The 72,089-nt window shown below is 40.6% G+C and overlaps 1 protein-coding gene across 1 annotated transcript; it reads right to left on the bottom strand.

The window, feature by feature from the left end:
- Positions 1–26,900: 26,900 nt before the first annotated feature.
- LURAP1L (leucine rich adaptor protein 1 like) lies at positions 26,901–49,986 on the bottom strand. The gene is made up of 2 exons (XM_075727200.1): positions 49,792–49,986; positions 26,901–27,275 (listed from the first exon to the last, which is right to left on the bottom strand). Exons 1-2 carry the CDS (start codon positions 49,984–49,986, stop codon positions 26,901–26,903), a joined length of 570 nt encoding a protein of 189 aa, XP_075583315.1.
- Positions 49,987–72,089: the final 22,103 nt, after the last annotated feature.

The raw sequence follows: 72,089 nt of genomic DNA, 5'->3' as shown, positions 1-72,089 counted from the left end.
CTTGCAAGTTGTCTGAATTCACAAAACCTGTGTTGTTACAAGAAGAAATAGACCTCTTTCACAGGAAAGAAGAGCCTACCCATATTTCCTGGTGACTGAAACTACCTTTACAGGAAGGAAACCTGTCCTAAACCAGGATTTTTTATCATAGCCAAAACATAGTCTGTGATTTCTTTTTTAAACATAGACCATTTGACTCAGAGGGATTGCTGAAGTACGAGTCAAGGCATTCTCATTCATTCTGTAGAGGAGAATTGTGAGGCCACATCTTCATACTACCATTGACTCATTTAATTTCTAAGTCTAGTGACCTGGGACTCAAGATTTAAGAAACTGCAGACAGCAGGAACTGATAAGAAAAAAGGTTATTTGAAAGCTTGGTGAACAGGAAAACAACCCTATCTTGCCTTGAGATGCCTGAATAACTCTTACTTATTTTTAAAGTCTTTCATCATGTTATTATGTGAATGTCTCATGAAATGTGATGTGTACAGATATGCATAGGAAGCAGAAGAGACCTGTGGCTGTTGTTATCACCTAGAGAATCTTGTTAGTCTTGTAATTTTTTGTATTTCAAGATTTTGACTCAAGGATCTACTATGACTGGTATTTCTAACATTGTAAAATTCTTTCAATAAATGGCAATATATTATGTTTTAGTTGTTATGCTTATACAATAGACCTATCCTTGTGCAGCATTAATAACCTATATCTTATCTGCCATTTCACAGGGCTGGACAAATAAACAATTTTACAGATGACAGATAGGTGACATAGGGGGATTCAAATATTCAGCCTTCCAGACGATGATCAAAACATTTTGAGTTTTAGGGATGAATTATAAAGTGTAAAATATAATAAAGATGAATTCCATATGATCTAAATCTAAGTATCAGTGATAAAAGCAAACCCATTCCTCTTCAAATGTTGCACAGGAAACAATATTATTCAGGTTCAGTATCGCTCTTAGTTCACAAGGATTTTGTGTTACAGTTCATTCGTCTACTCAATCTACTTTTAATTAAAACTACTTGCTATCCTAGCCTTAGGCTAATCCCTGAGAATTATAGATACAAACAGATATATAAACCAGAAGAGAGAATAGTTACTGACAGCTACTCATGGAGAACAAATCTCAGCTCTTCAGGTTATCATGTGTGAGTTTCGGAAGTGAGGATTAACACACAGGTAGGCATGCAAGATTTTGTTTCAATGTGTAATAAAGTAACCTTGAAGCATGAAGGTCTGCAGTTTCTCTCTCGTCTTGATTTAAATAGCTACAGCATACGAATAGGGGGGAGGAGGTGGGGAGGGAAGGCAGTGAAGGAAGGAAGAAGGAAGAAAGAGAGGAAAGGAGGGAAGAACACTCACTTAGCAGCATGTTCTGTCTTTGAAATTCTCCCCATTAAGTATTCCTAAGCATTCTTCCTTGGGATATAAGAGTCCCATTTCTGTTCAGGGCTGCTGTAGTTCGCATTAAGACAGGTAAACACACAGTGACCATTCTGGTAGTATGTTTCATGAATTTTTAAATAATGATTCCAGATTTGTTTTGCTTCTTGCAGATAAAAACAAAAAATGTCAGGTAAACCATCCATCAAGTCTAAAATTGCCTTTACTACATAGATGCTGTGTTTAGATGTCACACAGTTATGTGTTTAGATGTTATCTGACTCTGACATGGATCAACAGTAATCCTTTTTACCAGAGTTATGCCAATTCACAGTGTAATGCTGTCTACATTAAAAAGCCTTAGTGACCCACAAATACAGTAAGGATGATAGAACAACAGGGTGCAAGAAAAAAGTAGAGCAAGGAGCAAGTAATAAGGTTAGATACCATTTATTATTATCTTGACAATTATCTATTATTTTGACACCGTCTCGCATAATATCCTCCTCGGGAAGCTGGCAGCTCACGGCTTAGACAGGCATACTCTTCGCTGGGTAAAGAACTGGTTGGGTGGCCGAGCCCAGAGAGTAGTGGTGAATGGAGTTAAGTCCAGCTGGCAACCAGTCATGAGCGGTGTTCCCCAGGGCTCTGTTTTAGGGCCAGCCTTGTTTAATATCTTTATCAATGATCTGGATGAGGGGATTGAGTGCACCCTCAGTAAGTTTGCAGACGACACCAAATTGGGTGGGAGTGTCGATCTGCTCGAGGGTAGGATGGCCCTGCAGAGGGACCTGGACAGACTGGATCGATGGGCCGTGGCCAACTGTATGAGGTTCAACAAGGCCAAGTGCCGGGTCCTGCACTTCGGTCACAACAACCCCATGCAACGCTACAGGCTTGGGGAGGAGTGGCTGGAAAGCTGCCTGGCCGAAAAGGACCTGGGGGTGTTAGTAGATAGCCGGCTGAACATGAGCCAGCAGTGTGCCCAGGTGGCCAAGAAGGCCAAGAGCATCCTGGCTTGTATCAGGAATGCTGTGGCCAGCAGGAGCAGGGAGGTGATTGTCCCCTTGTACTCGGCACTGGTGAGGCCGCACCTGGAATACTGTGTCCAGTTTTGGGCCCCTCACTACAAGAAAGACCCTGAGGTGCTGGAGGGTGTTCAGAGGCGGGCAACGAAGCTGGTGAAGGGTCTGGAGAACAAGTCTTATGAGGAGCGGCTGAGGGAACTGGGGTTGTTTAGCCTGGAAAAGAGGAGGCTGAGGGGAGACCTTATCGCTCTCTACAACTACCTGAAAGGGGGTTGTAGTGAGGTGGGTGTCGGTCTCTTCTCCCAAGTAGCTAGCGATAGGACAAGAGGAAATGGGCTTAAGCTGCGCCAGGGGAGGTTTAGACTGGAAATTAGGAAAAATTTCTTTACGGAAAGGGTGGTCAGGCATTGGAACAGGCTGCCCAGAGAGGTGGTGGAGTCACCATCCCTGGAGGCATTTAAAAAACGGGTAGATGTGGCACTTCGGGATATGGTTTAGTCTGGTCTACCCTTGATTAGTCTAGAGTGGGCTTGGTAGTGTAGGTTAATGGTTGGACTGGATGATCTTAAAGGTCTTTTCCAACCTAGATGATTCTATGATTCCATGATTCTATGATCTATTTTAATATCCCCAATCCTATACCAACAACTAAGATTGATATGACTATTCCCTGCTAATGAAAATCACAATTTTCTAATAGCCCTGTCCTGTTTTATAAGTGACTAGTAACTCTTTAACTGAAGTTAAGCGGAGCAATTTGGGGACAGAGGTTGTAATTTTCAGGCTACTGGTTTGTATTGTGTACATTCTGAAAAACCCAAATATTGTTTCTAAGAAAGATTCAGAACAAATTTATTTGTAATTTTCTTTAAGCTCCATCAGGGAAAGCTTCCATTTCCTCAGGAAATGAAGAGTTTTTCTTCTAAAATTACTTTTATTTTTGGCTCTGTCTTTATTGCAAAGTGCACGGCATTCAGGATACTTGCAGGGTCTTTTTTTTTTTCTCATTTTGGAGTGGGGAGGGATGAGATATGTAGCATTATCTCAGTCTAAGGTTGACTTAAAATCCTCACGTCACCTAGGTGTGTACCGTGAGAAACATAAGGTAAACTGAACCACAGATATGAGTGTAATGTTGACCTCATCTACATTTTGACCTACATGTTGACCTCATCTACATGTCTACATTTTGCTCCCCCGGGATTCTCATGGTGATAGAGTTAACATGCATGATTCATTTCAATGTGGAAAGGAAGGGAATAAAGACCTAAATTCATACTATTAAATAATAACAGGATCATTTATTAAGATGAGGCTTTGTTCTTAGTTTTGAGCTAGCATAAAATGAAACCACCATGCATATTTGTAAAGATCATCTAAAAACTATACCTGTTGCTGCCAGTAGAATGTAGACCAGGGAAGAAACTGTTTATGAGGGTATGGCCACTCCCTTTCTTCTCTTCTAAAGCTTTTGTTGAAGAAAACATTGTAGACAGATAACTGATAAATGGTACAGGAAATGGAGTTGTCCTTGCTCCTTTATTAGATGGCTATCAAGGAAAAGCTTTTATATCAATAAATAACTTGATTCTCCACTGAGTTAAGATGAACAGCTTCCATAAGATGTTCTCTAAAAAAAAATCTTTATCTGATCCTAAGTATGTTGATTAAACTTGGAACAAATTGGCAGCAAAATTTTTGTTGTTGCTTGCCAATGTGTTGGCAGGAAACAGAAACATTTGTAACTATGGAAGCCAAAGGAGCTGCTAAAATGAAGAATTATTTCTGTATTGTTTATCATCTTGCTCGGCATAAGACTTTGGTTTTTTAATGGAGAGAAAGACAAAGTAAATGTGACATCAAACCAATTAAGAGAAACAGAGAGAAAAGATAAACCTTGAAACAAGAAACAGAACTGCATTAAGTACCTTTATGTCCACTCCCTGCTCTAAAACAACTTTGCTTAAAATAATGACTTTCATAAGATGAAACCTCCCTGGCTAGGACCTTGGAATGCAATGCACCTGATTTGTTTAGCTCCTTGACCAGCCACTAGGATGCCAACTTTTGATAATTATACTTTATTAATTGGAGGAAAAGTCTTCCTAATGCTCCCTGATAAACAGCTGTGATAGCAGCCCCATAAGACCATTGTTATCTGGCAGTAGGTAAGGTTCTGGTCTACTGACTTGAATAATTGTGCCTTCCATTGCACATATCAAAGCAATTTACAAGCAAGCATTCATTAATAAGTAACAAATGAATGGGGAATTAAGTATTACAGTTTATTATTTTTGAACATCCTTATTACTGATTTAGAATACTAAGCCAACACCAAGCACATCTGAAGCCACAGTCGAATAGAAATACAGTATTAATTCACCGTATATGTTAATCATTCCCTCACTGTCCACCATACAATTAAAATTATCTATGGACTTGAAACCAACACATTTTAACAGCAATTCAATAATTCTTACTTGTTTGGAACTTTTTTCTGTCTTCTAGTCCAAACTGTTGCAAAGAGAAAATCTTGTAATACAAACATACAAAAAGATTAGAAACACAAACTAGATAATAAATACTTTATAAAGGAAGAGATACAATGATTTTTTAATATATGCCTTGTATATGGGATATTGTCTTTCAAAACATTTTTATTTCTCTTTTAATGGAGCAATTTAGAAAGACCATCTGGAATCAGATAAAAAAAAAAAATTCTATGTAATTGATTTATCAATATTAGTTAAGTGATCTGTATTTATACAAAATGTCCACGACAGTAGTAGCTGAAGAAAGCTATTGCAGAGTAGCATCTGAGTCTTCCTAACACTCGAGACATATACTTTATTATCTCTAGGCTCTCTACTGATAAATAGAAGAACTCTAACAGGTGATATAGCAGCTATTCTTGTAATAACAATGGAGGGTTTTTTAACATCAGAAGCTTCTTAATTGTGAAGGAAGGACTGATGACAAATCCTGCTGGAAGCCACTCAGGAGCCTAAGGCTGTTCAAAAGGTTAAGACATAACAAGAAGCTATCCGTTGCTGGGGAAATGAATAGCAGTTTGGGAAAGACACAAACCCTGGGATACAATGCTGCTGCTATTACGTAAATCATGTTTTTCAAAGTTCAGAGCAGCTTTTCCACAATTTCACCTCCATTATCTCTGCTGTGGGGAACATGAACTTGAATGACTTAAGATCCAATTCTTAAGGTTGTCTCCAGTTCAAGAGAACAAAGCCTGTGGGATGTCTCAGTACCTATAATAATTTCATATAGCTTGACCAGTTTCTTCTTCTAAAATGAGGATATGTCTACTATATAACATGCAAGAAGCAAAGCACCCAGTGTCTATGTCATACCTTCAGTGTTAGATTTTAGACATCAGAAACAGCACTGTGCTGGGCAAAAATGTGTAGGACTTCTGGCCTGTGGCATTCTATCTCACACCAAAAGTAAAGAAATCTCAGCCACAGGCAGTAGAACAGGCTGAGCTCTGAAGTACAATCTGAAACTTTCCCAGTCCACATAGGAGAAATTAAGTTCTGAGCAACTGCATAACACTGGTGGTTTTGCACTAAAACCATAATATCTGTTTGAGTTATAGTGTAACTTTTGAAAAGACAGCTTGTATTGATTTAATAGTTTCAGGTGGCACAGAAACCACTCCACTGTAAATATAGTGTTTTATTTTTGGTTTGCCTTCACCTCCACCAGCTTCCTTCTCTTGATCTCTTTATGCTTTTTTTTTCTGCTAAAATCCATAAATCTCCCCTATGTAGATACTTTGAAAATGAGATCAAGTCACGGGCTAACCTCCTGTTGGATTATTTGATGGATTGATATCTTAAATCTTCCATAGTAGAAGGGTCTTAAATCTTACCCTATATAGGCCATTATTCAGACTTCAGACCATCTCAGTAGACCTTTTCCAATTTTATATATTACTTTTAAATATGTCTGTCAGACACAGTAATAGCCTCATTGATGCTATAATGGGTAAGAACATTTCCCTCGTCCTCCTAATATTCTCCGACAGCTCTGTTCTCAGCCCATATTTGAGAAGTGTTACTCAAGCTTCTTTTTGAATCAAAGGACACCTTTTCTAAAAAAGGTGGACCTTTTAAGAAAGCATGGCTTCCTTGTATGAAATTTTCCCATTTATCTTTTTGACTGAGTTTGTCTGTTCAATGGAGGTTATGCTGACTGTATGGTACGTTTTTAAAAATGAGAATACGTGAACTGAGACAAAAATGTTCTTGGTCTGACTCCCTCTACAGTGAAGATATCATCCTCCTCTGCAGCACTGTTTTAAGTATTAAACAATAAGGTCTTAAGTCTATAATGGACCACAGTGTTACTCTGTAGCACTTTCCTCTCAAGCAGGCTATAAATGTTTCTGCAACTCCAGACTCACATGAGCCACAAAAGGGAAGATGCGATAGTATTCATATCAGAGCTTTACTGAATACCCTCGAGGGTCACTCCCTTGAGGTGGAAATGAAAACTGCCCAACCAGGCCTCACATTGCTATTCAAACAAACAGGAAAAACAAAACACTGCTTATCAGCAAGCATACCTGGTGCAATTGTTCCCTCAAACATCTTTTCTACCCACATGCTAAGAGAAACACAGGAGTTGAAAGCACGTAGCACTGGGCCTGAAATTTTACAACACTGCACTATCATAGTTGAAACACCATAGAAAACAGTTTGCACTTTCCTTTCCTTTGAAAGTGAAAGCAAAACAAAAGAAACCTCATCTTGCCTCATGGGTGGGAAGGGTGAGTAAAAGAATAAGACAGTAGTTATGCTTGCACTCTGCCTATCAAACAGAAGCCGCTCATTAAATGCACTAGTATGTTGCATCCTCCAAGATGTAGTGCCTCACTGCACGCCTAGAATAATGCTGAATCAAGCACAGGTGTTTTTCTGAGGCCAAGAAGAGAAATGGTTTAGTGTTGGACTTGGCAGTGCTAGATTAATGGTTGGACTTGGTTTTAAAGGTCCTTTCCAACCTAAACGATTCTATGATAGCATAAAATAATGTACAGCAATTTGATGCCCCATAAGGGAGAACTCAGACTTTTCCACTACACATGAAGGTGTGGAGTACCTTCAGCAATGTATGTATGTAGTGCATATGTACTAATAACACACTAACATCTAACTGCCTGTGAGTATTGTCTTTCAAGGAAAGAAGTCTTCACTTTCCTGATGTCCTTTTTGGCAATATCCGTGATGCCTTGGATCAAATTCCATGGTAGCAGTTAAGGACAGGTTTCAGAAATACAGTTTTCAGAGGTACCACTTTAAGTTTCCAGGGCTTTCTCTTTTTTCTTTTTTTTTCCTTTTAAAAAAAATCAAACCAAAGTCCCTTATCCAATAAGTCTACACTTCAAAAATTTAACTTTAAAGCATCAGCCTTTCTTTTCATTTCCTGATGAAAACCATTTGATATGTTCTTAGGTGATGAAGTAAGCCTCTAAAACATTTGAGGGCACATTTCTTCATCCTATCTGTAACACAGTCTTAAATAAAATATTATTTCCTCTTCAGATCGTAGACACCCATCTCATCAGTGGTTCTCCATTAACAAGAAAGTGAAAACCAGACCTGTACTTAACAAAACTGACACCTTCCCACATTCCAAGTAAAGCTGTATCGACTGTCTCTAATTCTTTAAGAAATAACAAGTCTTTCCATGGTTATTATTGTGCTACAAAATCTTTGCAAGTACTGTTATTAAACTCCTCTTGATGCTTGCTCAGAATAGCTCAGAGTGGTGATTTTGCATTGTCCCAGCCTTCTTTTTCAACAACACAGTGATTATAGAGTAAATACTTTGAAGGAAGGCTTGGAACTGATGTTCCTATGGGCAAATTAAGCCTTTTGTAACATTACTGTTCTTTCTACATATGAATACATAGTTTTTACTTCATTGGAAACAATTCTCTGTAATAGGGTTTGAAGCTTCTTCATTCTTGCATTTTCCAGGACATCTTTTTCAGCTGTTTCATTATTTTATTTTAATGAAATCATATTATCCATTCTCTCCAATGATTTAAATTTCCATGAGAGTTACTTAGGACAAAGACTCCCAGTTCATTAATATGATGTAGTGGTTAGGGTCCAAGCATGGCAAAATGAGATTTCCTGTTAGTCATAGCTTCAGTCTTTTGTGTACTACTCCTGTATTTGCATTAAGACAGTAATAATGACAAGTTAATTAAATTTGAAATTCTGAGGTTCTCATATGCAAAAATAATACGTACATATAAATTCTCAAGGTAGAGTGCATTGACACACTTATGCCTCTAAGTTCCAAAGTCATTTTACTAATCTGAATTCTCATTTTACAAGCTACCACAGGAAAGAAGTCGGGCAAGAAAAAGATGTCTGATAGCACATATTCAGACTTTGCTAGGCGTTATAGTAAAAATGTTAGTAAGTAAACAATGGTTTAAGTGGCAAAATAGCCAGTAACAGACAGAGGGTGGTGGACAGAAAAGAGATCCACCTTTAATTTTGTCTCATTGAATTTGCTTATTGATGAACTAAAAAGAATGAGAAATGGAATGTAAATTAAATTTACATATTATAAGCTTTGGTGTGGTAAAAGAAGAACACTAAATCCAGAAGAGAAATGAGAAAGGTTAGAAACTTGGGCAGGAAATAAGAAAATGAAGTCCAGTCTGGAAAATATGCAGGCTATTGCATCTAGGGGAAAAATAACCTGAAACACAGATATTTAGCAGCAGAGTGATTCAGCCAAAATCCCTCAGGGTGACACTGGATAGCAAATAATAAGGGAGTTTGCAAAGGAACACAGCAACAAAAAATGCCAGTGTAAATTTAGGTTGTATATGTAGAGGCTCAATACTGTGGACTAGGGAGAAGATACCTCCAGTCTGTGTAGTATCAAGGAGAGACCACACCACAGACACTGCTTATGGTTACAATCACCTCCATGCCAAAAAATTTCAGCAAGCTGGAGGGACTTCAGAGAAAGCAACAGAAATAAATATGTGGTTGTAGGGATTAATTTATGAGGAAAGCTCAAATGAAATAAATGCCTTGGTTTGGCTAAATAGTTACTAGGAAGGGATATGATTACATTCTTCAAACATTTCAGGACTGTTATCATCAAGGAAGAAGATAGACGGGATGCATAGAAGATCTGGCTCTGCATCTACTTTCATAATGTCCATACACTTGAAAAAACCCTCTGTATTGTCTTCTAGACGACCTCTTTCATCCTACTTCAAATCCCTCTCAAAAATGGATGTGTTAGTTCAGAGGTCAAACTGAAAAACAAAACCTGGTTTATGTCAAATTAAACATTTTATCCAGCTTGAAATATTATTTTAATTTTACTTCTTTTTCAGCTTGGTTTAGAGAACACATTAGGACAAAGGTTAGCTGCTTCACAGAAGAATGGCCTTAGAAGAAAGTGAGGAGGTATTCTGTATGAGTCCTTAATTTCTCCTGATGATGTGGTTCCATTTGGTACGAAATAGAATCATAAAATCATAGAACCATTTAGGTTGGAAAAGACCTTTAAGATCATCCAGTCCAACCATTAACCTACACTACCAAGTCCACTCTAAACCAATCAAGGGCAGACTAGACTAAACCATGTCCCAAAGTGCCACGTCCACCTGTTTTCTGAACGCTTCCAGGGATGGTGACTCCACCACCTCTCTGGGCACCCTGTTCCAATGCTTGACTACCCTTTCCATGAAGAAATTTTTCCAAATATCCAATCTAAACTTCCCCTGGTGCAGCTTGAGCCCATTTCCTCTCGTCCTAGCACTAACTACTTGGGAGAAGAGACCAACACCCACCTCACTACAACCTCCTTTCAGGTAGTTGTAGAGAGCAAGAAGGTCTCCCCTCAGCCTCCTCTTCTCCACACTAAACAACCCCAGTTCCCTCAGCTGTTCCTCATAAGGCCTATGCTCTAGACCCTTCACCAGCCATGTTGCCCTTCTCTGGACATGCTCCAGCACCTCAGTCTTTCTTGTAGTGAGGGGCCCAAAACTGGACACAGTATTCCAGGTGCGGCCTCACCAGCGCCAAGTACAAGGGGACAATCACCTCCCTGCTCCTGCTGGCCACACTATTCCTGATACAGGCCAGGATGCTGTTGGCCTTCTTGGCCACTTGGGCACACTGCTGGCTCATGTTCAGCCGGCTATCTACCAAAACCCCCAGGTCCTTTCCAGCCAGCCAGCTTTCCAGCCAATCCTCCCCAAGCCTGTAGCGTTGCATGGAGTTGTTGTGACCGAAGTGCAGGACCTAGCACTTGGCCTTGTTAAACCTCATACAGTTGGCCTCGGCCCATCGGTCCAGCCTGTCCAGATCCCTCTGCAGGGCCATCCTACCCTCCAGCAGATCGACACTCCCACCCAATTTGGTGTCATCTGCAAACTTGCTGAGGGTGCAGTCAATCCCCTCATCCAGATCATTGATAAAGATATTAAACAAGGCTGGCCCCAAAACAGAGCCCTGGGGAACACCGCTCATGACTGGTTGCCAGCTGGACTTAACTCCATTCACCACTACTCTCTGGGCTCGGCCACCCAGCCAGTTTTTTACCCAGTGAAGACTATGCCCATCCAAGCCATGAGCTTCCAGCTTTCCAAGGAGAATATTATGGGAGACTGTGTCAAAGGCTTTGCTAAAGTCCAGGTAAATGACATCCACAGCCTTTCCTTCACCTACCAGGTGGGTCACCAGGTCATAAAAGGAGATCAGGTTGGTCAAGCAGGACCTGCCTTTCATGACCCCATGCTGGCTGGGCCTGATCCCCTTGTTGACCTGCACTTGCCTGTTGAGTTCACTCAAGATGAACTGCTTCATAATCTTTCCTGGCACTGAGGTCAGGCTGACAGGCCTGTAGTTCCCCAGATCCTCCTTCTGGCCCTTCCTGTAGATGGGTGTCACGTTGGCAATCCTCCAGTCATCAGGCACCTCCCCTGTTAACCAGGACTGCTGATAGATGATGGAAAGTGGCTTGGCAAGCTCCTCTGCCACCTCCCTCAGTACTCTCGGGTGGATCCCATCTGACCCCATAGACTTGTGAGCATCCAGGTGGCATAGTAGGTCATTAACTGCTTCTTCCTGGATTATGGGGGCTCCATTCTGCTCTCTGTCCCTGTCTTCCAGTTCAGGGGGCTGAATAACCTGGGGATAACTGGTCTTGCTGTTAAACACAGAGGCAAAGAAGGCATTAAGTACCTCAGCCTTTTCCTTGTCCTCAGTGACAATGTTCCCCCCCACATCCAGCAAAGGGTGGAGATCCTCCTTGGCTTTCCTTTTATTGCTGATGTACTTATAAAAGCATTTTTTATTATCTTTTACAACATTGGCCAGATTGACTTCTTGCTGGGCTTTTGTTTTTCTAATTTCCTCCCTGCATGATCTAACAAGATCCCTGTACTCCTCCTGAGTTGCCTGCCCCTTCTGCCAATGGTGGTAGACTCTCCTTTTTTCCCTGAGTCCCCGCAAAAGCTCCCTATTCTGCCAGGCTGGTCGTTTTCCCCGCCGGTTGGTCTTACGGCACACAGGGACAGCCCGCTCCTGCGCCCTTAAGACTTCCTTCTTGAAGAAGGCCCAGCCTTCCTGGACCCTTTCAGGACTGCCTCCCAAGGGACTTTCCCAACCAGCGTCCTGAACAGGCCAAAGTCTGCCCTCCAGAAGTTCATGGTAACATTTTTGCTGCTTCTTCTCTTTACATCGCCCAGAATACTTATATACTTACTGACAGCAGGACAGAAACTGAGGTGTGCCAGTTCCCAGGGGATTGGTTTAACCTATAAACCACGTCACTCAACAGGGGAGTATCTACAGGCAAAGAAATTGAAATCAGGGGTAGAATGGATCTGAATCAGGATTTCCACGTCTGAATGGTGGCTGAATAATGGGCTTTAAAAAGAAAACGTCCGTTGGAAGAACTTCTTATTCATTTGGAAGACTGGGTTTTGATCCCTCTTCTAAGGCTGGCTTGGAAAGTTGAAACAGCCTGTTCACAAAAAGTCAAAATGAACTTTCCTGAGATCTCCAATTCTCCTTTCAGTTCAACCTAAACCATTAACTGAATTAGGGCTGGATTTATAAATAGCTTTAATGTGGCAAAGCTGGCATTTCTCAGCAAAGACTGCTATAAAAAAAGCCAGGAAACAAAAATAGATCTGTACCATAGAACTAATTGAGGCTGTAAATACTTCCTGTGCAGAATGATTTATCCAAGTCATATCCACAGCTTAACTGACACTCAGAAAGTCTAAGTCAATTTTGAATTTGATGGAGTTAAATCATTAATGAAGTCATGTGCAAGGTTAATTGATTAATATGAAGTTAATGGGCATTCTGAACTTAGCTTCACCACTAGGCACTTAGGGCTGGTAAAATTAATCTTTCTTGGTTGAAAGATCTTCGATCTGGGTATGAGTCATGCAACTAGCCAGACTTAAATAAGTAGCCAGAGCTGTATTGGTAGGACTCCTAATGAACACAACTGAGCCAGAATCGTCAAGCTAAGTGGGAACAACAGCCATTTTGGCCTGCTTTATAGAATTCAAGGACTTCACTATGTGCACCTCATTTGTGCACTTGTTACATATTTCCAGACAGAGAGAATTTAAGATGTTGGTACCTTTCTGCTAAGATGTTGTTAATACTTTCTGCTATGTAGAAAGTGTAACTATGATGAGCATGTAGTTTCGCATTGCTGCTCAGTGCTTTGGGAAGCTGGACCACTTCTTTGCATTCCTAAATACGGATTTATTTGCTGAGTTTTAGACAATACAGTTTTAAGCTGCTGACCTTTAATTTAGGACAACTTATTCAAGTCAAAGGTAAACTGGCACCAAATTCAACAGAAATAGTTAAACTATCTCATAATATTGGAAAGAACATCAATATTCATCTATTTCTGTTGACAGAGGAAGTCAGTCAACCATATAAGAGATTCACATTGAAAAATAATTAACTGTAGCTGCATACTCTTTTGAAAGCACCAGGCTACATACTTTCCATAGGGAAAACATAAATATGAACTTCATACATAGAAATGTCTCCAAAAAGCAGTACAAAAACGTCAAGGACACTGCTATGCCAGATTTTTTGAGAAGAGGGTATGATAGTTCTGTTTTCACTTTTTTGGCCAAGCAAATTGTGTTTTGTCTATCTATGCTGATGCCATTTGTGATTTAGCCCTACACTCCTGTGAGATGCTGGCCCCAATTATTTCTGTGTTCTTCCACAATGATCTGGAAGCCTGTCCTGTGTAATCAGCGTGGAATCCCCCGAAGCCATTTTACTACACAGCTTTTCAAACTGAAGCGAGTATAAATTGATGTTTTTGTCCTAATGCGATTATAGACATTCCAGCCCTTGTCAGACTAGATCGGGCTCTTGTAAACATTTAGACAATTCTGAAAGAATTTATGCCACCCATATTTTTGCCACAAAGATATTATCATATTTTGTCAAGAATAACTGTCCCTGTACTGCTTCTCCCTCTCAGTGAAAGCAACAATAAGATCAGATAATTATTCCAAGGGTTTTTTTTCTGTTGTTGGGCTCCAGTCCTAAACAGAAGAAAGCTTCAAAAGCTCAAACACTTGCATGTGCTTATATGCCTATACCCTGGAGATGCAATCTTCTGTAATAACTCTTTTTTCAACAGCCATTGATTCCTTATGCATTGGTCAATACTTATTTAATTACACTGCCTATTATACAGGTTTCTTGGTTCTTGCATTGTATTTGGTATAATCCATTAAATGTGATCCAGCTGACCATTTGTGTGAATGTCCTTGAGCTTTACTGTGAATCAAATGAACTTTCCCTAAACAATCTTGCACTTCCACTGAAAACAAAGTAGATGCAGATTCTGGTAAGCATGAATCACCCTTTTAATTAACATGTGAATTATATTAAAGAAATGAGGATTGAATAGCTTGAAATTTCCTCACAAGGTAGTTTTCCATTTAAAATAAAACAACCAATGCATAACAGAAATGAATTTGATCTGTAAAATAAACCTTTGGGTCTCCTTTCTCTTTTGTAACCAGACTGGCAGCTCCAAGTCTACCAACACCTTCTGGATTTATACTAACTGGGTGCTTACACTCTCAAATTAAGGTTTGATATCCACTACAAGCTCTGTGATTTTTAGAGGTCACAACACACACATGTGAGGAGAAGATAGCATAACAGAAAACAATAAATTACACTGGTCACACTAAGTGGGACTAAGCTTTGGTATACTGTGTGCCATTTATTGTCACACACAAGTCATTCTACCACAGGCCCTGGGACTATTTGGATAAATAAATCTGAGCAAGTGTGTAGCTGTTGACAGAAAGAACGTTAGTCCTCAATCACTTTTGAAGGATGTAGTTCATGCTAAGATCTTATTCTCATATTTTCATTTTAAATGCCAGCTATTTCTATACATTTCTTCTTCCTCATCCTTAGTACTATATATATAGCCTACCTATTTTCTGCTTACAGGGTCTGTGAGAAAGCATGAAGATAGCTAGGACACATTTAACTCTTCTCATTTTAAGAGAAAAAAGGAATCTCCTTTTGTTAATCCATACCCAGCTCCAGAGACACTGTATGAAAAGTTCAATATCATGTCTGAATTTCTTGATCACAAGACACATATAGTCGTCCACAATGATACTGCTTCTCATATATGAGTAACTAGGAGGATACCTTCTGCAGCATTTCTCTCCCTTTGTCTGTGATAGTCTCATGACTTCATAGGCTCTTTAGGTCTTTCTCCCATGGCTCCTCAGGAGAGAATAAATAAAGAAGAGGTTTTTGTTGCTTTTGTGTAGATAGACAACAATGGAACTCCAGCAGTAAAAGAAGCATTAGCAAGGGGAAAAAAAAAAAAAAGCCTTTGTCTACAGTCCAACCTAAGTCACTACCAGTTGACAATTCATGGAATGAGGATATCAGTAAAAATGTAATAGGGACCTAGCAACAGTATTCATATAGAGTAGTTAGACAAATACAAATAGATTCATCCTTCCTTCTGCTCTCACTTTTCTGGATTTTAATAACACATGTAATGTCTTCAGGCATGACACTACAGTATGTTAGCATAGAATTCACAGGAGTACATACTAGCAATGTGTAGGACTGCTCTTCAGTGAAAGAACTGGTAAATGCAGTCTTTAATTAGTATGATGAAACAGCTTCCCTTACACTTTAAAAAAAAAAGGAAAAGAAAGCCATTTATAGCTCATTTTTTCATGGGCTAATTTGAAGATATCTAGCAGGCTTACAAAGAAATGAGAAATCTTAAACATTTTAAGCAGGTGCCATGACATAAAGTAGTACCAATTTAGCCATGGCTGAATGATTAGCAGTTTCCCCTACTCCTGGCCCGATGAACATTTTCCACTTTTTTAGAAAGACTGACTGAAAAGCTGGCCTAGATTACCACACCCCTTAAAACAAGTACTGGCTCTTAAAAAAGAAAGCTAACTCATACTCTGACTAATAAACCCCCTATTTTTTGACTGAACCCTGGTATGGTCACAATTTTAATGACAGCATTATCAGAAAATATTGCTACGTGATGGTCTCTGTAAAGATTAAGAAAGAAACGACTGAAAGTTGAACTATCTTCCAGTAATGTGATGATAATAGAGGCATTTCAGAGGCAGTGAAAACAATGAACTGTGGATACCAAGTGAAGACCGTTTGGCAAAGTTTCATTTGGAAAGATTCAGTGTCTGCACAGTCAGCTCTGTGCAGGCTGAAAGGATAACCAGGAAGATTTAGTTCCTGATTCAGCCAGGCATTTAAGGACATGAATAGTCCCATTGAAATCAATGAGATTACTCACCTACTTGAAGTTAACCACATACTTAAGTATCTTTCTGAAATGGACACCTACGCTTGCAGAACGGTAGTAGGAAACTGGTTTGCCAGAGACTGGCTAGGAATCAGCTTTGTAATGTTTGTTTGGAAAGTCTGTCAGAGCTTTCCCATGAAAAGGTAACTTTCTCCACCCCATTGAACTGCCAGGATAGCTAGGGGCAACTAGGTAAAACAGATAAAATAGTTGTTTGCCTTGTTCTTTAAGAAGATTATGCTCGGGCGTAGAGTAACCTCTTTCCACTTTGCCTTGTGTGTCAAGAGAGCCAATTTTTTTCTAGACTTGATTTTCTCATATTTGAATTTTAATAAGTGAGCTTATTACTGTAGCAAATCCTCCTCCTGGGAAACACTTCTAAAATTAAATTAAGGAATAAGTGCTGATTGATTTGCAAGATTTGCAAAATGTTATTCATGTTGGTTGTTTTTCAAAAAGGCCAAAATATCCCAACAGCATTATTCCAGAAGTTTGAAAGGAAGTCTCCTATCACTGTCAATGATCAGCATTCTCAGCTGTAAAGCAACTGAAGCCTGAAAGGAAAGATGGTACTGTTATTCTTATTTAACTTCAAATAGAGCAACAAAAGAGAGAAACTGATGTCCATGCTTTGGCATTATGAAAACATGATGCTCCAAAAAAATAGACGAGTCATTCATTTGAAACAATTTTAAACACCAAAAGGACAATAAGCCTGTATACAGAACAAAAAACTGCCTAATTTCCAAAATGAAGCTAACTGTCTAAGAAATGACTATGACTTGTTCGTCTGGAAAAGAAAGTATTTCTACACATAAAGGATAAAATACTTAGAAAACATAAAGATTTACACCGTACATCACTTTTTTCCCTTAGAGGATGAAACTCATAAGCCATGGTAGAAAATAAGATACCTACAGCAGAGAACAGTATTTTGTCAATAGGAAAGGTAGTCCTTGATAAAGTTGTGTGACTTCAGGTACTCTGGGCTTTATGCCAAACCGTACTTTGAACTTCCCTCATTATCAGGGAAAAGTGAGAAACCTTTGTACCTTACTGCTTTGTACCAAAACCATAGATAATTCTTCTTTTTTTTTTTTTTTTTTTTTTTTTTTAAATTTCTTCATGGCAAAGGCTAGTCTTTCTTACCTGATATTGTGATATTTTGACACAATAAAGCCCTATTTTGTATTGGGTGCCTACAAGCTGCTGAAACATAAACAGAATATAGACTGTTGCTGAATTAAGGAATTATCACATTTATAAACTTTGTACCCTCACCACTACTTTTTGGCTAATAAAGCTCTGTTTACTGTACTGGTTAACACAAGCCAGCAGCTGGCAAAGCCTGCAGTGCAGTTCTGAGAAGGAAAGGTGGGTTCAGTAGTGGCCAGTTCTCTCTCTGCCAGGATTCCTTCCCTGAGTGTTGAAAGGTACAGGTTAGGGTTTCTTCCAGGCTCTTCCCAAGGTGAAAAAGGAAAGTGGTTTGGGACAAGAGGTAGAAAAGCCAAGCAAGCTGTAGCAATTTAAGGGGCTCATGAAATTATTCCCTATAGGTGTGGAAACAGCCAGTGAAAATGAATGATGGCTTGTGATTGCCCTACAAGTGTACATAGCCATGACATCCGCAATGGTGAAAAGGAGATACAGTGGGCAAATGAGATGCAATTCTTTTGCTGGTTCCTATCTTTCATAACTGATCCTTCTTTGTGCTCCTGGTTCTCAGCCACTATCTGGAACCTACATGACACCAGCGTCTTTTGTCACTGGCTGTGTCATAATCCTTTTTCCCCTCTTTTCAATTCTTAATATTTCTTGCTACACAGTTGTCTTCAATATCATATGCATGCCAACAGCCTCTGAAGTTTTGCATCAAATAATCTGGCATTGATGGAAATGTGTGTTCTTTTTCCAGGCCTGGTTATGAGGAAACCCAGCAAAGCAATTTGTGAGTTTATATCTGAGAACATGGCTTCTGTCCAATAACACATCGAGTTTGTCAAAAGTGTCTGACTGAAGCCCTTTATTATCACACGCTAGTGAAATGATTTGCCTGAAGGGGAAATAGAGCATTAATAAATTGAATGAATTGCACATTGTTCATGACAGATTGTAATGGTACAGTCTTCTGTGTACTGTACATTCCAGATACCACCCGAGGTCCTATCTGATTAATACTCATCTGTATAAAAGCATAAGAATCATCCTGGGATTGATAGCACAAATCAGCCATTTCTAGGGGGCCTCACTGAAAACGTTTCCCAAGCTAGATCATATGCCACTTAGTCTTAAACCATTGCAATATATCACGTTTACATTGTCAATGGCTCATCAGCCTGATGACATGGCAAAACTGGCAATTCAGGCTTGAAATATTAATCACAATATCAAGATTAACATCCACTTAGAAATGTGGAGTAAACTAAACTTGTACTTTTTATTGCCCTAATTGCCATGGTAAAGGATCTGAGGACATGGATGTTGCCTTGTAAGTCCTATACAATTTTTTAACTCCTTGAGGAAAAAAACACAGTAAATTTCTCTTTCTAAATGATTCTTACGCCTTTATGAAATGAAAGAGCTTAATAGTCTTGCTAGAATTTTGTTGGCCCAATGACAAAGGGAAGGGGAAAAAAGCTCTATAATTTATTGTATTATGGAAAAGAGAGCTACAAAAGTTAAAGAATTCACATTGTGCAGAAATGTATGGAAAACTTGGTACAAGAATGACTTCCTTAGTAAGCCTGCTTCAAGTTGATTTTCTAGTGAGGAAATTCAAATATATATTAAATTATTTCAGGTATGCTTATTTAAAGGTACAGAAATGTCAGCATTTTAACGGAAAGTCCAACTCCAGTCATGGTGTTACAGACTAGCATTATTCAGTAAATGCCTTTCTAATCTGAAACTTTTTGAGGAGGTCCTCTTATTGGCTCTAATAGCCAAGCACTTGAAAATACAGACAGAAAAAGGGAAGGTATTTGATTTCCTAGAGATTGGTAGGAGTGTAAGGTTTTTACTTTACCATTCAGTAAGGAAAAAACCCAACTAAACAACAACAAAAGTACAAAAAAAGTACCCCAACCCAAATCCAAAACCCCACAGCCACCAAACCTTTACCCAGAAGGAAGTCTCTATAAATACTGTATCAAATTCCCTGTCTTTGCAAGGCTCACCTCTGGAAATCCACTCAGATTTTAACTGGCTTCCAGGATCATTGTTGATGTTATACTTCACTAGGCTCAGTGGCCTACTCTGTCTATTCAAATTATGCTCTCTATCCACTCACTCACTCATCTGTGTGTCCCAGTTCACCAAGAAACTACACTCCCTGGAGACCTTATGTTCTCTCTCCCTCCCTTCCTCCCTCTCTCTCTCTCAAAAAAAAAAAAAAGGAAAAAGAAAAAATATTGCCCTTCAGCAAATTCAAGGGTATATTCTGAATTTGAATTTATTTCAGAGGAAAAAGTGCCATGATAATATTTTCTTAACACGTTTGGTGGTATCTTTCTCTTTTGCTTATGCTTCCACATAAAGGGTCATCAATAAATCCCAGTTTTCCTGTTACAACCTGAAACTCACTCTTCATCTTTCTTCAGTTACCAAAGTAATTTAACCTACAGTATGACAAGTGGAATGATAAGACTGAAATCCCTAGGCTTACTTTAATTTAAAAAAAAAAAAATTCTAAAAGCCTTTCTCAAGTCTACCTTTCCTGATGATGGCGTTCTGAAGAAGCGATCTGTTCTATGTGAATTTTAAAACAAGTTGGTAGCTTCCCATACAGCACTATGACTCATTTTGGAAATCTCTGTGCTGATATCAGCATGCTGAATACCAGAAAGAAAGTGACCCAGCAATGACTTTGGGTAGCTTCATGGACTGAAACAAATATTTACATTACTTCAGGCAATGGGGAGGTGGGGTGGCACAATGAAAGCCATATTTGTCCTAAGGATTATGTCACTGTTCCAAATACAGTCTCTCTGTGCAAAAAGCGAGGAGCATTTTAATTACCCTTCTCCTCCCCCATCATCAAAATATTTTTAGGATTACTTGACTGTGCAAACTCTGTGATAGCCAGTTGTCAGGAAACAAAGGGCGCTGTATTGCTGAGGGGAAAAGATGGTTTTCTGAGCAATCAAAATTCTCAGAGGTGCACAAAAAGTGAATAGGTTCTCCCTAATTTGATCACTTGTGATATCAACTGGGCCACTAGTAACTTTGCCTAAAGAATTTGATTGCAAAATGTACAGATATTGGGAGAGTTCTCTCATATTAACCAGGAAAAACCTGCCTTTTAGAAAAAACAGTACCAACTATGAATTAGATATGTTTCTCAAAAAAATGTGTAGGGGAAAAATAAATACCAAATAATCTTGTTAAATAGTTTTTTATATTCATGTACTACTTTAAGACAACTGTAGCACTTTGTCTTCAAACATTTGAGCAGTCCCCTGGAAATCAGTGTGTCTTAGGACTAGAATGAGCAATCTAGGAAGCCAGACTACCAAATACTAGGCTCATAATTTTTTTTTTTTTCTGTGGTTTAACAATAAATTTTAGGTGGAGTTCAGAAAATGGTTTGCAATGGAAAAATGCAGAGGAGGCATTCAAATTTGTTTTCTGTGTGTAAAACATTTAGGCTGCCTCCTGCATGCTTAGTCATAGGGTCAGATCTGTCCCTAACATATTGAGATCCACTGTCAGTTGGATGCACACAGTACTGGGTGCATTGATAACTACTCTGTTATTGTCTCTATTCCTTCTCTTCCTTAATAGTTTGTTCTTTTTTTTTTCCTAAAAAGGCAGCACAATCACTTTATAAGTCCTACTTTATGCTGTATTGCTTAATCCTGATTTGCCTGGTAAGTCATATGCTGTTGTTTAGATAGTCATCTGGTAAGATGATGGGAACATTTCTGACAGTAAAACTTGAGCAAAGAATTAACCAAGGCATTTTCTACAAATGCTCCCACATATAGCATTTGTTGTTCTCTTTCTGTGGTGTTGGTTCTTGGAATTTGACTTGGGATGCATAAGAGTCAAAAATGAGATTTTTTTTCTTTAAAATGAAGTTAGTAGTGATAGACATACTGCCCAACAATAAACAGTTTACAGTTAAAATTTCTAAAGCTTAATATCTATTTTTAAACTCAGTATTTTAGTGCATTCTTTTAAATAAGAGACCACAACTGTTTGCTCTTCCAACAACTTTGAACAGTTGTAACAAAACCTCACATAATGCAGTCTGAAAAAATGTAAACTGCTTTTTATTTCCAAGTGGTATAACAAAAATTAAGAGAAACAATGTCTCCAACAACTTTGAAGAGAAACACAGTCTGCTACAAGATAGACCTAACACAAAAGATTTTTAATTTTATTGTGTACTTTGTCCTTTGAATTCATAATTCATAGACCAAAATTTACACTGTTCTAACAAGAACATTTTCCTTCACAAAATCAAAGCAGTATCCTTTCTAAATTAAAAAGGTTTCAGTGGTCTCACAGGCTTCCAGATGATCAATACAGTGACTATATGAAAGGGTTTCAATGTATTATAATGTCATAGCTGTTAGCTACAAAATTTTGGACCCAGCAGTGCTGACAAGTTTGCACTGAGGATAAGTGTGCTCTACAGTCCACAGGTAAAAGCATGATTTCAGACCTTTGGGCTCAATCTGCTGCTTTTTCTCCATATGGATGTCAGACAAAAATGGGGTTAAAAAAAAAAATTTACTCAGGAATACCAACATAGTTTCTGTACCCATTTTTTTTTGGGGGGGGGAGGGAAGATAAACTGTGTTACCAATATTTATTCTCAGACATTTGTATCATGTGATCCCGCAATAGTAACTAAAAGACATATCTTTTCAAACATGTTTCTTTCGGGACTGAGCCAACAAAACCAAGCTAGACTATAGGGAAGTGTCAGTCCTGAAGACCAGACATGTTTGCTGGAAGGGCATGCTTTTAAAAAGACTTTATACAGATTGTTTATCTTATTAGTGGTATGCCAGAGCTTAGAAAATTCCATGGGGAAAAAAAAAGAAATTGTTTTATTTTCATTCTAGATATACTTAGTAGAGAAATTTAATCTCTGACCAATGGAAAGATCAAGTGCAGTCAGCATTAATGTCTTTTTAATTTAGGTAAGGGAAAAGCTTCTATTTGTTTCAGGGCAGGATGCTCTTACACTGTTTCTATAGTAAATTCATAGCTATTCTGAGAAAGATAAACTTGCTGTAACAAAGCACATTTAAAGTGAAACAAAGCCTCCTTTGCTGTAAGGTGATGGATGCTTTCTACTGATCCCAAGTTTATTGGGTATATGTTAATTCTCTATATCAAAGACCCATCTTTCAGACTTGGTTCAGAAGAAGTGTTGGCAACGTGAAAAATACTAGCACAGGCTTTTTAGACAGCTTCGTAACTGCTTAAGATTCCTAAACAAACCTGCCAAAGTTTCTCAGTGGATTATATAGGGTTATATGAGATGCAGCTACATGATGTAACTAGACATTATGTCAGACTGCACTTCACCCACCTTGACTAACCAGTTCTCTTTTTTGAAGGGAAATGAGGAGAAAGATTTTGGAACTTCAAACTTTCAAACATTTTGGCAGTAATTCCATCATCTTACCACTCTCGTTAAAAGTCAGGGCACATTTTAACAAGATACACCAGATTTCTGCCTTTTTTTATCATCCTGTTTCAATTGGCGGGACAATGGTACTGCACCTTCCAAAGGCAGAGATGCTGTTTTGTCCTCAGCGCCCTACTACAACGTTTCTGGCCTACTGATGGATCCAAGAGCTCCTGCTTGGTCCTTCATCCTCTCACAGCATTTGTGGAGACACAGTCATGCAACCTTGAGACCAATACTAGACCCAGCCACTGGCAGAGAGAGATTTCAAAGAATTTTAATTGCTCTTGAAAGTGCAAGAAAACTTCACAGCTGCAGTGTGTTAGCAGAATCTTTAAAGCATCACAGTTTTCAGATGTGAAAGTTTGAGTTTCCCCCTCTAGATGCACACCCCTCCCCCCGGCCCCCCCCCAAGTCTGTTTGTGAACCAGAGCACATCCATTTACCCACTGGTTCCTATTATTGGCAGGGAACAGTTATTTTAAAACAGAAAGCATACTAAATCTATCTTTTTGACTATCCCTTATTGTCTCTGTATTACACAGCTTACATAGTGGACTGCCTTTCAAAGACAAAACTTCAGCAGTATGGAAATAAGAATGGACTGGGTGTTGCTTGTTGTCTCTGATTTCACAAATTGTCTTGAAATTGTTTGTCATGCCTGGAAGCAAGCTAAGCAACAGAAGAGCCAAGATGATAGAAAATAACAGAGAATAAATGATTTATATTTTCTGGTTTTCAACTTTTTAAATTCTGTTGGTTTTATCCATTTGAAACAGACATAGCTCTGTAAAGTGCTTTCAGATACTCTGCCCTATACTACTGAATTTTGTTTTTCAGTTCTGTAAATCAGAAAAAAAATTACAAGGAAACCCAAGGGAAAAAAGAACCCAGCTCTCCAAAATGCTAGAAGAGGCCATCCAGATCCCTTTTTACTAGACAAAGATTTTGCAAGACCAAGGTTGACCAAGTCAAGAGGAAGCTGGAGGAAATATGTAAACTGTTTAAAACCAAAATTAATTACCCAATGGGAATATTTTTTTAAGGAACATTGAACATTTTCCATTGTCTAAATAGTGAAGTTGTAGTCCAGTTGTAAGTTACTGGATTCATTTTAGGAGATAATAAAATTTCAAGGTCTGTCTTAAGCAGGAAGTCAGAGTAAATTACTATCTTTTGGCTATAAAGTTCTGTTAATGCAATTAAGGAATCTAAGCCAAACCCAAATCTTTGAAGTTTTTATGCTTCAAAAACAAAACCCAAGGTGTTCATGTTCCTAGCCTGGAAAGTCTTGTTTCTTTCTAACAGTATCCTGGCCTCTCTATTTTGTCATTTGTGCTCTTTCTCCATTTCCAGTCAAGAGACATACAGGAATAAAAGCTTCTAATCACATACAGTTTTTATTTCACCACTTCTAGTAGTAGGCTTTTTTCTGCCAGCTTTGATTGCCATTTAAATTAACTTTTTAATGATAATATGATAAATCTATCACTGATGTAATTACTCTTTATCCAGTATTACAGCTGTGAGTGGGTGGGTGACAGCTACAGCCTGTATTTTCCTTGAAGTAATTTCAGCATAACTCTCGGGGATATTTGAGAAGGTATGCTAAGAATATTTTTGAATTTCCTTCATAGTAGAAAAATTTTATGTGCATCTTGGCCTACAGCCCAAAATCTCAGTTGAAGAAAAGGCTGTATATATTGCATATTCATTACATTCAGAGGGAGTATACATCCTGATGTTTAACTTCCATGCCAAGCAATAAAGGTAGAAAAACTTTCAAAAGAGTCACAGTTTTACACCAGGGAGTTGGTTCTGTTCCCTAGATTAAAATAATTTAAAGTAAAGTAATAAAACCTATTTTGAATTGACAGTTGATGTTCTATTTAACGATACACCAAGAAATATTTTTTTCCAAGATTTTTTCTTCAAACTTTTTTTAAAAACTATGTCCAGGAGCCATAAGCTGGGGAAGGAATTAAAAAACCTAAAAGCATTAAATCAGCACAGCACTGTCATTTGAGGGCTTGCCTCTGTTTTCGTTCAAGCTATCTGCAGTACCCTGGTTGATCTCAGAAGATGAACTGAGAAGCCTCATTCTTGGTAACCACACATTTTTTCACCGCCATTCTGTTTGAATAAATCATGATGTCCAAAGCAAAATATACATATCTTGGTTTTTAATTTTGAGGGACACAGACATCTACTGTAGTGAGAAGTAATGGAGCTAACCACAAAGCACAAATTGCCACTTTCAATTTCTTGAGTTTTTACCTTTTCTCCACATTCGATGTTGAACAAGGCTGGACAAGACAAGTCCATGGAAACATGGCTTGGAAGAGCAGAACCTCATCGGACTATTACTTTATCTCAGAATAAACCAAACCAATATATACTGACTGCTGCATATACTAGTTTTTTTCCTTCGGAATGTGTAAAATGTATTTTAAATAGGGAGCCTGTATAATATTTGGCAAACATTAGTTTCTTTGGTGAGGGAATTTCATGCTTTACTGGCAGTAGGAATTACAGACATGGCAAGACAGGACACTTTTAGATGATGTGTAAGTATCAACACCTCTTTCACTATCTGTAAGCTGGAAATACACATTCATTAATCTGTTAGAGTGTCCAATTCTATTTCTTTTATTCTTATTTTTAATTTACTGTAGAAGGATAAAAACTTGTTTCGTTATGATTCTGAAGCAATTAAAAGAAGAATCTGCCTCCTAATCTTCTGCATAAAAGCATGGGCCAGGAGAGTCTCAAAGCCAGAGACTTTGCACACAGCAGTTTGTTTCTGTTTTTCTTCTCAGATGCTTCCAGTATAAATGATTAGCCATAGCTCTCAACTATATCAGTAGGCACAAAAAGGTTAAAGCACACTCGTATTTGTAAAACAGGAAACAAAAAGACAACAGGGCAACACTTTCTTTTAGTAATAATATTTAGTAAAAACAAAGTAAACTTGTTAAGCATGAGGGTGTGCATACAAAAGCAAATCAGGACGTGCCTTCTAACATGTTGCCTCCTGTAAAATGTTTCACCAGTGCCCTCTAAATCCCTCAAAATTTCAAGGTAAAAATTGTCAAGACTTTAAATTACATTTTAAGAGTAACCCTGCTGAGGAATTTTGGCTCAGTATCGAAACTATTAGAATTGGATATTTTTAATGTGGGATGCCTGTTTCATTTTTTTACAGATCTAGACTGTGCCTATAAAACAGCAAGTTCAATGAAATCAAAGGTATGAAGCACAAAAATGAAATATACTCTTATGCAGAGCTTCCAGTATTGGAATGCATCACTGCAAGACACCAATGAAGCCCAGCATTTAAAATCATAATTAGACAAGAAGGATGAGAACATTCAAGAATAAAGAAATCCCACACAGAGAAGTTTAGGATACTTTATATTCCAAGTGAAGACAGTTTAACAGAATCAAATATCATTGCTTACAAAAGGAAAAATATTTTGTAGAGGTATTTTTGAGATTCAGATTTAAGGCTCAATAAGAACAGTGTCTTTGGAAAGGCCACCTGGTCATCAAGAAAATTTACCACAACATATATTTATCAGAGGATATTTTATTGCTGACAAATACAAAATTGTTGCTCTCATTCCCTGATGTCTCATTTTAAAGATAAAGCTTTTCCTTCACCACTTTTACAGACCTGCAAATACAGCATTGTAAAAAAATAAAACAAAAAAAGAAAAATTGCAACAATAAATTAAGAAAAAGAAAAGGTGAGGAGGAGGAAAGCCCAACTCACCAAGGAGAAAATTTAGTAGAAGCAACAGAAAAGTTATGAAGTGGAATCAAAGTATCATATTATGTTTTCCTTCCAAGAGAAGTTTGGGGATTTTGCACATGAAATAAAATAGCAGCAAAGAAAAAGGGTAAGTACAAGTGCATTTACGTCCCACTGGAACTTGTTTTTATTAACCAAAACAGTAGTACTCATCAGAATCAATTTTGGGATGCTTTTGCAGAGGCTGTGAGTCCTCCATAATAGAAGAATCACTGAACTGGTCCATATCTGAAGGGGTTTGGTGACCAGGGACATCATCCACTAAGGTGTCCAAATAACTCCCCACTGATATTCCATCCAGTCCATCACTACAGTCTTGTAAACTGTTACAGCTGCCATGGAGGGATGTCTCCTGACTTTCCAGCAAGCTGCACAGGCTGCCACTCAAACTGCTACCTCTGCTGGCAATGGCCTTCTCTTCAATCATCCACTTGATTGATTCAATACTTTCATTGATGATGAGTAGCTGGCGCATAAGCTTCACATCAGTGGCTCGGAGATTAACCTACAAGGCAAAAGTGATTAAAAAAATTACTAATTTTCTTCAAAATCAAACTCCAGATAGCAGGCTGGAGGCACTGAATGGGTTAAAAAAAACACCAAAAAAATCCACCTTTTACATCTATGACAAATCTATTGAAATAATTAGTTAAAAAAAAAAAAAGTAGAAGTATTGCTATACTAATACTTTCAATGAAGTTCAAGTGGGAACCTGATCAGGCTACATAAGCAGTCCATTAACAGGAATGCTAGTATATGACAACTTGTACACACCCTAGTACAATGCTATTTAGATGACAAACACAGCTGCTATGACAACTCCTGGGGACAGCTTTTCATTATTCAGAGAAGCAAGACACACACCCATTTCCATTTACAATTACTCTAAGCTACTTAGAAAATCCAGGCAGCTAAGCATTCACCTGAAATTATCCTTATTATGGCTACTTGGGTAACCTAGAATTTTCAAATGTGCATCATTTGGAAAAAGGCTTGTGGACTTTTAACTTTTATTCACACTACACCTGAGTTTATGTTGCAAGCTGCTGTATATATGTTTGAATAATTGAACTTACTGAAACTGTAAATTTCAAGTTACTTAAACCTATCTTAGATGAAGGTGATGAGTTCACAATCACTTATTATAGATTAACATAAAGAGCAACAATTTGCAAAAAATAACTAAATAAAAAATACACATTAAGCACAAAGTCCTACTTTCCAACTTAGTTGTGATGGTTGATGCATACACACAGAAGTGTTAATGGTAAAGCTCAGTGGAATATTACAGTGCTGCATTTCACAGATATACTTAGTTAACTGACTTCACGTTTTCATGCTAGTTTGTGACCTAATCAACTCTGCAGCCCTTTCCAACAGCTCCTCAGCACTACTAAATGTTTGACTTCACAACAGACACACTTCCAGTCTTATCACTTCCAGAGTAAGACCTTCTCCTACATGAACTTTTGCCATAGTGCCAATAGGGCACGCATGCTTAAAACCACTGGAAAAAAGACACGAGTCATTTCAGATTAACTAATAGGTATACCATGTCTAGCATGTAATTTGTGTCATATGTTATCACATGTTCTTACATCCTTTAATTGTACTAATCAACAATAGTACATGCAGATTTGTCACTGCTTTGATACACGTATTTGGAAAATACTTTCCCTTATACATAATTTGAGTGTACTTCTCTACAAAAATATGTGTGCCATAGTGTCTGACATATAGACATAAATTACATGCTTTTCTTCCATAGGGCACTAACATCTTAACTTTCAGATTATTAATTCAAAAAAGACAACACAGTATATTGAAAATTTGATTGTCTTTACTCAACTGAGAAATAAGGAAGAAAACAAATAAGATCTGTTATGCCAGACAACAGACATTCTATGCTGTTCTCCAAGTCCACAATTATTATACAGAAATATAGCACCTGTATTGTTCATCCACAAAGGACTGGAATCAGTACTCTCAGGAAGCAAAGACTGTATCTTGTTTCGCCAAGAGTATAATCTGGACATGGTTCTTTCCACACTCAGATGCCATCTTCTGAATATCCTAAACTACACTGACCTGGTACAGTTGTTCAAAAAGTTATTTTAATGTATTTTTTTTTCTGTTAGATACTGCAGAAGATTGTACTGGCTCTGGCTGGGATGCTTCAGCACCATTATGGTGTTGTGTTCTGTATCTTTGACTAAACCAGTGTTAATAGCATACCAGTGTTTCAGCTGTTGCTGAACAGTGATTGCACAGCACCAAGGCCTTTTCTCTTTCTCACTCTGCAGCCTCAGTGAGTGGGCTGGGGCTGGGAAAGATGTTTGGAGAAGACAGAGCTGGGACAGTTGTCCAGAACTGACCAAAGGGATATTCCCTGCCATATAATGTTGTGCTCAGCAATAAAAGCCATGGGTTTGGTCTTTCCAATATAGCCATTGCTTGGAGACTGACTGGGCATTGGTCTACTGGTGGAAGATGGCTAGTGACTGACTTTGCATCACTTGGTTTTTTTTTCTTTCTTTCCTTCGCTTATTAAAATGTCTTTATTATAACCCATGACTTTTTCTCACTTTTGTTCTTCCAGTTCCCTCCTCCATCCCACTGGAGGGGCAGAGGGAAGTGAGTGAGCAGCTGGTGGGTGCTTAGTTACTGGCCAGGACAAACCCAACACAAAGGTATTTCAAGCTTTGCTAGTAATATACTGTCTATGTAACTCTCGTATGTATTCCCAGTCTCCTTCCCCAGTCCCCAGAATGACTTCTGAATTATCCTCAATCCAATATCACAGGATTTAACATAGCTAACCTGGTACTGAGCAAAATAGCTGTACCATTCACAGTTTTAACACTAATACCCATCTATCATTGTTTCAGATGTGAGGTTCTGAAAACAGATTGACCATTTGGTAGCCCTCCTGCTCAAGCCAGTTCCTCCACTCCTACCCATAAATGGCTATAAACCATCTGCTCAGCAACTAGACTGTCAGGAAAGCAGCAAACTACCCAACTTCTCAAATGCAACTACAGACTTCAGCAACTTGCTGAATATAGTTAAGCTTGGAGACAGCAAATTTCCCAAAAGGCTGATTAAGAAAATGTTTAACAGAGCTAGCACCAATATGCCTCTAATGTAACTGTCCCTTTTAGATAAAGTAGACCTCTCATGTATTTCAGATTCAGTTCACAGGAAATAATTTTTTGCTCTAAACACACCCACAGTTTCAGCATTTCTGTGGAATAGCCTTACTGGGAGTAATTCTTTGCATTCCTGTGTACTTGCGTCCTCCTCCTCCAAGCTACCATGTCGTCCCAAGTCTCCCATATCAAGAGTGTGCTTTCCCTAAAGCAAACATTAAAAAGTAGTCCACCAAGTATCATCTTTCTTTAATGTGGTTCACTTCGTCATCTGCTTGATAACACAAAAATGTCACTACAACATTTCTTGCCTCTTACCTGCTTTAGCCCAGACACAATCACATTAGTCAGTACTCGCTTACGTAGCTGCACCCCATGTAACTGTTGGAGTAAACAACTTGGTTCAAAGATGGTTGAACTGAAGGCACTAAACACAATAAAATCTCATCAAGTTTGACAGCTCTGTTCTTTATGCACAGTAACAGGAACATTTCAGAAATAATCTAAACAGAGTGTATCATAGCTAATATAGGTATTTCAGAACAGTTTCTACCACTGCTCTTTGAGTTAAAGGTTGAGCACATCACCACCACAGGGAAGGGGCGTGTGTGAATGTGTATCGGTCCTCAGCACAAACTTGTAGTGTACGGAGGAAAAATTGTGACAAAAGAGCAAAAAAGAAAATCTCATTACAGGGTAGCTTTTATATCTTTTTGCTTAGCTTGTATAATCACAATAGTGCAGGTCCCCAGGAAGGATACAAATATTCATGTTATTTTTATATATGCAGTGTTTTTAAAAAAGAACTTGACTAGGTTATTGGTTTTAAAATAAAACTCTTAACGACCAGGGCTGCTAACAAAGACAATTATCACTTCCTGGCAGTTGCCCAAAATAGTGCATTAGCTGTCCCCAGCCTGGTCACTTTGCTTTTGGACCAAAGTCATACTTGGACTTGGACTACAGGCAGAAGGGACTTGTGTTTTCCTGCTGCACGTTCTTGAGACATAGCTTCCAGTTTGCTCCAAACACAGTGGGTCCCCTTCCCCTCCAGAAATGACAAAGCTAAAAATTCTGTTCAATATATCCTTTTAATGTCAAAGCTGTCTGCAGCTCTAGTTCCTTTCTGCAGATTACTTTCTTTTAGATTCTTGGGGTCACATGCTGCTGCTGCTGCTTCTTCTTTTTACTACAGGAAGTCTGCAGAGATATTAATGGTAACCATAAATTGTGGTCTGAGGAAAAAATACTCCTAAGTTTATTTTTAATTTCATTTTTTCCTCAACACCTTTATGTTGTGTGCTGTAAAGAGCCCACTAGTAAAAGGAAAAGAAATGAATGAGCCTGAATAACAAGGTAATACCTTCAAGACAAATCTTTTAGCCAGAGCACAATGAAATAAGTCACTACAAGACACAAAAATGTTAAACTTACAGGTTAATGGATTCAGGGAGCTACTGAAGTCACTCAGCTCAGAAGCTCTGCTCTGCACAGGATCTCAAGCAGGAGTCAAACACTGATCTAGGGTTAGATATTATGGAATCTGTGTTTCTAAAGCAGTATAATTTTGGACAGATATTCCACAATAAATGGAAACTGGATGGAAACAATAGCAAAATATGGTACCCCATGGAAAGCCACTCAGAAGTTCAGCATATGAGCAGTCTTGCAGAAGAGAATTAACACATGAAGAGGTTAGACAAAATGGGCACCGGAGCCAATTCCATCTGTTGTTAAGCACTGCCATACCCATCTCTATCACCCATTTTACAAACAGAATTTCAAACCAGTAGAATCTTTCCACACCAAACAGGTGTGCGTGACCACTACGGTTTAGGAGTATTAATGCTACTGGTGTTTTCCTTTTCTAGGGTGTGTCAGAGACAGCTTTCCACTTTCCCATTCAATTTCTTCTATTTCCCGTGTCATTCGGGATAAACAGCTTTATGGTTATCCAGCTATGCCTACCTCCCCTTTCTGTTTTAAAAGGCAGATTACCTTAGTTTTCCATGGAATAATGAATTCCATTAATTAATTTGAGATTTAACAACAACAACAAAATCTAACAATCAATGTACAAATAATAATTTGTTTTGAATTCTGAGAAGTCTCTTCACAAAAGCTAACCTTATTCCACTTTCTCCTGGTGTTACTTTTGCTATTATGAACACTGAGTAACAATTTTTAAAGTACTAAGAAAATTAATTCCCAAGCAGAAAGGTGAGAGTGTGAAAAATAAAATAAACACTGGTTGCAATGTTGAATTGAGTCTTATGAAGATACAAATTTAGTAAGCAGATATAGAAGGATATAAAACTCATCAATAAAACTTCAACCAATTCTGTGAGAGAATATACATAACAAGCAAAAAAGACCATAAACAACCTATTCAAAGTCCAAAATTCAGCATATGTGAATGCAAGCATTATTTAATTGGAGTAACTGAGCTAACATGTTTACAACAGGGATGAGTGTGGTCACACACACAGGTGTTTATTAAGCAACCACCATAAAGCATGAAGCATGCCACTTGAAGTTTAGCAAGCTGAGAATCATATTACAATAGCTTCTCAACACCAGTGAGTAGAAGAAATGTTTTTTTTTCCCATTTAACATGTCTGAAATAAAACCACAGATGACAAATAAGGGACAAATGTCTGCTCCTTAAACACACAGCATGATTAATAGTTTGTGCATGACCTCCATCCTACTTTAATTAGTACATATGCATGTGTATGACTTCAAACCTCTTGCCTACTTCAAAATTGTCCCACTGATTCAGGATGTTCACATTGACTTCTTCATATAATTAAGCCACACTGTGCAATGGTATTTCAGGATCAAGATGAAAAAGCAGAATGCCTAGACTGAATTCTGCATTTGAATGCAATCTTCAGTATCACCTGTCAAAAAAGCCAAGGACCTTTTATGTGACAGAGCGCAAGAACACAGGTTTACTATCCTTAGCTGGAAGGGATTATCTATGCACAGGTGGAGCTGTAACTGCCTGTGGGAATGCTCCACATCCATTCCACCACAAAGCCAACTAGCTTGGATTAATTCAGGCACTACAATAATTCAAGCTAACGCAATCAATCTGACATTGTATATGAGCTCTCTCATTTCTTCAGTTTCTTCATATGCATAAACAATGGAGGTGGTGACCAAAGTCTGGCAGAGTTGAGACTGTCAGTCAGTCGAGGTAGGTGCAAATGTTCATCATTATGCCATGTGTGTTTGACTGTCATTTACCTCACACTGATTTAGGTAAATTAAATTTCAGTCAACAGTGATATATGTAGATAACAGCTTTTTGTGCGTCTGGTTTCTTTCAGCATGGATTTGTATTATAATGTATTGCTGGAACATCTCCCATTTCTTTCCTCATGTTTTTTAGGCTTGTGGTAATCTCCAGACAACAAGGGAGCACATACAAAAGTTACATATAGGAAAGATAAATTTATGTGACCCATCACTGATTTGTAGATTCAGTTTGCTGATCGAGTTTATTTGTGCAAATTGAGCAAGTTACACTGACCCTTCTCAGCTGCACTTCCATAATGAGTCACAATACAAACATTGTGGCAGGTTACAGAAGCAGTCTGATCACCTACTTTTTGCCTTCTTTTGCAAGAGAGATTATTTATGCGAATTTCTCTTGAAGACTCCAGACTTGTTAAAACCCTCATAGTAGATTTTTAGGCAGCATTCATTACAATCACTGAAGTCCCAGCTGTTCAGAAAGTCAGCAGTCATTAAATCCTCAGTTTCTGTCTGCACCCTTAACCTTGCTAGTTTAAAAAGAAGCTCTAGCCTAGTCATAATCTTGTTTCAACCTGCTGCAGTTCCAGTGCAATCCTGCACCAAATGCTTACGATAAATATTTCTACAGGTCCTTCTGTAAAATTTGGCAGCAACATAACATAGCTTTGTGAACAGTGTTTTTTAACTAGAAAGGAGAAAGAGACAGTGTGATTTTACTTCAGCCAGAAGAGGGTTCTCCTTCTGTAAGCAGAGCTTACCAGACACCCTCTAGCTAAAGCAAGGAAGTGGGCAGGTCAGATCTGAGCCACTACCAGAATAATCAGGAGGCAGAGCAACTTCATGAAGGAGCAAGTTAGCTCAGTAAGCAATGAGTGTAAATAATTTAATGAACAGGTTTCAAGGACATTTCTTGCAAATATATGAACAAAATATTGTGCTAGTGTGGTTATCATCTGGTACAGGAAATTACAGTATTGGTGATTTACACTTCTCTTACAACACCCTATTTTAATATGTTAATTTTATACATACTAATTGATGCTCTTCAGACTTGACAGGAAAATACATACCACCAAGTTGTGCAATTGTTTAATTACATTATCTCTGTAATAAAAAAGTGGGTCTCAAGGCCTTTTTCCACCTCCCTGAAATGTGCATGATCCTTGTCTGTAGAGTATCTGTGGGCAGCCTGCCATTTGCATTAATACCTAGTAAAGTCTCAATGATATGCATGAATCATTCACTCAGTAGGGTACAAATTTTTTTAACATTATACTATTTGAGGTATCTTGTATGCTTAAGTGCAACACAAAATTCTCAGAGGGAAAATATTTTTTTGTTTGTTTGTTTTAGTTTTTTGGCCTTCTTTTTATTTTGCTGTGAAAAAAAGAAACAATTTACCTACTAAGTAGATATGATGATGATTATCAGAGAGAAACATGCTATACATCAGAGAGCAAGGAGCAGGAAAAAAATAAAGGTTAGTTAAGTCCCTATTTCATTACCTCCTGCCCAAATAAAATAAATGCTAAATCAGCTCTTTAAATATGGCAGCACCACAGAATTCAGAGAGAGAAACATCCAGCCTCAGAAGGAAGAATGGATCATAGAATCATAGAATCATTTAGGTTGGAAAAGACCTTTAAGATCACCCAGTCCAACCATTAACCTAACATTATCAGGTCCACACTAAACCAATCAAGGGTAGACTAGACTAAACCATGTCCCAGAGTGCCACATCTACCCATTTTTTGAACGCTTCCAGGGATGGTGACTCCACCACCTCTCTGGGCAGCCTGTTCCAATGCTTGACTACCCTTTCCGTAAAGAAATTTCTCCCAATTTCCAGCCTAAACCTCCCCTGGTGCAGCTTGAGCCCATTTCCTCTTGTCCTATCTCTAGCTACTTGGGAGAAGAGACTGACACCCACCTCACTACAGTCTCCCATCAGGTAGTTGTAGAGAGCAAGAAGGTCTCCCCTCAGCCTCCTCTTCTCCAAACTAAACAACCCCAGTTCCCTCAGCCACTCCTCATAAGGCCTGTGCTCTAGACCCTTCACCAGCTTCTTTGCCATTTTTTGGACACGCTCCAGCACCTCAATGTGTTTCTTGTATTGTGGGGCCCAAAACTGCACACAGTATTCCAGGTGCGGCCTCACCAGCGCCGAGTACAAGGGGACAATCACCTCCCTGCTCCTGCTGGCCACACTATGCCTGACACAAGCCAGGATGCTGTTGGCCTTCTTGGCCACACTGCTGGCTCATGTTTAGCCGGCTGTTGACCAACACCCCCAGGTCCTTTCCAGCCAGCCAGCTTTCCAGACACTCTTCCCCAAGACTGTAACGTTGTATGGGGTTGTTGTGACCGAAGTGCAGGACCCGGCACTTGGCCTTGTTAAACCTCATACAGTTGGCTTCGGCCCATCGGTCCAGCCTGTCCAGGTCCCTCTGCAGGGCCATCCTACCCTCCAGCAGATTGACACTCCCACCCAACTTGGTGTTGTCTGCAAATTTACTGAGGGTGCACTCAATCCCCTCATCCAGATCGTTGATAAAGATATTAAACAAGGCTGGCCCCAAAACAGAGCCCTGCGGAACACCACTTGTGACCGGCTGCCAACTGGACTTACCTCCGTATAAAAGGATATAAAAGGAAGGTCCTGATTATTTTAAAGCTTAGTTGAATGAACATAAAAGGGAGCAATGAGGAAATGTAGGGGTTTGAGAAGAGCAAAGAGCTCCTAATGCCACAGGAAGTTTTCACTGTAAGTTTCCAAATATTCCATACTGCTGTCATAAAAGCAGCATCCGACCTTAGAAATGTATCTACTATGACAGAGGTGAAAATGTCCAGAAAAATCCATACTACAGACCCACATATGTTGACAGACAAGAGCATACCACTGCAAACATTCAGGTCAATATGCAGCGGGAAGAATTGGCTGTGGGTGTCAGAAAGTGTTACAGTAGATGGACTATCACAGCATCACTATAACGTGTTCTGGACACTAGCCACAACACAGGACTGTATGTGTCTTCCCCACCAACAAGAGACAGCACTGGGGCTCAGTAGCATATTTAGATTTTTTTTTTTCATTGGATTTCACTCTCTACCTTATTTATGTTTGTCTTGACCAAAACAGGCTCTTAAAAATACAGTGCAAAAACCAGATAAAATATCTGTTAATTTCGGAATTAGGATTGGTTAATGATCACTCCAGACCTGCTCATCCCTTTAAAATTAATTAGTTTTAATACTGGCACTGTGTAAGTATGCTCAGAAACATAGAACTAAAACAAAAGTGAAAGAAGATCATAGGGTTTGCTTACAGGTATATCCAAAGTTTGAAAATGTTGCTTTTACAGAGGCAACAGTGATCCTCACCTCATTATTATTTTTAAAAGGAAAAGAAATATCAACAAAAAACCCCAACTTGTTTCATTAAGTCAGAACTGAGACACTACAATATTACTACTGGAAACAAATCTGAACTTTCTTGAAATTCAAGTCTGCTTTTGCAATACCCATGGAGAGACAAACAAGATTAAAAAATAATTCAAATCTTTGTCTGAATCTCCCCAGAATTCAAAATGCAATTCTGTTTGTAATAATTCTGTGGCCCTGGAAATGGGGTAGGTCCTGTTAATAGTGTATTTTTAATCTGACAACCAAATCATTACTAATAGCAAACTTCTGCCCTATTTACTGAAGGTTTATCTGAATAAGAATAAAAAGGAACTTCAAGACAGTCTTGTAATTATAAGTGATCACATGTCCTCTTAGAACTGCTTTAATAGAGGGAGAAAGTGATATGCTGATCACTGGGTTTTTTCCCTATGAAAAATGTATGAATATCATGTTTCAGTGCTACATCTTTTCAAACTTACTGAATAAAAATGAGTCAACTTCTTATCAAATAAGGTTTTGGCGGTTTTTTTCTGTGCACTGTTTGAAGTTGCGTGCCCTTCAGATTCAGCCTTATTTTTTCTTTTAAATTAAAAACTTCATCCAAATCTCCCCATTGGTGTAATCACCATCCTGCTAAAATACAGTTCATACACAGGCTTTGTGCCCATCTGAATGTACTAGTAGATTTGAGATCTTTCAGACAAAATGAAGCAAAGTTGCCTATTTTGAGCCTTTCAACCAGAAATACCCTTCTAAACTTCCAGATATCTATAAATAGTTAATTACTTTAGTTCTTCCACACCCACTTAGAAGGTATCAAACAGCTAGCAGCCAACCTGCACCTGGGATCGCCAGGTTAAAAAACCTAGAAGCAAACAAGAGGCTAGTACCTTTCTTAGCAAGCTGACACGCTGAATTTGGCCAACACAACTAGCCGAGCAGGCTGTTCCAGGCTATACTAGCTGCAGCTTTTGAGCCCTTTTGGTTCAAAAAGCCACGGGCCCCTTTGGCTCCTACAGAACACACTGCAGTAATATGTTCTAGAGGTCACCAGGCATGACTATCCAGCTAATAAAGTGAAAGCATATATCAAACACTAAATAAACAGAAATCCTACACTTCTAGCCAGGGACATCTTGTGATAAGGTAGCAGCAGTAATCAGTCACAAACTATAAACTTCAGGGCAAACACAGGCATTCTAGGTACCAGTCTTTCCATATTATTTGATCCCTACTCTGACCAATAACCATCATCCACAGCATGTGGTGCAGACCTCAGCATCTCCTACACCACTCTAGCTCATGTCATATTCCTCTTTTAATACCTAAACCTGCTCTTAGCAAAGATTTGTACATAGCAGACTACTGAGGCAGTGTGGCTTGATCCTAGTTCAGAGAAGAATATTAATCATAACTATCAGTGCGGTAACCAGAGGTGTAAGTAGAGCGGGAAGGAATCAAGGTCATTTCTACTGAGGAAATACTAGCTACTAAGCTAGTTGGGGAGCAGAAATAAGGTACAAGACTTGCACCAGACAGCTAGGAAAAGACAAATATGGCCTTTGCCAATAATCAAGAGTGACCTGGGAAGTGAGAGGACTAGACAAGGAAATCTGGGACACAAGTGAGTTAGACTAAGAAGTACAGTTGTATTTGAAAAGGGCTGGTTAGGGCTCTTTTGAAGTAATTTTGTCATTAACTTCAACAGAATACAAATCACTAAAAAATAAGGAAAGAAATGACAAAAGCTTAAACTTCATACTGTTGTTTGGGTGGCATTTCTTTTTCCTCTGAAATGGAAGGACTGTTGCTCTGCAGTGGTGAAAGCATAACCAGCGATATGAATTGATGTTCTCTGTGAGCTACCTCAACTGCCCATGGGGAAAACACCAGCTGTGCCTCCACTCCATTGCTCCTGTCACAGAAACTAGTGTTAGGTGCTAATGAAGGAGTATGTAAATTCCATGGGCATTTGAAGTTGAAGAAAATTGCTGTTGCTTCGGCATGCTAGTAGTACTGCTCTTCTCTTGCAAAGAGGCTTTATTCTCTACTGTTGCAGGATTTACAGTTTTCTCCTACAAACGCTGCAACATAAGAACTTGCCACAGGCCACCACTTGAGACTAAAATATTTCAGTGTACAGCACAATTCTCCCACGACATGTAGATAGCTTATTAACAATTACAGTGCTTGAAGTTGTCCTGTGAAGGAAAAATGCACTTGCAGTCACAGATCAGGAAAAGTCCTCTAAAAATTATTGCTCTGGCTTCATGTTCACTCCTGTCATAACTGTATAGTTTTGAGAGGACTAGAACAATAGTCTGAAGTTGGAGTTTACAATGACTCCTTGAATGACTTCTCAAAGTTGTCATGTTTTTGTGCAGACCCATCCAAATTCTGTTAGTCAGAAAACCTTCCTACCCATGGAAAGGATTCTTCAGTACCAAGCTACATAAAATCACTACATTGCTACTGTTTTATCATCATGTACTTTGTACTAGACATACATCATTTGGCTTTTCCCAACAGAGAAAGTGGTCTGTATTAGCAGCCAAACTTAGAGAACAAATTCAGGCTTGCGATGTGGCAGGAACAGGCCTTCTCCAGGCACCCTTCCAAACTTATGTGTTAGTCTCATCCCAGGAAGGATGCTAGGTATTCACTTCACTAGTTTTATGAAGAGGTGACAAATCAATGCAGATCCTATTTCTGCCTACATAGAAATGCTTCACAGTTTTCTCCTTGCTGTCAGGACTGTTTTTCCTAGTCATTTATAATTATTGGAAGGGTCAAGGTCAGAATCCGAAACTTTGTAAATTAAAAAATCTTTTCAGCAAACAATATTAAGAGAGTTGTGTCCAATGTTTGCTATGTCTCATAACCACATATCTGAGTTACAAAAAGCAGCACAACCATTTCAAATAGAATATCTCCTTAAACCAGTGGAAATTCTGTAGGAAGACAGAAAAAAATAATAGAAAAATGCAAAGCAACAGAGCTGTTCTGCCTTTGTTTCTACCTTGGGGTAAAACCATGGGATCTCGGAAACACTCAACACGTTTGTTAACATTGCAATTGCTGGATGTGTGCTTCCTTCTGTATCCAGAGAGAGGTAGGTTTCACTGCCAAACCAGCAATGCAGTTAAAATGACTCTCCTCCTGGAAGCACTTTAGTTATGAATGCAGCTGGTATGTAACAACAGTGAACAAAATTACAAATTAAGCCAGTAAAGTGTTTATAAAATCTGAAACTCCCAGTAGTTAAATAGCAATTTAGCATTGCTTTACAGGCACTAAATGCTTTCACTTCACCTGGCACTGTACCCAGCAGGGCCATACAGTAGTGAGAGGAGTTTATTTTACAACACAGCAAATGAAACATTCAGATAACTTCTCCTAGCAGCTTACCTAGTTTGTGTTTCCTGTTAATTAACAAATGTGCCATACCATTCCCTTGACAAAACGTAAGTATTAAGAAATGCCAGGTTGGTGGGGAGGGAGGAGAAGGATTAGATTGCTGAGAGCAGGGCTGCATAGCTGTGCCAGTATTGCTCTTCATGTTTACAGAAGCTCTGGGAGAGGTTGCATATTCTGACAAAACAGAGTAGCTAACTTTAACACCTGACATACATATACTCTCTAGTGTCCTCTCCGTATCTCCTCCTACAGAAGGATGAAAACCTCCTCTGGAGAAAGTTCGAGCAGGGAATCCTCAAACTCATTTTATTCCACACACTCATCCACAGGTAGGCAGCCAGAGGAACTCACCACTGGAACACAGCACAGGGTATTTCTGAAATAACTGACCATATGAATACCCTTCTAGATTTGAAAAAACTTGAGCTGTTTTGTTTATACCTTTCAAAGCTGTAATACAAGGTGGCTTACAGACCCTCTGGATGTCTTTTGGTCACCCTTCAGACTAGGGTTCCTTCCAGTTGTTTATCACGAACACCTCCCCAGCACAGTCAAGCATCTCTTCAAGCTTACAAACTGCTCAGGTATGTGGCTGAACAGCTTTTCAGAACTTGTTGAAGAAAACATCTCAGGATGTACCTACCAGGCCCACTGGTCACTTTGGATACAACCCAGCTCTCACTAGAGACAAAGACAGACATGGAAAGACATCCATTGACATCTAAGCTGTAAATGACTGATGATAAAGAGAAAGCATGTTAAAAGCTGAGAAAAAGAAGGAAGATTACTTCAGTAAGTATAGTTAAAGTCTTCCTCCAAACCACATCCTCCAGTACTGGTTACTTTAGAAAACAGAGTCTAGACATGTTGCAGGCACAATCCTTAGCAATGTTTTAATTTGACAGAAGCCACTACATACCTGTGAATCCAACAACTACTGAATTAAGTATCCTAGTCAGGCACCTATCTACTACAGGAAAACAGTGATACCATGTGGATTACAATGCAACTGTTTCAACAGACATATACAAATATATTGTCTCTGTCATTCTAGGGTTTTACTCCTAGCACAGCTACAGCTTGTTATAGACTCAAAATAAGAGCATATTTGGCTCTAGGGATACCACGGCCATTTGTATACTCACATGGCTCTGTGCATCATGGTACAGAGTAAAACCAAGCTCTGAAAGCAACTTACCCTCGGGTCAAGGTTTCCTACTTCATAAGCAGCATTACTATGGTGAGTGCAGGTGCTGAAGGTTTCCCAGCTAGATCTGGTTTGTAGCCATTCAGCTGATAAAGGAAGAGCCACTCACAGTCATATCCTTAACTGCAAAGCACAGATGTGCAGGAATGTTTTATCTTCTACATCGAAGAAACATCATTATTTTAATTATTAATCTCCTCTTTGTTTTTTATTGCAGCCATATATTTCAGAACAAATATTTCAAACTCTTCCTCAAACTCTGTAGCAGTCACTCCTATCCAGTTTGCACTCCAATCCTTCTCCAGTACTTGAACAATTTATCCTGTCTGCCACAAAAATGTTAATGTTTTTCTTAAGTGGCTGAAAAGACCAAGATACACAGGTTTAAAATTCTTAGTACTATGATTCCCTTTTGGCATTAACTGAAGTTATGCAACGACAAGGATGACATGTCAAAACTGTGTTTGAAAACAACTACAGTACGTACAAGGCCGCAGGACAGCAACACAGAACAGCTTAAGTGATCAAAACACATCCAGACTTTCCTAACAAGAAAACTAGATATATGAAAGTCTTACAGAGTTTGCTGGGTTGTTTTGGTGTCGTCCCCCACCCCAAGCATTCAGTAAACTTATCAGCCAAAACTGAGTATTCTTGCTCTTCAGAATTGCTGTGTTGATGAACACACTCACACTTCAGTCCAAATTCAAGTTTCTCCTGCCTCCTTTTTTAGTTGCTTTTAATAGTTGCAATTAACAGTTTCTTCAGCACCGTAAATAATGTAATAGCTTTTTGACAAGCCTGCAAAAACCCATTGTCATTGCAGTTATTTTAGAGCAATATTTGGTCAAGCTACTCCTGAGTCATCACAGCTTATAAAGTCACCGCTTTCCTATATACCTCCAATACAGAAGGTTTACATCCACAAAGACGATGTTAAACTTTCAAGCACTGCCTGTTACCTGTGTTTCAGTAAGAATTTAAAAATACCTATACAGAAGATCACAGACTGCGTAGGGGACAGATCCTCTGATCTGAGGTGGCCTTAGCATTGCTATCCAAATAGTTACAGACTTCCCAAATTAGGAAACTAAATGATACACCAATGCCATCTCAGGCTCCAGTGGCCCTCTTAGACAGCAGCTCCCCCATTCCTCACCAGTAAGGATAAGTGGGTGGCTGAAGCCAAAATTCAACACAGAGAACAACTGCCATGAAGGCAAAAGGTAATCCACCATGGGTAAATGCTTATAACTAGCAATCCCACTTACAAGAGTAAGGGCTAGAAAACAAAGGCTACAAGTCTGCCTTCATAACAAAGAAGTTTCCCTTTTATTATGAGATTCCCATAATTTTCTCTTCAGACCTCTTCATCTTTCCAAACAGTAATCTGAGAACCATCTTTTGGAACTATTTACATTAAGATGCCCAACTTCCATGGTTATAATTGCATATGAAAACCCAAAAGGGAAATTGCACTCAATTTAATGAATTCCAATTGCTTTTCAACAGCTGAGATCCTCTGTCTTTTCACTCCTGTAACTTCACCCTCATTTGCTCCAGATTCCAGTATCCAGCCTCTCTTCCAGGACATGGACAGAAATGAAACATGTAGGAAATAAACATATCCACTGTGCAAAGTTTACTAGGTTTTGAGTCTGAAGGCAGAGAGCAGACAAAGAATCTTGTAACCCTTAAGAAATTAATTGAAAATGTATTATTTTTCTTTAACTATTTACTGTTAGGGTGGAAAAAATGTATCATAGAGTAGCAATGCACTTGTTGGCCATCACCTCTGCTCAATACATGTACTTGGTATTGTGCTTTTCAAGTTTTTCCTGTTGACACACAAAAGGTACTTTTTAATTACTGTTAGCCATAAGTTTCCACACAAAAAAAAGTATCCACACAAAATGATGATGATTAAAGACCTGGAGAACCTGCCTTATGAGGAAAGACTGAAGGAGTTAGGTCTTTTCTCCCTGGAAAAGTCTCGGGGTGGGACCTCACCACAGTATTCCAGTACTTGAAGGGCAACTACAAAGGGGATGGAGGCTCTCCCTTCACAAGGAGCCATGTGGAGAAGACAACGGGCAACAGGTACAAGCTGCACCAGAAGAGGTTTCACCTTGATATAAGAAATTTTTTTACAGTGAGAACAATCATTCACTAGAACAACCTCCCCAGGGATGTGGTGAAGTCCCCATCACTGGAGGTTTTCAAGATTGGACAGGGTGCTTGATAATCTCATCCAGGCTCCCTTTCCCACGAAAAGCTGAACCAGATGATCTTTCGAGGTCACTTCTAGCCTGGGCTATTCTATGAAAACCATGCTGTTCTGCTGATTTCATCAGGAAGTTTGTAACCTCTGTGCTAAAAGCTATTATAAGTCATTTAAACTGTAGAGCTCTGTGCAGAAGGCATTGAGTCTTCATGTCTTTTCATTACAAACTGTCAGCAATCAGACTTTAAAAAGCAACTTCAAAACCAAAATGCTTCCTCTACCCTTGAAACAAAGTAATCAGGAAAAAACATCATGAAATGATAATATATATTCTTTGAAATAAGAGGTGGTAAAAGTCTCATCCGTACATGGGCAGTCTAACTGGAAGTTTTGAGTGAAGTATCCCTGACACTGCTGTGACGATCCATACATTAGACAGAAGCACTTGTGGTGAAGTGTTTCACACCGATGCTGCTAGGTGAGGTATCAGCAATGTTTCACAGACTCTTGGTCAAGCAGTAGCTAATAATGTAAGCACATATTCATCTGTACTTCCTGGGGGCTTAAACCTTTCAGCAGCTTCTATAGCTGAATCAGAATGGCAATAAGCACTGACTGAGTACAACATGGAGATGTTCCACAATTCAAATGCTTTTGCCAGGCACTGGGTGAGATTTGCCAGTCCAAAGATATGTTTAAATATGCATTAATTTAAATAACCTTGCTCACCTCATCCTTCCAAAGGTGGTCTGAAAAGATGGAAAACTTGGCAAAGTTCTGGTACTAAGGCTGCAATTTTTTCTTGCTAGATTTGATCATTTTCCATAAGTATCAATCTACAAATCCCTTTTAACCCGAGTATCCTGATATCACTGCCCAATCTGCATTATGTGGAAAAATTACAAACTCCTCTACCACATCATGCAAATTGGAGGGTATGAAGGAGAGAACTCGTTAGCAAGATCAAAGATTATCAGCTTTTTCAGTGAACTTCAGGTGGACTTGGGGAAATAAGATAATTTCTATTTCTGTATGCCTTCTTTCTACTTCTAAGAGCTGCCTCACTTTAGGGATTCACTGAATAACTGCTCACTAAGAAACCAAGGTTAATCAAACCCTCCTACACAGGCTTGAGGCTTAGCCACTAGTAATTTTATATTTAAGATTTTATCTTCAATCAGGTTTTAAGCAAAAATTTCAATTAATCTAATAGAAAACCAGCATCTGATACACAGCTTTGCACTGCTGACTAGACACACTGAACAAGATCTTGGCTTCAATTAAGTCAATTGATGTTATCGTACAAAGCAGTGAATGTAGCAACCTGTACCTACAGCATGTGCTAAAGAGATGTTTCAATTCACAGTTGTTGACTTTTTTAAAAAGGTCCTTTAAAGAAACTAATAAAGGCAGACCTCGCACAACTGTGGATCTAATAAATCTAAGCAAATCTAAAGTTGTTCAACTCTTAAGAGCTGGTAGAAAGAGTTACAGCAGCTCTGCCCTCTGGCCTGCACCTTCCTTTACATGCTAAGGATATGTTAAAAAAAAAAAAACCAAAAGAATAAGAGAAGGACTGGCATCATAATGATCCTATTTGCCTTAACTGCAATCAGTAAAAAGTACTTTTAGTTCTGCTTAATTTTGTCAGGGCTCCATGTTAATTAGCCTTTTAAAAATAGTTATACTAAAATAGAGCTAGGAGAGCAAAGGGGGAGAAAACTCAACTAATGCGTGAGCATAGGAATACGCCTCTATCTCAAATAGCTTTAGCCCAAATCTGACACGCTCAGCTTCTTGGCAATAGGACTGTTTCCATTTCTGTATCCCTTCACCCTAAAAACTGCTGCACTCAGAATACCCAGTCTGGCCTTCAGACTCATTAATAATATTTGATCTTGAACAGTGTTCACTGGAAGGAATGTCATCTACATCCCAGCACTGCCATTTACCCCACACTTCCAAGACACAGTTTACCTTTTCTGCCTGAAACATTTTTATGCAAAGCATGCTATTCTTTTTATTGTATGTAATGTAGATAACACACCATTTAACATTTTTATCTTTCAAAGATGCAATAAAAAGTTGATTTGGAAAACTTTTGAATGAAAAGAAAAAAAACCCCACACTCTTTTTATTCAGGTGTTAAGGAAAATGTCCCTTGGATTAACCCCAGAACTTGTGAGGAGAAATGAGGCTTCTGAAGCTGTATCATTTCAGGCCGCAGAGCTAGCCTCACTAATTATTTACTGCAGTGTGTAGCTGTTGAAGTTGTATGTATTGAATGGTGACCTCAGGAACATGATACACCAGAAACAGGGCTGCAGCTATAAAGTATTATTATTAATCCCCCAACGGAAGACTTGACCTAAAACATCACAGGAGGAAGGATTAACAATTGTGACAAATTTCATACTGAATCAATGGCGCCATCAGCTAGGAGGAGGTACTCATCACATCCTAGGCGGGCCAGAGCACAGCGTTTTGACCCACACTGGCAATTATATCTTGCTTCTCTTGTTACTTGATGGCCTTACACCTCAAAGCTTGTCAGGATCCACACAGTCTACGTCATGGCCTTGGTGGTAAGAAGGTAAAGAAGGGGAAGGAGGCCTGGCCAAGCAGGTCTGTATTTCAAGAAAGATACTCTGTGGTGATTTGTGTGTGATTCCCATGACTACCAGCAAAATCAGGCTTGAGGGGAAAAGAACCACACACTGGGAACAGCAAAAGGATCTGAGGAAGCAAGATGCAAGCCGCAAGGCCTTGAGCCAGCAGGTGTACAGTTACCATACACACACCCCACCCATCTGTCAGGTGCTTTAACTCACAGTCAAAATTGTCAAAGTCAAATATTGACACAGTAATATGCTTATCTCTTAACGTTCCCCTGCAGCAGATGACACAGGAGAGGTAATCACTTCCACCATTTTATTCATGCTCTTCCAGCCCAAGGCCGTGGCAACTCAATGAGAAAGAGTCCTCAAAGCTTCCACCATCTCTCTCTTCCTCAGAAGTATCCAGTCCAACAGATATCGCTACTCTGTTCTGAAGCAAGATAAGCACTGGCTTCTCATACACAAGATGGGTGGAAGAACAGAAGATCAATTTCTTTGGAAGAACAAAGTGCGCATTGACAGGAAAGAAGATGGCCCTCCAGTTTTAAATTAACAAAAAAAACTTTCACCTACATCCACTCCTGCACATTTGAATTTACTCTGGTCGCTGAAAGGATTATATACTGCCTGAGCTGAGACCTGGTGTCTACTCCCAAACATTACAAATGGGTTCAGGTATGCTTGCCTTGTTGTCAGGGGCCAAACAATAGGATGTCAGGGGAACACAGAGGTATTTTATAGTAGCTATGAGCTGGAAAGCAATGAGAAAATGTAGTTAACAGTAAAATGCATCCTTAGCACAGTCAAGAGCTTTGGGATCACCATGATTTAAATGCAATGACAAGTCAAAACACACTAAGGCAGCATCTATAAAATAGCTTTGTTTGTCAGATTTAGTTGAAATTTGTCAGCACTGGCACAGTCATTGTGACAAACAATAGCTGTGGGAAAGGACAGAAGTTGAGCTGCGTAATTGCACGATTTGTACAAAGTCAAGCTTAAAAAAAAGAAAAAAAGAGAATAGCCACATCTGTCCAAAATATCTTCATTAACAAAAAACAGAATCCATGAAGATGAGACAACACTGCTCAGCATCAAAGATCAAGATGTCAGCAGAGTTATCAGTGTCAGTTTTTTATATGACTAGAAAGTAAGAGCCTGAATAACCTTGTTTTGTAAATGCTTACAAAAAGTTTGTCTCAAGTCTGAAGCAAGCAAGCAAAAAAACCACAGATGTGTCAATCCAAAGTTCAGTGAGTGGGCTGCAGAAGCTGCCATCATAGCACAACTAGAAAAAGATAGCTTGATGGATGATACTTGGTTTTTTTAAACTTCTAATCTTTTCTATTTTTTGTATCTGTTTACTACGGCAGCAGCTATAAACTACTTTTCTACATGTTCAAGGCCTCTTAGGCCTTGCAGCAAGGCCAAAGAATAACGTGCTACAAAGAGGTGTGAAATAAGAAACGAGATAGCAGTTTCTGCTCTGTTTTAGGAATGATGTGCAGAAAAAAAGAGAAAGAAACATAGAAACAGTTTCATTTTTATATGATATTATTCTTAAATTGATCAGATCTGTACAATGTCACAAAGAAAATTGCAGAGGGGAAAGTGACAGATTAAGAACCTGAAGAAACCTTAAGGATAGAGGAAAATCCTTAAGTCACTAAAGAGAGTAGAGGAAAACCGCAGGAAGATAGTTCACTTTTGTGCTCTGGATTACATGAGACAGCTGACAGCATGAAAAAGGTGTAGACAGAGAACCAATACTTCACCTTTTACAAACAGTCATTATATTCGTGGTTCAATGAGCATACATGGACTAGAAGTCAAATGGGAAAAGGTGTGTAACAGAACTCCCCCTACTTAGCATAAGCAACGAGTTCAGATGTGAAAGTCAGTGAGCCATTGAAATGACAAAGAACAGGAGAGGTCAAGGATGCTGGGACTAAAACACATCCGTACTGAGGGCAGGTAGGAAATTGGGTGGCAGGAAGAAGAAGAGGCGAATTGAAGATTGCGACATGAAACTTGCAAGTGTAAAGTATGTGAAGAGACCAACCCGAAATGAAAAGGTGCTGAGGGCAAGTCACTTGTTCCCCCTGCCTTAACAGGCCTAGCTGTCGTGACATGTCTAGACTGTCATGCCAAGAACTCTGGCTACCATTTTTGTTTCCTTCGCTGTTTGACATACCTAACAGTTTTACGTTATAAGCTACCTACAGGTCACTCTACACCCTTGTGCAAGCTTAAAATTCAAAAATAAACGTGAGATATACTGACAATGTGGAACAGTGTAAAAACTGAAATTCACAGTGATCATTACATTAAGATACATTGATAGTTTGATTTGTGAGGATCTCTTCAACCATATGAAGCCATAAAATAGCAAGTGTGATTTATAAATTATGTCTCAATATTAAGGTCATCACCTGGGCTATTAACCCTCAGAATACCCATTCTTGATTTCCCTTTTCTGCCAGCAAGCTTATGTTTTAAAAACTCTTACAAACCCACCCACAATTTGCTTATATATATATGTAAGCTTGCAGAGGGACTAATGGTATGGCATTATACTTGTTCCCATAGGATGAGATTACTTTGTTTGCTGTAAACGGCTGAGTTCCAAGATAGTTGCATAAAGCCATTTCAACACGTTGCCAGCAAAATCCTCATCCCAACAAGATCAAATTCCATACTGTTTTCAAATAAGCTAAGTGCCAATAGCTATGGAAAGAACTGCTACCAAAAAGAGTCTTTTGGGACCTCACATAATAATTATACTCTAATAAAAATGGAATCAAACTATGCTTGCACATCTGAAGTACTCTGCATCAATAGAATCTTATCTGCCGAGTGTTCACTAGCTGCTTGCTCACTTGCTTGCAAAGAGTGGTTTTTTGGTTTGCCTTAAAAAATGAAGCCAGCTTTACGGCATAATCAAATAATAAACTTATTGAGATGGTGACATACAAAGTAGGACAAGCACCTGCATTAAGATAGTAAACAAGTTAGAAGTTCTGAACTAAATACAGCACAGTCCCATCACAGACCACTGGCAAAAAAAGATCCTCTCAGCCAAATTATAAATAGTTGTTTGTCCAAGAATTACTGTGCATCTCCTGCACAGTGAGTCTGGAACTAAGTAAGTCTCTGAAGATCAATGCCCAGAAATCAAGTCACTGAATACTAGGCCAAATTTTCAGCCCGAAAACATCCAGTGTCTCTTTAGGTATTAGTCACCAGCAGGAAACAGGTGGGATGCAGAAAATGCATTTACAGCAGAGAGAGACAAGTACGTTATTTTGGTCAGCTTTCAGTACTTTCAGCGAGCTGACAGAGGAACAGAAGCCAGCATGAGTCACTAGCCAGCTGCCACCCTGCGAGAAAAAGAGCCGAAAAGTTACACGCCCTGCACGCCGCCCCGCCGCCGCCGCACCTGGGCAAGCAGCAGCGGGGGCTGCAGCCTCCCCGCCGCCACCGGCCCGCGGCGTGGCCGGACCGCAGCGATGCGAGGCGGCGGCCGCTCCCGGGGCCGGGCAGCACCACCTTCCTGCGGCGGGGCCCGGCCGCAGGGCGCGGGGAGAGCCGTGCCCGGCCCCGGCCGGCCCTGCGGGGAGCGCTGCCCGCGGAGGGCCGGTGCCGCCGGGAGGGAGGCAGCGGTGCGGGAGGGCTGCAAACGCCCCAAACGCGGCGGCGGGCCCCCCCCCCCCGGCCGGCGCCCGGCTACTCACCATCTCCTGCCTCAGGAGGTGAAGTTTCGTCTCCAGCCTGGCCAGGGCGGCGGCGCGGCGGCGGCGGGGGCCGGGGGCCGCGGCGGGGCGTCCCGGGAGCTCCTCCCCGCGCAGCGGCCGCGCCAGGCTCTCGGGCACCTTGCGCCCCAGCTTTTGCTCGACGTCGCGGAGGTCCGGCGGGGCGGCGGGCTCCATGGCGTACCCCGCCGGGGCCCGCGGCGGCACTACAGGCGGCCGCTCGGCCGCTGCGGGGGCGCGGAGGAGGCGCGGTAATCCGCGGAGGCGCGGCTGTCGGCGGCAGCGGCGGGGCAGGCGGCCGGGCCGCGCAGGTGACCCGCCGCAGGCATGGGGATTTCCTGGGCGAAGCAGCGCCCCCGCCCGCCCTTCCCCGGCCCTCCTTTGCCACCGGGTGGAAGGACAAAAGCAGGCAGGAGGGGGCGACGGAGACAAACGCCCCCTAAGCCAAGCCGGGGGGCGAGCCCCGGCCCTGCTCCGGCTGCGAGACCGCGATGCGCCCCGCCGGCAGCTGCCGCCTGCCCCCCGCCCGCCCCGGGCACTGGGCTCCGAGGCATCGCGCGTCTCGGCCGGCTGCAACTTTAAAGCGCGCCCGCAGGTGGAAGAGGCGCGGCGCGGCCCTCCTACCGTAATGCCTGGAAGAGGCGCGGCGCGGCCCTCCTACCGTAATGTCTGGAAGATGGCGGCAGCCCGGCGGCGGGGGGGCGCCCCCGCACGGCGGGCAGTGTGCCCCCCCGCCAGGCAGCGTGCGGTCGGGGTTCGGGAGCAGCGTGTGCCTTCGGGCAAAGGACGAGAGGGGAGGGGAGGGGAGAGGGGAGAGGGGAGAGGGGAGAGGGAACGTGAAAAAAAGAGAAAAGAAAATAGTCCCCAGAGCTCCGTGACCCTAGATCGCTTTCTAACAGGCACAGGAGTATACGTACAGTGTGAATGCTATTCCCACTCGTCAAACAGGTTTTACGGCAGGCAGGCTGATTCTCGCCCCCCCCCCCCCAATTATCATCATAGAATCATAGAATGCTTTGGGTTGGAAGGGACCTTGAGAGATCATCGAGCCCAACCCCTCTGCAGTGAGCAAGGATTGCATCATCATTATTGTTATTATTATTACTATTATTATTATTATTATTATTATTGTACCCTCTTCCTCATCTTTAAAAAGCAAAGGTTGCTAGCTGAGTCAGTTGCTGCAACTCTGATAGCGAGGTACGTGCTGGCCGTGCAGATAGCAGTGCTGGAAGCACCCTGTTGCTCCTTGGCCCAGGGTGTTGCTGCATACACCTGTCACAGCGCTGACAAACCTTTTAGGCATGAAACTTGGCATATGAATAGCTCGGTGCAGCTGACACATGTCAGGGGGGTTGAGAGAGTGAGGCCAGCCACTCTGTTTGGGTGCCAGGTCCTTTATAGCAACTAGAATCACAAAAAGTGGTGTAGTGAGCTTGGGAAAACAAAATATTGTTACAGCAAACTGGATGTTGTCTATGAAATAATTTCATCAGTACTTTAAAACGTAAGAGTTATTGATCAGAGACCTTTGCAAGGGTTTAGTACAGTCAAGCAAAAACCCCACAGAAATGTGTGATAATCTTGTTGGTGCATTGACGTTAGGCCAGGACCCTTATTGTACCAATATAATCAGACCATCTGGAAATCCTTTGTTTGGGACATATGCAAGGACATTTGTGTTTCTCATATTTGCCAGGACTGTTTAGCTCCGACAACAGAAAAACATCAATGTTCTTGTTAGAAAAGAATGCCAAAAGCAGCCACACACACAAAATCAGAATCCTCCTCCTTACTGCCACCATCCCCAAGTGTGTCCTACAGTTCTACTTTAATCTGTGGATAGTTGGAAAGCAGTTTCTATATAACCCCAAATTAGTATTGATTTGTGCCATTCTGTAAATTAGCAAGGATCATGTTGAAGTTATTCCTATGTGAACTATGAACATCTTGTTAAATAAAAAATTAAGTTTATATTACTGTTGCTACACTATTGAACTATAAAAGGAAGGTTCATTGTTACACAAGAAGTTTATTTTAAAATCTGAAAATAATGAAAGTAAGTTCTTTCTGTTGTTCCAGATGAGCAACACTCAGAAAGTAAACTATATAATGTAACCTATGCATTCATGAATTTATGCTTTACTATCTAATGACCCAGTTCTCATCTCCCTCAGGCTTTGCGTCAGTATAACAGTGTGCAAGTCAATGGGGTTACTCTTGATAAAAATATGCCTATGTTAAAGCCACCCTGTTAGATCTTCATTCAGGGTTACCAGATTTGGTAGACTAATCTGTGATTCAAGGAAATAGGTTTCTCTTTAAGTAAACAAAACCATGTACATCAAACAGTATATAATTTTTATTTTTGTCCTGTGGGACAGATCCTCTATCTTCATTTTAGAATAATAGAACATCTGAAGTTGGGACAGATGCATACGGATCATCAAGTGCAACCCCTTGCTCCTTGCAGGACTACCTAAAACTAAACTATATGACTAAGAGCATTGTCCAGACGCTTTTTGAACTCTGACAGGCTTGGTGCTGTGTCCACTTCCCTGGGGAGCCTGTTCCAGTGGCCGACCACCCTCCCAGTGAAGAACCTTTTCCCAGTGTCCAATCTGAACTTCCCCTGATGCAGCTTCATTCCATTTCCTCACGTCCTGTCGCTGGTCACCAGAGAGAGATCATCACCTCCCCCTCCGCTGGCCCCCTTGAGGAAGTTGTAGGCTGTGTTGAGGTCACCCGTCAGCCTTCTCTTCTGCAAGCTGAACAAACCAAGGGACCTCAGCCACTCCTAGTAAGTTTTGCCCTCAAGACCTTTCACCATCTTGGTTGCTCTCCTCTGGACATGCTCTAATAGTTTCATGTCCTGCTTATATTGACATGCCCAAAACTGCACACAGTACTCGAGGTGGGGCCTCACCAGTCCAGTGTAGAGTGGGACAATCACCTCCCTTGACCGGCTAGCGATGCTGGGCTTGATGCACCACAAGACATGTTTGGCCCTTTTGGCTGCCAGGGCACATTGTTGATTCACATTCAACTTGCCATCAACCCAAACTCCCAAAAGCTTTGCTAAAAGTAAAACCCCCACATCTACTGTCTCCTCTTTGTCAACTAGATGGGCAACCTTGTCATAAAAGGAAATTAAGTTAGTTAAGTGGGACTTTCCCCTTGTGAACCCATGCTGGCTATGACCAATGACTGGATTGTCTCTCAAGTGTTTTTCAACAAAAATTGAATAACCGAGAATAACCTTCTCCATAATTTTACCAGGCACTGAAGTGAGACTGTGTCATGGTTTAGTCCCAGCCAGCAACTAAGCACCACGCAACCGCTCGCTCACTCCCCCTACCCTGGTGGGATTGGGTGAGAGAATCGGAGGAATAAGAGTGAGAAACACTCCTGGGTTGAGATAAGAACAGTTTAATAATTGAAATAAAGTAAAATAGTAATGATAACAATAATAATATAATATGATAATAATAATAATAATAATATACAAAGCAAGTGATGCACAATGCAATTGCTCACCACCTGCTGACTGATACCCAGACAGTTCCCGAGCAGCGATCCCTGCTCCCCGGCCAACCCCCTCCAGCTTATATACTGAGCATGACATCATATGGTATGGAATAGCCCTTTGGTCAGTTTGGATCAACTATTCTGGCCATGTCCCCTCCCCGTTTCTTGTGCACCTGGCAGAGCATGGGAAGCTGAAAAGTCCTTGACTAGCATAAGCAGTACTTAGGAACAACTAAAAACATCAGTGTGTTATCAACATTTTTCTCCTGCTAAATCCAAAACACAGCACTATGCCTGCTACTAGGAAGAAAATTAACTCTATCCCAGCTGAAACCAGCACAGACTGAGAGACCTGTAATTACCAGGGTCTTCCTTCTTACCCTTCTTGAAAATTGGGACATTTGCTGTGGTTTCAGCCAACTGGGACCTCTCCAGACTCCCAAGACTGTTGAAAAATAATGGAGAGAGGTCCCACAATGATGTCAGCTAGCTCTTTCAGTACCCTGGGATGAATCCCATCGGGTCCCATAGATTTACGTGTATCCTGCTGGAGCAGCAATTCTTAAACAAGTTCAGAGTTGGCTGGGAGTTTATCATTCCCCCAGTCACGGTTATCCAACACAGGGCTCTGGGGGCCCAGGGGGGCATAATCAGTGTTAGATTGAAAAAGGCATTAAATGTCTCTGCTTTGTCTATGCCCCAATTTGTGAGGTGACCAACATCATCAAGTAATGAACCAATGTTATCTCTGGTCCTCCTTTTGCTGTTAACATATTTTTAAAAGCCCTTTTTGTTGTCCTTCACAGTGCTGGCCAGCTTGAACTCTAAGCGAGCTTTGGCCACATGAATTTTCTCCCTACAGTGGTGAATAGCATCTCTGTAGTCCTCCTGTGTCGGTGTGTTCTTCTCTGCCCTATGCTGCCCACTCTTTTGGTGAGATTCAGAGCTTTTTGAATCTCTTTCTTACTTTGAATAAGTCCATTTAGATCAGTCTTTGCTAGCGTCTTCATTCTCTCTGCAGCTGGAAGTCTTGATAGGTCAGTCCAGCAAAGTGTGGATGCTTGTGTAGACAAGAAATTAGGCCATTCAGCCTCATGTTGGATAGCCTCTCTGTGTCACACCATCTCATCTGCATCTCCTACCAGGTGTAAGAGCCAAGGAATAAAAATTTCTTCACGTGATTATACTGAGCACTGCCTTAAACTTGCCTTAGGTCAAACCATGGTTTTACTAAGAAATTGGAGAGTGAATGTTATGCTAAACATTTTGAAAGTAAACAGGTGATCCTAAAATGATTCAACTGTGTAGCTTTTCTTGATGCCTTAAACCTATGAGGTCTGGAACACGGTACTGTCTTTGTCCAGAAGGGTGAAAATACTGTAAACAAAACTATAGTGCCATCACGCAACACACCTGCATTTTACAAAGATCGCATTGTCAACCTGATTTTATGAACTTCAGGCATGTATTTTAACCAGATAACTGCTTTCAAGCCTGTAAGATAGGATCCTTATTTTAATGGTAGTTCTTTGCAGATTTATCTCTTGAATGATTGCTGAGGCTAATCACATGGGAGATAAGAGGACAAAAGTCATTAAGCAGAACAACAATGGACAGCTTGAGAAGGAAGAGGCTTATTTATGTTCAGTTTATGCTTTCTTTTGCTTTCCATAAAAGATGGTGCTTATTGATGAGTGCTAGAATTCAAAACAGAAAGGAACAGCAAAACAAAAGCACATTTGTTTATAGGGATGTTATCATTAAGGGATGAGACACAGCAACTCAGGTTATTTATATCATTGATTTTAATAATATATCTCTTTATAATACATTTGTTTTCAGTTTCTGTTAAATAAAGTCTTTAAGATGTCTTAGAGGTAGGTCAAAAGTAGCTGTAATATGATCTTGTAATGTAGGAATTTTCCTGAAGCTAGATCCAAAGTGGGCACATATAGTCAGGCCCTCCCTCAGCTAGAGTACTGTCCAAGATGAATTTGACTCAATGATGTTGTAAACATTAGCCCAATCCAGAGACTGTTCAAGGTTTCCACTTAACTGGGTGGGCAATCAGACAGATCTCGACCTTCGGGCAACATAAAATGCTTAGCCATACTGAGCCAAGTTCTCAGATGTTGTCATCACTAGTTCCTCTTTATAAAAATTATGCTGGAAGAGTATCTTGGAAAGCAGCCAGCAGGTACCTAGGTCCTAAGTTTTCTATTTCCGTATACTGTTGACAGTGTGAGACAGATTCCTACAGAACAGCAAAAAGTTTGGTTGATATTCAACTTGGAGCTATGTCATATCAGACTGTGGATGAGTAAGGGTTTAAAAAGACCCATATTTTTTGGAGGACAGCCAGTTTTGTGCAGGTTATTTTCATGATTTTTTTAATGAGGAAACTCTTCCCAATAATAAAGTGTACTTTTTAAGTGTTGGACAAAGGCAATACCATGTGTAATGAGGAGAAAATATTCTTTGCATTGCTTAAGTTGAGGAGCTGGGCTTTCTGATGAATAAACTGTAAAAGATGAGGTTTTAGTAATCTCCATCCTGAAGGAATCCCACAGTTTCACTGAAGTATCTGATTGCTATAAGTAGACCTTCCCTTGGAAGTACCGGCTACAGAAGTGGGACCTTTGTCTTGTCTTCAAAGGCTGCAGGAGCATTAAGAGTTCCAGGTACATGACAACACAGGGTGTGGTAAACAGGAGTCCTGCCTTTCCTGCTTTCAGCTAGTTACCTCACTAAAGCCAATATTCTTTGTTAGAAGCTTCTAGGAAGCAATCAGTATTTGTTTATTCAAACCAACACCCAAAGGAGGGTGAGGTGGTTTGAGCTGGATGATCATTGGTCATGCTTTGGTGTCACACTGTGTGACTCCTACTCGGGCAGGATAATGCTGAACTTGTTAAGTAGGTCCTGCAGGAGGAATGAAGATACTCTAGAACTGAAGAACTGCTGAAGATGAGTAAGGTCAGGTAGACTAAGAGAAGCCGTTAATAATTATCATCAAGGTGACTATTACTCAAATTCACTAACAAAATAAAGCCTGGTGCATGCTTACAGAGCAGGAGAAGTTTGTGTCATACCAACCAAAGTCAAAACTTTCATCTGGGGCAGTGCAGTGTGTAGGTAGTTCACCCCAAAACAGGCTTTCCCCAAATTTAAGACTGTATCCAGCTTTAAAAAAAAGAACTGTGAAGTTCTGAAATGCCTATCAAGCATACCTTGCACTGACAAACTGCTACCTCAGCAGCAGTAGCAGGAATACTGCTGCAATGCATTGTCTTGTGCCCAAAGGACCATGAACAGTAGAACATTAACATGGGGGTGGAGAAAGGAGCAGTGCATTTTATTTGTTGGTTTTGACACATTGTCTCAGAATGCCTTCTAAAACTGATTAATCACCTTTCCTGAGCTCTTTGCCATGGGCTGGGAAAAGAGAGCAGAAACAGGAACACAGGACCAGAATTTGGGAAGACAGATGAGTATTTTCTTGGCTTTGTTTAAAGGGAGGAGATGAGACTGCTGCACTTGCTGTTTCACAGGCTTGTACAAGAACACAGATGAATCAGAACTGAAGGCATACAGAGAAGGCCCAGTTTTTCACTGTGTTCACAGTGAAACTTGTACTAATGCACCCTAGTGACTTCAGAGGCATTAATCATTGCACGTAGAGAACATAGAAGCGTATCTAAAGCATTATTACTCTTTCTTTCCTGCTTTGCCCATGTACATACATGATTTCATTAGCCTTTACCGCCACTGGGCAAATATTGTACATACCAGTTATACAACCCAGCCTTTACTTTAAAAATACGTGGAACAATGACCTGCTCCTATGGGTCAAGCTTAATATAAAAGCCTTAAATGTTGTGGTAAGCATCTGTCTCAGAGTTACTCAGGTAGCTATACTGATTTATATAAGGCTGTAAGCAGCACTGGAGACTGTGTGTAGAATTCTGGGCAACACCTAAGAGCATGCTGCCATTTCAGCAACCTCCAACTCCAATGGTTTAACCTTTTTTCCCAATTGCAATCTTCCTAATATTTTCCTGCAGAAAGATGCATCGCTGTACCTAGCTTTAAATCTACTGACAGTAGTTTTTACAGTCTCCTTAGCAAAATAAACCTCACAAAGAAACTGTCCACAGGTCTCCCAAGGTTTGTGAGTCACTGGTTGAAAAACTACTTCAATGAAATGTATTCCCATTGCACCAACAGAAGAGTCCTTTAGCTGATGTGAAATTCATAATGTATATCAGTTTTACAAATAAAATAAAGAACTGTAGTCAATGCAACAGTCTAGATTGAATCCTTTTTTTCTGGGACAAAAACCCTCCAACCATCCAGTTTCCCCTACAGCTGTGCCAAAACCCTCATATCAGGCCCAAGTATTGGGTTACTTCACAGTTACAGCAGAAAGCAAATTGAACTTCTAGAAGCAGTCAGATCTGACACATAAGGAAACAGCAGAATAACAACATCCTGTGAATCATGCTCATCCCTTGCTGTTTTGACATGTTACAGAAGGAAACATGAGAGTTGCCTAGGGGAATTTCTAAATCCTTCGATTGTATTCCCTTCTAATATCACAGATGCATCATAATGCAAAGCTTGAGTATGGGAATTGCTTTTGCTGTGAAGTTGAATGTTATTATTTTATTGCAACACCACTTCCAGACACCATCACTCTGCTGGACCCATTTTCATAGAATCATAGAATCATAGAATCATTTAGGTTGGAAAAGACCTTTAAGATCATCCAGTCCCACCATTAACCTAACACTACCAAGTCCAGCACTAAGCCAATTAAGGGTAGAGTAGCAATTTCATGTTTCCTGGCTTGGTGGCTGGATTATTTTTTAATGAAAGTAAAAACTAGGAATCATTAAGGTTGGAAAGGATCTCTAAGATCATCAGTCCAACCATCAGCCCAACATCACCATGTCCACTAAACCATGTTCATTTTTACTGCTGACAGAGTTGGACATACACATAAGCACCAGTAGTTTTATTCTGTTAAAAATCCCAGACTGTGCAGTGAGTTGAGAAAAGAGCACCCACAGTGGAAAGATCACGTGAAAGATATCTAACACATTAGCTAGAGAAAATCCATGGGGATAATTTTTAGTGTGTGTCATACTGGTGTAGAAATGTTACCTGAGGATAACTTCTTTTCCTGAAGAGGGGAAGAAAAACCTCAAGGGAAAAAGCTGGGTGCATCAGCATAGCACAAACAGTCAAATAATACTGCATCAGCATTCAGAAGATCTTAGTTCAGTATTGAGGCATTCTGAGGCCTTCAGAAAAATCACTTCAGGTCTGTATGTATCATGCCCCTATCTGTAGAGTGAATTAAACTAGGCCTCTCAGTTAGAAACTTTTCAAATTGCATGGTAAAACTTCAGGACATAAATAAATCTTTCATAAGAAAGAAGGGTTTCAAAGGAGCCTTATTCTAGTTATGATAGTTCTTGCTTATCTGGATGTAGAATAATGAAGTATCTTCTTATTGTCAGAGGTTATCACTACTTCAGTTGCTGGTGCTTTGCTTCCAAAACATAATCTAATTTTTTTATCTCTGTCCACAAAGATAAGGGGTTTCCATGCTACTGAAAACTCAGCCACCTTTGTGAGGCCCAGAACACCAAGGTCTTTCCTCACGTAATCCTCACATATCCTCCTGAAAGCATGAAGTGTATCCCACCCAAGTGCCAAAATACTCTTGCATACGGCAACAGTTTTTGTCCAGTTTTTATGAGTACAACTTTCAGTCCTTCTAGCAAGCTATTCTGAGGCAATAAAATCCAGCAGGTTTCTCAGAAATTTCCTTAGCAACTTGCAAATAAGAGGAACAGGTGAGTTGGCTGGCAGTACAGTAGGGTAGTCTCAAAAAATGTACACTTTTTTGTTTACTGCTTACTCTAAAACCCCGAACAAACAAAAGAAAAAAGGTATTAGAGAACTTGTCCAGAGCGCTTAGGACATGCTACCCTTCCACCTCTCAGTCTTTTTCACAATTCCCGTCTTGTCAGAGGTGTATCAGCAACATTGCAAACTCAAATGCCATCTTACTCAATTGAGTCTTGGTGATGTGCAGTCCTGTGCTCTACCATATTGTGAAGAACAGCTGCTTTGTTTTAACATTCCTTTCTACATTACCAACTTCCCACATTATCATGGCCAACAGTGCAATTGCATCTGTTCCTACTAGGTATATAAGAAATATTTCTCTGTAAAAAGACTTGGGAAGGTAAGTCATGGGATAAACATACTCTTGCAAGTGAATCCTTCAAACTTCTCTTACCGACTCCAAGACGAATGTACGTGACAAAATGGTAGACCCCTATAGCATATGATGAAAACATTCAAACCACCTGGACTGTAACACTGGAACTCAGTGTCTTTACATCTTGCTTCAAGTCTTTGGAGAAAATATACTTTTTCTGCTATAACAACTGCAATTAAAGGGCAGTCCAATAATAACCCATTTCTCCTTCTTTATCCTCTTCCACTTACAGCTGGGACAGTTGTATTCCCCATTATACCTCCCAACCATTAAAAACCATCATGTAAGACCAGGAAGCCCTTCATTTTCCGTCTCTCTTTTCTTTAACCCAGCTCCTTTCCAGATCAATCTCCAGTACTTGTTTTCTTCAGAATCTCCTTCACTTTTCATCTGATAACACTTTACCCACTCATCTTCCATGTGCCTGCTTCCCTTCCACTCAGTCTCTCCCAGTCCTTAATCTACACCTGACTTCCAAGTTTGGTAGGTTTTTTTCCCTTTTGTGTCATACAATACACGTTCCTTTCCCTTATGTCCTGGTTTCGGCTGGGATAGAGTTAATTTTCTTCCTAGTAGCAGGCACAGTGCTGTGTTTTGGATTTAGTAGGAGAAGAATGTTGATAACACACTGATGTTTTTAGTTGTTCCTAAGTACTGCTTATGCTAGTCAAGGACTTTTCAGCTTCCCATGCTCTGCCAGGCACACAAGAAACTGGGAGGGGGCACAGCCAGAATAGTTGATCCAAACTGACCAAAGGGCTATTCCATATCATATGATGTCATGACGTCATGCTCAGTATATAAACTGGGGGGGGGGAGTGGTTGGCCGGGGAGCAGTGGTCGCTGCTTGGGAGCTGTCTGGGTATCGGTCGGCGGGTGGTGAGCAATTCCATTGTGCACCACTTGCTTTGTATATTGTTATTATTATTATCATTATTATATTATTATTATTATCATTTAACCTTATTTCAATTATTAAACTGTTCTTACCTCAACCCAGGAGTAGGTTTTTTTCACTCTTACTCCTCCGATTCTCTCCTCCATCCCATCAGGGTAGGGGGAGTGAGCGAGTGGCTGCGTGGTGCTTAGTTGCTGGCTGGGGCTAAACCACAACAGTCTTTTTTGGCGCCCAACGAGGGGCTCGATGGGTTTGAGATAATAACAGATTAACCAGAGTGTATTAAGGAATCTGTTAACAGTCGCCAGTCATGATATTAGTTCATCTGATCTGTACCATGTTCTTTTCTTGGCTGTGCATGTTAAAGCTTGGTGTTTGTCTGTGCATTGCGCTATGCTCTGCAGTGATTAAGGATGATTTGCTTGGGAGGTTCCTTATCAAAATCCTGACCTTGAGCATTGTTTTGTATCTGGGTTTTATACACAAGTCATTACTGTACTTTGGGTACCACCTCATGGACAGAGTTAGCAATTATACCTTTTCCTCGGAGACGTTTGTTGTGGAGGAAATACAAAATGGCACCTTCACTACCTTCTTCTATAATGCTTCCTCCCTCATTACAAAAAGTTTTCGGTATTTTGAACATCCCTGGGCAGTTAAGATACTTCTATTGATACTTCTTGGGAATATTGTTTCAGTTTTGACAAAGGTTAGTAAGCAATTTAAGAATATCATCCAGAGATCTGCCCCAAGGCTGGAGAGTTATGAGTGGCAGGGTGTGTGGGATCGTATGCGCAAGTACCTAGGGCAGTGGGCACTTCCAGTGTTTTGGAACTTCACCCCTGAACAAGTGCAAAATCCTGAAGAACTAGTAAAGTATTTGGAAAAAGTATGTTGTCACCCTGGCAACTCCAGAGACACACAAATCATTGCAACATGCTAGGGACTGGCCCATGCTCATAGAGCCCTGTTCAACACTATTCAGTACCCTCAAGGGAAAGAGAGGGTCTCTGGATCTGATGACAAAACAACAGGCACTGTGGCTACTCCAACCACAGCCATGAGCACTGTGGCTACTTCAACCACAGCTACAGGCACTGCAGCTACCCCAACAGCCAGTGACAGGCACCGTGGCCAAAACAGAGAATCAACCCGCGCCGGTGTCAGTTGCCCCTATACAGAAGAAAAAATACACAAGAAAATCAACTCGTTTAGTAAGGGATGAAGATGAACCAGGGCCATCATGAGAACCAGAGGAGGAAGAACCCATAAATGAGATGGTAACCACCCGATCCCTATCCCTGAGTGAGCTGCGAGATATGTGAAAAGATTTCAGTAGTCATCCAGGTGAGCACGTCATCACCTGGCTGCTCTGATGCTGGGATAACGGGGCCAGTAGCCTGGATTTAGAGGGTAAGGAAGCCAAGCAGCTGGGATCCCTCTCCAGGGAAGGGGGCATTGACAAAGCAATTGGAAAAGGGGCAAAAAATCTCAGCCTCTGGAGGCAACTTCTGTCAAGCATGAAGGAAAGGTATCCCTTCAAGGAGGATGTTTTATACTGCCCAAGCAAATGGACCACCGTAGAGAAGGGTATCCAGTACTTGAGAGAATTAGGCATGTTGGAGGTAATTTATAGTGACCTGAATGATGAGCAGTTACCCAAAGAGCCAGATGAAGTCAGGTGCACACAACCCATGTGGCAGAAGGTGGTACGGAGAGCACCAGCATCGTATTCCAACTCATTGGCAATACTGTCCTGGAAAGATGACGAGGCACCAACGGTGGATGAAGTGGCTAGATGACTCCGGGAATATGAAGACAGTCTCTCTTCCTCCCTATGGGCCTGTGTCTCGGCTGTGGAAAAACTGTCTGAAAAAATGTGCCGAGAGTTCCAACAACTCAGAGAGGATCTGTCCTATTCCCCACCTGTACAGACCAGTATCTCAGCCATTAGGAGTCAATGTCCTTATGCTCAAGAGACAGGATGGAGACGATACACACCATGGGGCGCCCTGTGGTTTTACCTGCGTGACCACGGAGGGGACATGAGGAAGTGGGATGGGAAATCTACCTCGACCCTAGAGGCACAGGTGCATGAGTTGCAAGGAAAAACTATTAGAAAAGGCGATTCTCCCAGGAAAATTGCAGCTCCAGTTTCCAGTGAGCAGTTCCCCAGACAGAGGAGGAGGGCTAATTCTACTCCCGATCTTAATCAAGGAACTTTTGATTCACATTTACAAGGAGTGAACAATGAATACTATGATCAGTGTTAGAGGGGCCCTGCCTCCAGCCAGGTGGAGGAAAGGGACAACCGGGTTTACTGGACTGTGTGGATTCGATGGCCTGGAACGTCAGACCCACAGGAGTATAAGGCTCTAGTGGACACTGGTGCACAGTGCACGCTAATGCCATCAAACTATAGAGGGGCAGAACCCATTTGTATTTCTGGAGTGACAGGGGGATCCCAACAGCTAACTGTACTGGAAGCTGAAGTGAGCCTAACTGGGAATGAGTGGCAAAAGCACCCCATTGTGACTGGCCCAGACGCTCAGTGCATCCTTGGCATAGACTACCTCAGGAGAGGGTATTTCAAGGACCCAAAAGGGTACCGGTGGGCTTTTGGTATAGCTGCTTTGGAGACAGAGGAAATTAAACAGTTGTCCACCTTGCCCGGTCTCTCAGAGGACCCTTCAATTGTAGGGTTGCTGAAGGTTGAGGAACAACAGGTGCCGATTGCTACCACAACTGTGCACAGGCGGCAATATCGCACCAACCGAGACTCCCTGATTCCCATCCATAACCTGATTCGTCGACTGGAGAGCCAGGGAGTGATCAGCAAGACTCGCTCACCCTTTAACAGTCCCATATGGCCAGTGCGAAAGTCTAATGGGGAGTGGAGACTAACAGTGGACTATCGTGGCCTGAACGAAGTTACACCACCACTGAGCGCTGCCGTGCCAGACATGCTAGAACTTCAATACGAACTGGAGTCAAAGGCGGCCAAGTGGTATGCCACAATTGACATTGCTAATGCATTTTTCTGAATCCCTTTGGCAGCAGAGTGCAGGCCCCAGTTTGCTTTTACCTGGAGGGATGTTCAGTACACCTGGAACCGACACCCCCAGGGGTGGAAGCACAGCCCCACCATTTGCCATGGACTGATCCAGACAGCACTGGAACAGGGTGAAGCTCCAGAACATCTGCAATATATTGATGACATCATTGTGTGGGGCAATACAGCAGAAGTTTTTGAGATGGGAAAGAAAATAGTCCAAATCCTTCTGAAGGCTGGTTTTGCCATAAAACAAAGTAAGGTCAAGGGACGTGCACAGGAGATCCAATTTTTAGCAATAAAATGGCAAGATGGATGTCGTCAGATCCCAATGGATGTGATCAACAAAATAACAGCTGTGTCCCCACCAACTAGCAAAAAGGAAACACAAGCTTTTGTAGACATTGTGGGTTTTTGGAGAATGCGTATTTCAAATTGCAGCCAGATCGTAAGCCCCCTCTGTCAAGTGACCCGGAAGAAGAATGATTTCAAATGGGGCCCTGAGTAACAACAAACCTTTGAACAAATTAAATGGGAGATAGTTCATGCAGTAACCCTTGGTCCAGTCTGGACAGGGCAGGATATTAAAAATGTGCTCTACACCGCAGCTGGGGAGAATGGCCCTACCTGGAGCCTCTGGCAGAAAGCATCAGGGGTTATTTGAGGTCGACCCCTACGGTTTTGTAGTCCGGGATACAGAGGATCCAAAGCCCGCTATACTCCAACTGAGAAAGAGATAGTGTCAGCATATGAAGGGGTTCGAGCTGCTTCAGAAGTGGTTGGTACTGAAGCACAGCTCCTGCTGGCACCCTGACTGCCAGTGCTGGGCTGAATGTTCAAAGGGAGGGTCCCCTCTACACATCATGCAACTGATGCTACGTGCAGTAAGTGGATTGCACTAATCACACAACGGGCTCGAATAGGAAACCCCAGTCGCCCAGGAATCTTGGAAGTGATCATGCACTGGCCAGAAGGAAAAAACTTTAGAATATCACCAGAGGAGGAGGTGACACGTGCTGAAGAGGCCCCACTGTATAACCAGAAAATGAGAAGCAATATGCCCTGTTCACTGATGGGTCCTGTCGTCTTGTGGGAAAGCATCGGAGGTGGAAAGCTGCTGTATGGAGTCCTATATGACAAGTCGCAGAAACCGCTGCAGTAGAAGGAGAGTTGAGTCAGTGTGCAGAGGTGAAAGCCATCCAGCTGGCTTTAGATATTGCTGAATGAGAAAAGTGGCCAGTGCATTATCTCTATACTGACTCCTGGATGGTGGCAAATGCCCTGTGGGGGTGGCTGCAGCAATGGAAGCAGAGCAACTGGCAGCGCAGAGGCAAACCCATCTGGGCTGCCACATTATGGCAAGATATTGCTGCCCGGGTAGAGAACCTGGTTGTAAAAGTACGTCACGTAGATGTTAACATACCCAAGAGTCGGACCACTGAAGGACATCAAAACAACCAGCAGGTGGATCAGGCTGCTAAGATTGAAGTGGCTCAGGTGGATCTGGACTGGCAACATAAGGGTGAATTACTTATAGCTCGGTGGGCCCATGACGCCTCAGGCCATCAAGGAAGGGATGCAACATATAGATGGGCTCATGACCGAGGGGTGGACTTAACTATGGACAGTATTGCACAGGTTATTCATGAATGTGAAACATGCACTGCAACCAAGCAAGCCAAGCGGTTCAAGCCCCTCGGGTATAGTGAACAATGGCTAAAATATAAATATGGAGAGGCCTGGCAGATTGATTACATCACACTCCCACAGACCCGCCAAGGCAAGCGCTATGTGCTCACCATGGTGGAAGCAACCACTGGATGGCTGCAAACATATCCCATGCCCCACACCACCACCCAGAACACCATCCTGGGCCTTGAAAAGCAAGTCCTATGGTGACACGGCACCTCAGAAAGAAATGAGTCAGACAACAGGACTCATTTCCAAAACAACCTCATAGATACCTGGGCCAAAGAGCATGGCATGGAGTGGGTATATCACATCCCTTACCATGCACCAGCTTCTGGGAAAATCAAACTATACAATGGACTGTTAAAGACTACCCTGAGAGCAATGGGTGGTGGGACATTAAAACATTGGGATACGCATTTAGCAAAAGCCACCTGGTTAGTCAACACCAGGGGATCTGCCAGTCGAGCTGGCCCTGTCCAATCAAAACTTTTACGTACTGTAGAAGGAGATAAAGTCCCTGTAGTGCACATACAAAATATGCTGGGGAAGACAGTCTGGGTTACTCCCCTCTCTGGCAAAGGCAAACCCATTTGTGCGATTGCTTTTGCTCAAGGACCTGGGTGCACTTGGTGGGTGATGCAAAAGGATGGGGAAGTCCAATGTGTACCTCAAAGGAATTTGATTTTTGGTGAAAATAGTCAATGAACTGAATTGTATGATATTAATTGCTATATAATACTGTATGTTATCTCTTATTGTATGTTATCTCTTAACTGTATGTTAATGTTAAGTATATAGTACTGTATGTTATGGTTGCTATACGCCACATCAATGGTATTACAGTGAGAATTGCCCAGCTTAATGAAAATGAACTTTGATGAAACCGTGTTGGAATGAGAACTGGCTTCAGCATGCAACAATCCAATATTGCACACCACCTCTCCTGCTCTGAAAGACCGATGGAACCCAAAGTCATGGACTAAATGAACTCAATGGACATTTTACAGAAATGGGCCATAGACGAAGGGAATGATATCTGTGTGTATATATCAAGACAAGATAGGGAAACCGGTGGTGATTAATTAGAACACATTGGAGAGGGGAGGGCCTGTGCATGATGTAGATGGTATAGAATAAGGGGTGGATACTGTCCTGGTTTCGGCTGGGATAGAGATAATTTTCTTCCTAGTAGCAGGCACAGTGCTGTGTTTTGGATTTAGTAGGAGAAGAATGTTGATAACACACTGATGTTTTTAGTTGTTCCTAAGTACTGCTTATGCTAGTCAAGGACTTTTCAGCTTCCCATGCTCTGCCAGGCACACAAGAAACTGGGAGGGGGCACAGCCAGAATAGTTGATCCAAACTGACCAAAGGGCTATTCCATATCATATGATGTCATGACGTCATGCTCAGTATATAAACTGGGGGGGGGGAGTGGTTGGCCGGGGAGCAGTGGTCGCTGCTTGGGAGCTGTCTGGGTATCGGTCGGCGGGTGGTGAGCAATTCCATTGTGCACCACTTGCTTTGTATATTGTTATTATTATTATCATTATTATATTATTATTATTATCATTTAACCTTATTTCAATTATTAAACTGTTCTTACCTCAACCCAGGAGTAGGTTTTTTTCACTCTTACTCCTCCGATTCTCTCCTCCATCCCATCAGGGTAGGGGGAGTGAGCGAGTGGCTGCGTGGTGCTTAGTTGCTGGCTGGGACTAAACAACGACACCTTACTTCCTGAAGGTCAGCATGGTGGGTTCAATTAAAAAGAAAGAGAGAGAAGATAGAGTAGTCTTCTGCTTTTCAGACCTGACTTCACATTTGGACTTGCTGAAAGCAAACATCAGGGTCTGTCCTAGCAGTCAGTGACTGACTTAATGGTGTATGTGCCTTCTCACTGCACTTGGTTGTAAGGAGATAGAGCAAAAGACCGGCTGTTCACTGAGGGAGCATGTTACATGAGGGACTATAAATCATTGAGGTGTTTAGGAGTTCAGGATGGAGAAAGCCAGCTGAGTGTAGGTAAGGTACCCTTTTCAACAATGGTCAGGTCTACAAGCTTTGTGGATATATTATACATGTTTTATCTGGAAAGCAAAGAGGTGCTAGAAGAGATGCAACACTTGCTGAGAGGAAAAATTAATGCATGTAACCAAAAGTAAAAAAATGGTCTTGTCAGTTTGTTGGGGTTTTTTTTGTTTGTGGTTTGTTTTTTTTTTTTTTTTCCCCCCTAGTCCTTCCTGCATTTTCTTCTGCCTGGTGAAAAGTGTTGGATTGTTTCTTACACTTCTTGTCTGAGTTTTCACATCTCTTCTACCTCTCCTCTGTTAAACAAGGAGGAAAAAACCCTCAAAACTTCCCTTTTTTTATTTCAGTAGCTGCCATGAAAATATACCGTTTTACTAGATGTCAAGCCACGTAAACTTGCTCAGCATTGCTGCAGGGGGATTGTGCTCAGCAGGCCAAAAGGCCATGTCAGTGCCATGAGTGAGTGTCCTTGGCCAGCCCAGAAGACCCATCATATTACCCCTTGCCTCCTTTTTTAGTGATTCCAATATTATTCCAGTTTTCAGCCTTGTTATTGGAAGTGGCCAGATATCTGGTGATCTCATTGTTTTAGTACTGTGAAACAGTTTAGAGTTTGTAATAGATTTATAGAAGTAAAAAACATTCTGTGGCTTTAGGATTCATGGTTTGACCCTGGAAAGTATTAAGAGTAAAAGGCTGAAGTTATGCCTCTGGGAGGTGGATTACTGAGAAGTTGAACCAAGTAGTTTTCTTAAGAACTAGCCATTTTTACAAAATGTAAGTGTTTGCATATTCATTTGCAGGTATTTGTCCAAGATGGACAGAGGTGAAGAAAAAGTGTATTTTAAGAAAGGACTATCACTACTGCTAAGCACAGAATTGGACTCCAGACAATGTGAAGCTACTCGGGGCTTCAAGCATTGCTAAAAGGAGCTCCTATGCTCAGTAAACTGCTCCTGGGAGCACAGCCATTCTAAAACTGTTGAGAAATGCCAAAAGAGCTAAATAGAATTAGGTTCAAGCAGAGGCCAGTTAGATCCAACTTACTGAGTAAGCTATAGAAACAACAGCCTAGTTTCCACCTGAGAGACCTGAATGGAAGCATCTTTTCATACTATATTGAAATGAAGTCTCTTTACTTGGAAAATGGTAGTAAAATAGTTAAATCCTGTCTGGAGCAAGAGATGAAAAGAGAAAGCATGGGAAACAAGATCATTAATGCAAAGAAGAGCCACAATAATAGCACATACAGTTGTGCCAATCTAATCAATAAACAAAGAGTAGTGTAAGATTCTCTTTATTAGACTGATTCATGAGGAACACATGACTTGCAAAGCCATTCAAATTTCTTTTTGTTCAGATTGGCTGGACAGAGAGAACCTTGTGGCTTTATAAGCCAATTGTGATGTTTAACTACTCTCTGGCACCATGAAGACATTCAGGATCCTGAAACTTTTGTATCACATGAAACTGAGTAATGCGAAGGTGCATATTTTCAGTTTCAGCAAAAGCACAGGAAACTGCTCATTCCTATTTTTGTTGTTCCAGCAGCACAGTGTAAGGTATTGCACACATTTGTCATGTTAAGATGTGGAAGATAGGATGGTTCTTCTTAATGATATTTTTATCACCATCATTATGCTCATTTCTAGACTTGAAAATAAAACGATTCAGGTTAACTATATTCCTAACAGTAGAAGCTGGTCAGATTTTCAAGGCAAAAATAACTTCAAGAAAAGGAATCACAGATGTAAAGGACAAAATTACATCACCAGAGCTTACACAATCTCAACAGGAGCTAAGGCATATTATTCCCAGCCTCCATCAACTCAGTGGTTTGGGAGGATGGTCTTCAGTTCTTTTTACATGAACGAACTATTGAGGTCCAGGCAACAAAACTCCTAGCACAGAGAAACCACATGAATGTAACTTGACACTGAGACACCCATTAAGACTGTAAATACCTTTAGGATTGTTTCCCATCATGCAAAGGTCCATGTAAAATCTTCTGCACTCCATAATTCAGGTATTGTCCCCTTGCTTTTTGTTAATTCTCCTCCTACCCCAGGAAACTGCTGATCATTTGCAACACTACTTCCTTCTCCCACTCAATCCTTCCTCTGGAGTGCCTCCATCTGGTGCAGTTCAATAGATCTCGACATTCTTTGTTGATCTTCCATCCTCAGAACATTTAATTGCTCTTGCAGGGCCATGGCTTCTGGATAATAGCTGAAAAGTTTGAGAGTTTGTTCTGTTCCATGTTTAATTTCACTAAAAAAAAGTATTTGTGTATTCTTGTCCATCAGCAAGAAACTGTTTTGCAGGTCAAATTTTCAACAAAAACATTCCTGTGTCCATCCTCTGTGGCAGGGCTGAGGGGTAGAGGGTGGAGGGAAGACTCGAAAGGGACAAAATGCTTTTGACAGCACCAGAATTTGTACTGCTTCTAAAGGAGTGGTTACTTTCCAGTCTGTCTCCAAAAATTTCTATTGAAAAAAATTATTTTAAATTCAAGTACAAAGGATTTTTCCCCTCTTACATTAGAAATGCAAGTAAATGAAGCTGTTTCATTTTTGAGACACTATATTGGATCCTTTTTTGATTAAATCCTCTAGATTCTGATATTATGTAAGTTCACTTCAGGAATTAAATAGATTTGTGTTGGTAAGTAAGCTAAAATTATCTCTTGGATTTGCAAGATTTCATAATGTGTATTAACTGGTGTGGCTTGCTGCTAAGACAAACTTTCATTCCTCAGAAATTTTGAGACAATAGCAGGAGAGTTCTGTCTTCTGAATTAGGACAGCAGTACTCTTGTTGGAAGCATATTACTAGCTCTTCTACCAGGTCTGAGTTTTGCAAATAAATAGTCTCCCAGGGAGATGATAGCAATCCAAACCCAGACCTGGCACAAATCTTCTAGGCTCTCCTAGCAAACATACCACACTCATTATTCAAAGCAGAAGGCTTCTCATCATCCCCAGGCAAGATGGTGGAAGAGCGTGGGAGGTCAGGAAGCACATGCAAAGGAGGACATGATTGCTGTCCTACTTTTTATCTTGCTGTTGAAAGATTCAATTTTGACATTTTATTAAAGACAGTCCTTGTGCAACCTCTCCCCCTTTTTTGCTTTGCACACTGCTTGATGTAAGCTGGTCTTTGCTTATTAGATAAAAGGGGCAGATATTTATTCACTACAGCAGCAGCTGTGCAGACAGGCTCAAGACCTGTCACAAACATGGTAAGGTCTCTGTTTAGCCTTGCGCTGATAGAAAACATAGTGTCACAAGATAAATGTCAATGAAAGTGGTGCTGAAGGCTGATCCTATTTATTATAGGAAGTGAACAGTGTTATCAAAGCTGCCAGGTGTAGAAGAGTCATTTAGTACAGACAACTTCAATATCTTTGAAAGGAATAAAATGAAGAGAACCCATTCAATTACTGTCAGGAAGGACTCCTCACCCTCCCCCAAGACAATTGTTTTAAGTGGTGGAAGGAGAGGAAATAGCTCATTATTTTAAGTGGTTTGAATTTATTTCCAAATCCCTCCTTGTTCTACTGGGAAAATATTTAACATGGAACAAACACAGTGGAATCAATAGTCTTCCTGTTGTCAGCTTTTAACAGTAACTTCATGAACATTTATGGGCAGGGATCAAGGGGTAAAAAAATTCCTAGGCTGATTTATTTCCTGCCTAGGTAGGTAAAGCACACCAAAAATCTAGCACATTCCCAACTTGGTTACATGCAATTTTCAGCTGAAGATTTTCAGTTTATACCCTTGTTAAGTATAAACAAACTAATGGCAAACACCAGTGTCCATTAAGGTCAACCAAAATATTCTTATCTGTCAGCAATGCTCTTTGGTTTCATGTGAAGTGGAGATCTATTCCAACTGTGGTAAGCATGCAGCACACCGCCAACCTCATTTCAGCCTCAGTACAGTGGCTCTGTGCCACTATCAAACCAGCAGGTTCAACCAGGATAGCCTGTGGGTCTGTCCCAATGATCCCATCAACATAATTTTCCCTGTTAGTCTGAACCTTAGACCTTGATTGATCTCTAGCCCCAATGGTCAGCCCTAAACCAGCCTCAGCCATTCTGTATGTGGGTCTAGCAGCATCATTTGCTCTGAACCCAAACACACCCAAAATGTAGATTTAGCCTGTGGGATGTATTCAGCTGCTAAACCGAATTCTGCTAATCCAAATTTTGGCTGCCAAACCAGCAGATCAATCCTTGCTGGTCTGACCCCTAATCTCATAATAAACCAGTGACTCCTGGCAGTCCCTATGACTTTCATAATTTGATATATTTCTTTTAATATTGATTTGATTTAATATTTTCTCTTTATACAGACCACCTTAATCCAGACTAGCAAACCTGTTCCAGACGTTAGCTGTACCCTAGCATCCACTTTCCTACAAAATGTCCCTTAAAGGCATCCAGTTTAACATATACTCAGAAAACCCAGCCAGGACTGCAGTGACATATATTTAAATGCCTCTTGATGGCCTTAGCCACCTACCCTTCCCCATCACCTTCACTAAGCACAGACCTAGTTTTGAAAACTCTTCTCTTCAAAAAAGTAATTCTTCCTGCTTGTCTTCCATACCAGCATGAATATTAATCCCGATACTGTCATTGCTTTAGCTCATCAGCTTCCTACAAATTGAGGTAAGACCTGGAGGAAGCCTTGGAAACCAGTTATAATACTGTACAGAATTCCTCAAGTCTGAGCAAAGTCTGTAGTTACAGCACTGGCTGCAGATGTACAGTTCAG

This window comes from Pelecanus crispus, chromosome Z, assembly GCF_030463565.1.
Source record: "Pelecanus crispus isolate bPelCri1 chromosome Z, bPelCri1.pri, whole genome shotgun sequence".
Lineage (NCBI taxonomy): Eukaryota > Metazoa > Chordata > Aves > Pelecaniformes > Pelecanidae > Pelecanus > Pelecanus crispus.
This window is presented reverse-complemented; position numbering and strand designations above follow the sequence as displayed.

What these genes read in the sequence shown, in the direction of transcription:
- LURAP1L (XM_075727200.1), bottom strand. Translation starts at nt 49,986, where the DNA reads ATGGAGCCCGCCGCCCCGCCGGACCTCCGCGACGTCGAGCAAAAGCTG. An exon ending in ACCTCCTGAGGCAGGAGATG is followed by an intron (nt 27,276 to 49,791) that starts GTGAGTAGCCGG and finishes TTTGCCTTGTAG; the next exon opens with GTTAATCTCCGAGCCACTGA.